Consider the following 55,091-nt stretch of genomic DNA (forward strand, 5'->3'; position numbering starts at 1 on the left):
ATCCAAATTTGTAGAACATATTCCCTTAGTTTGTGTGTGTTTTTTATTATTTATTATTGTTGATAGTGGCACACTCATTGACTAGAAATGTTAAAGTTGGCACTCCATGTGTCAAAGGTTGCCGACCCCTGTTCTAGACCTTTTCTTTGCTTTCTTGGTAAGAGGATCCATGAATCGTCTGTCTTCTACAGACATTTCCATTTTCTCTACATGCTGAACTTCAGGAAAGTCAAGCTTCATCTGATGGTGTATGAGAACATCAAGACATGCCACAGAAATTATGTTCTTTTTTGCTCAGTTATGAACAGTTTTGCTCAGTTATGAACAGTTTTCCTCAGTTATAAACAGTTTTCCTCAGTTATAAACAGTTTTGCTCAGTTATAAACAGTTATGAACAGATTTGCTCAGTTATACACATTTATGAACAGATTTGCTCAGTTATAAACAGTTTTGCTCAGTTATGAACAGTTTTGCTCAGTTATAAACAGTTATGAACAGATTTGCTCAGTTATGAACAGTTTTCCTCAGTTATAAACAGTTTTCCTCAGTCATAAACAGTTATGAACAGATTTGCTCAGTTATAAACAGTTATGAACAGATTTGCTCAGTTATAAACATTTATGAACAGATTTGCTCAGTTATAAACAGTTTTGCTCAGTTATAAACAGTTATGAACAGTTTGCTCAGTTATAAACAGTTTTCCTCAGTCATAAACAGTTTTGCTCAGTTATAAAAAGTTATGATCAGATGTATACAGGTGTGAAACAGTGCTGGATAAATCTCTTCTTTTCTATAGATTTTTTAGATTCTGCTGCTGCTTCTTCTTTTTTTTGATTCTGCCGCTTCTTCTTTTTCGCTGGAGGTTGAACAGCAGAATCTCCTCGGCTAGGAACAGCGCTGAGCTCAATCTCTGCAGGAGCTTTTCTTTTCCTGTTACCTTTCTTCTTTCTAGACCTTTTCTTTGCTTTCTTGGTAAGAGGATCCATGAATCGTCTGTCTTCTACAGACATTTCCATTTTCTCTACATGCTGAACTTCAGGAAAGTCAAGCTTCATCTGATGGTGTATGAGAACATCAAGACATGCCACAGAAATTATGTTCGTTTTTGCTCAGTTATGAACAGTTTTCCTCAGTTATGAACAGTTTTCCTCAGTTATAAACAGTTTTCTTCAGTTATAAACAGTTTTGCTCAGTTATAAACAGTTTTGCTCAGTTATAAACAGTTATGAACAGATTTGCTCAGTTATACACATTTATGAACAGATTTGCTCAGTTATAAACAGTTTTGCTCAGTTATAAACAGTTTTGCTCAGTTATAAACAGTTATGAACAGATTTGCTCAGTTATAAACAGTTATGAACAGATTTGCTCAGTTATGAACAGTTTTCCTCAGTTATAAACAGTTTTGCTCGGTTATAAACAGTTATGAACAGATTTGCTCAGTTATAAACAGTTATGAACAGATTTGCTCAGTTATAAACAGTTATGAACAGATTTGCTCAGTTATAAACAGTTTTGCTCAGTTATAAACAGTTATGAACAGATTTGCTCAGTTATGAACAGTTTTCCTCAGTTATAAACAGTTTTCCTCAGTCATAAACAGTTATGAACAGATTTGCTCAGTTATAAACAGTTATGAACAGATTTGCTCAGTTATAAACAGTTATGAACAGATTTGCTCAGTTATGAACAGTTTTCCTCAGTTATAAACAGTTTTGCTCGGTTATAAACAGTTATGAACTGATTTGCTCGGTTATAAACAGTTATGAACAGATTTGCTCAGTTATAAACAGTTATGAACAGATTTGCTCAGTTATAAACAGTTTTGCTCAGTTATAAAAAAGTTATGAACAGATGTATACAGGTGTGAAACAGTGCTGGATAAATCTCTTCTTTTCTATAGATTTTTTAGATTCTGCTGCTGCTGCTTCTTCTTTTTTTTGATTCTGCCGCTTCTTCTTTTTCACTGGAGGTTGAACAGCAGAATCTCCTCGGCTAGGAACAGCGCTGAGCTCAATCTCTGCAGGAGCTTTTCTTTTCCTGTTACCTTTCTTCTTTCTAGACCTTTTCTTTGCTTTCTTGGTAAGAGGATCCATGAATCGTCTGTCTTCTACAGACATTTCCATTTTCTCTACATGCTGAACTTCAGGAAAGTCAAGCTTCATCTGATGGTGTATGAGAACATCAAGACATGCCACAGAAATTATGTTCTTTTTTGCTCAGTTATGAACAGTTTTGCTCAGTTATGAACAGTTTTCCTCAGTTATAAACAGTTTTCTTCAGTTATAAACAGTTTCCCTCAGCTATAAACAGTTTTGCTCAGTTATAAACAGTTTTGCTCAGTTATAAACAGTTATGAACAGATTTGCTCAGTTATACACATTTATGAACAGATTTGCTCAGTTATAAACAGTTTTGCTCAGTTATAAACAGTTTTGCTCAGTTATAAACAGTTTTGCTCAGTTATAAACAGTTATGAACAGATTTGCTCAGTTATAAACAGTTATGAACAGATTTGCTCAGTTATGAACAGTTTTCCTCAGTTATAAACAGTTTTGCTCGGTTATAAACAGTTATGAACAGATTTGCTCAGTTATAAACAGTTATGAACAGATTTGCTCAGTTATAAACAGTTATGAACAGATTTGCTCAGTTATAAACAGTTTTGCTCAGTTATAAACAGTTATGAACAGATTTGCTCAGTTATGAACAGTTTTCCTCAGTTATAAACAGTTTTGCTCAGTTATAAACAGTTTTCCTCAGTCATAAACAGTTTTGCTCAGTTATAAAAAGTTATGAACAGATGTATACAGGTGTGAAACAGTGCTGGATAAATCTCTTCTTTTCTATAGATTTTTTAGATTCTGCTGCTGCTTCTTCTTTTTTTTTATTCTGCCGCTTCTTCTTTTTCGCTGGAGGTTGAACAGCAGAATCTCCTCGGCTAGGAACAGCGCTGAGCTCAATCTCTGCAGGAGCTTTTCTTTTCCTGTTACCTTTCTTCTTTCTAGACCTTTTCTTTGCTTTCTTGGTAAGAGGATCCATGAATCGTCTGTCTTCTACAGACATTTCCATTTTCTCTACATGCTGAACTTCAGGAAAGTCAAGCTTCATCTGATGGTGTATGAGAACATCAAGACATGCCACAGAAATTATGTTCGTTTTTGCTCAGTTATGAACAGTTTTCCTCAGTTATAAACAGTTTTCCTCAGTTATAAACAGTTTTGCTCAGTTATAAACAGTTTTGCTCAGTTATAAACAGTTATGAACAGATTTGCTCAGTTATACACATTTATGAACAGATTTGCTCAGTTATAAACAGTTCTGCTCAGTTATAAACAGTTATGAACAGATTTGCTCAGTTATAAACAGTTATGAACAGATTTGCTCAGTTATGAACAGTTTTCCTCAGTTATAAACAGTTTTGCTTGGTTATAAACAGTTATGAACAGATTTGCTCAGTTATAAACAGTTATGAACAGATTTGCTCAGTTATAAACAGTTATAAACAGATTTGCTCAGTTATAAACAGTTTTGCTCAGTTATAAACAGTTATGAACAGATTTGCTCAGTTATGAACAGTTTTCCTCAGTTATAAACAGTTTTCCTCAGTCATAAACAGTTTTGCTCAGTTATAAAAAGTTATGAACAGATGTATACAGGTGTGAAACAGTGCTGGATAAATCTCTTCTCTTCTATAGATTTTTTAGATTCTGCTGCTGCTGCTTCTTCTTTTTTTTGATTCTGCCGCTTCTTCTTTTTCGCTGGAGGTTGAACAGCAGAATCTCCTCGGCTAGGAACAGCGCTGAGCTCAATCTCTGCAGGAGCTTTTCTTTTCCTGTTACCTTTCTTCTTTCTAGACCTTTTCTTTGCTTTCTTGGTAAGAGGATCCATGAATCGTCTGTCTTCTACAGACATTTCCATTTTCTCTACATGCTGAACTTCAGGAAAGTCAAGCTTCATCTGATGGTGTATGAGAACATCAAGACATGCCACAGAAATTATGTTCTTTTTTGCTCAGTTATGAACAGTTTTGCTCAGTTATGAACAGTTTTCCTCAGTTATAAACAGTTTTCCTCAGTTATAAACAGTTTTGCTCAGTTATAAACAGTTTTGCTCAGTTATAAACAGTTATGAACAGATTTGCTCAGTTATACACATTTATGAACAGTTTTGCTCAGTTATAAACAGTTTTGCTCAGTTATGAACAGTTTTGCTCAGTTATAAACAGTTATGAACAGATTTGCTCAGTTATGAACAGTTTTCCTCAGTTATAAACAGTTTTGCTCGGTTATAAACAGTTATGAACAGATTTGCTCAGTTATAAACAGTTATGAACAGATTTGCTCAGTTATAAACATTTATGAACAGATTTGCTCAGTTATAAACAGTTTTGCTCAGTTATAAACAGTTATGAACAGTTTTGCTCAGTTATAAACAGTTTTCCTCAGTCATAAACAGTTTTGCTCAGTTATAAAAAGTTATGAACAGATGTATACAGGTGTGAAACAGTGCTGGATAAATCTCTTCTTTTCTATAGATTTTTTAGATTCTGCTGCTGCTGCTTCTTCTTTTTTTTTATTCTGCCGCTTCTTCTTTTTCGCTGGAGGTTGAACAGCAGAATCTCCTCGGCTAGGAACAGCGCTGAGCTCAATCTCTGCAGGAGCTTTTCTTTTCCTGTTACCTTTCTTCTTTCTAGACCTTTTCTTTGCTTTCTTGGTAAGAGGAGCAGCCAGTCCCGTCTCCACAGCTTCTCCTGCTTCCTCCTCCTCAAATTCCATCATCACCTTCACTTCCACACTTCCCTCACTCTCAGCTCCGGTGACGCATTCCTGAGGCCTAGGCCAGGTCTGGTTCTTCCTCTTTCTTTGCTCGCAACTGGGCCAATTCTCTGTCAATTTCTTGCTTTCGTTTCAATGCACTAGCCTGTGCAATCAAAGCTGCTCTCTCAGCCTCGTACTTACGCTTTGTAGATGAGGCAGTTGAAGACACAACTGAAGCTGCTCTGCTATGAGGAGATTTCCTCAACTTGTGTGATAAACTGACCATTGAAGCACTATCTGCAGGGCTCACTTCAGCTTCATAATGTCTTGCTTCTTTAGCTTGCTCATCAGCTCTTTTTAACCATCTCTCAACATCTTTCACAAACCCATTAAGATGTTTGGTCTTAGGTTCATACCAGGTTTCCTGGTCTTTAATCATATCCTCGTCAGACATATATTCTTTTGCTGTTTTATTTAGTTTGCAAAATTCCATGTACACTTCTGTAAACTCAGTTGCCAATTTTTGGGAAACTGTACAAGCATTATTTTCAACTTCCATTAGGACATCAATATCCTTCATTATTCGACTGTGCAAACTTGGATTTCCTATCTGCCAGTGTCATGCTAAGCTTTTGTTCAATGCCTTTAGCAGTCAGCTTTAATGTCCTTTTAGGACGAACAGCTTCATCACTTTGTTCACACATTTTAAATCCTCAAATATTCCTCTTTTCCACAAACACAATTCCAATCATCGTCATATGTGGTTATTTTCCATAAGGAAGGTTTCCATATTCCTCTGAACTAGCATTAGAGACAGCAGTAATATGCAATTTAGCTGAGTCATTGGCTAACTCCATTAGCAAAGCCAGACACATTTCTACTTTGTTCCTTCAACAAAAATCCAAACTTGAGGTCAGTACTTGCATATAGATGACTGAATCCACTCTTCAGCACATCCACAGGGTTTCTTCATCAACTTGGAGCTCTTTTCTGACTATTTATGTAGATCCATGCGGTTCTTGACTCACTTTCCAACTCGCGTTTTAGGTTTCCAAACCAAAGATTTATTTCTTAAAAAATAATACACAAGAAACCTGAACAAAACGATTAAAATGCTTATCAACAGAAAACTATGTACTTATATTCATGTTCCTTATTCCTAAATCCTAAAACTGTGGTCAGAAAAGGTGAGGCTCCTTTGGCTTTTTTTTTTGCTTGTTTTGTTTTTTTCTCCTGCATGAGCCTAATTGTTAATGACCTTCAAAAAACACTGTAATTATCCGAATCTAACTCACTACTGCCACCTACAGGTGCCTAGTGGTAACACACATTTCTAATGCCATTACTGTCATACTAATACTGGCCCTTAAAGCCATGAATACTTATTCATGGGTTAACATAGACACAATGTTTTTCTTGATCGACTAGTTTTTCTGAACATTTTCTTTTACTAGCTACTGCAAACAATGGAGGTTGAGGAACAATCAAATGCAGAAAATATTTCCAGACCCATATTTGCAACAACAATTTAGTGAAGCAATGTCAAGAAATGTTTTTAGGAGCATTTTCATCTGTCCGGTTTTCCTTAAGTTCACAATATTTTACATTATTAACACTGTCTTTGAACATTGCTTTTCTTAACATTTTTCTGCATAAAAAGTTATATGATTCATATGATGCTTTTTTAAGTCACATGAACGTTCCCAGAATGCCACCTCAAACTTAATTGCACCAGTAATCTAACATTCCCAGAAAGCTGCCTTGGAATATTCCCTAGTGTGAATCTGTCCAGTTTTCTTAATGCTCCTAGAATCAATTTCATAAATGACATGCATGTTACAAACCTGTTCCTTCAACCATAATTGCAACAACAATTTACCATTCAAAGACCATTATCTTGGAATGTTTTTTTTTTACATGAATCTGTCCAGCATACCTGTCAAGTTTTGGACTTAAAAATAAGGGTTTTTTTCCGCCGCCCCAACAGCCCAACCGAGGGCTAAAAATTAATATGTATATATATATATATATATATATATATATATATATACATATATATATATATATATATGTATATATATATATATATATATATATATTTTTTTTTATAGATTTAAAATAGATTTGAAATTGAAGGGTGCACAAATTTACAAAAAGGACATGGATCAGATATATTCCATAAGTAAATAATAGTCCTAAGGGCCTACACAATTAATGATCTTTCATTAATACTTCTTTCTATCGTTCAGTCCACTCCTGATCAGTTCAGTTAATTTCAGCCCTCTCCACATTTTCTCTCTCTCCAGCTCAACCATCTCTTCTACCCCTTCTAAATAATACATTACACCACAATACTTGAGATTTAAACAAATTCTAACAAACCCTAAAACTAGCCCTGAACTAAAAGAGTTTGGAAATTATAGGTTTTGGCTGATCAGGCACATCAGGGCAGGGCATTATATATATGTAGATTTTTCTCAAACCCTGAATATCTATCTAGCTAATTCTAAAGTTAAGCTAACTGAGTCACAAGCTGGATTTTATTAAACACACAATGGGTTTAATTTATGTTTTGATTCAGAGAAGAGTCTTTTTAACCAGCTATCAGAAACAATCTCATCACAGTTTACATGGTTAATTACCTTTCTTTTAGAAAAATCTCCGTATATCCAGATTATTTTTAACGACAGCTGCACCGACTAGCTGCCTGAACTCACAGCGAGGGGAGGGGCGGGGCTTCCCCCACACTAAACTGCGCTCCGCAAAACCAGCAAGCTGATTGGCTGTTTCTCCTGAAAGGCGGGACTTTCTCCTTGAACCGGCAACACGATTGGTTAAGAGACACACAGTGCATTGTCGCCTGTGGCCTATATTTTTTTTTATCTAGTATAATACGGGAAATTTACGGGAAAATACTAATACGGGAGGACGGCGGGAAAGAGGAGTAAAATACGGTAGTTTCCCGGCCAAAACGTGAGACTTGACAGGTATGCTGTCCAGTTCTTTTAACGCTCCCAAACATTTTTTGGTAATTTGATTGTTCCCAGCACATCACCCCAACCTATTCTTTATTCTTATCTAGACAGTATTTTAATGGTTTCAGAACGTTGCCTTAAAACATTTCCTCAATGTGAATCTGTCCAGTGTTTTTTAACATTTCCAGAACATTTTTATTAAGCTATATGAATGTTTCCAGGATGTCACTAGCAGGTTCGCATATACTTTAGTTTAGAAACAAATAATACCTGACAACATATTTATGAGTGTGTTATCTTATTAAATAACTGAAGGTTCAGATTAACAGTGATCCTGTAGAATCACGTGGACAAGGAAGTTAAACATAACTCACTGACTGGAACTGGAATTTGTATTGAGGATATTATTTCATATGAGACCATAAAACATAAAATCTGATCGTTTAAAATGTTTCTTTAGTTGTAAAGTTAGTGTGGATCTGAGAAAAAAGGCCAAGTGACAAATAAGTCAAATATCTAGTATTGTCAATCTTTGCAAAGTTAAATTATATTCTTTGTATAACTTTGTATACTATAACCTTTAACTGGTTAACTGATTTACCCTAGTGCTGCTTATAGTGCTGAAATAAGTGCTACTGCGAACAAGGATATATCATAAGTTTAAATCTGCTTATTCAAGCACTGTTTAACCAAATAAACAGATTTAGAACTGAAGAGAGCTGGCGAGATGAAAAAAGAGGGAGACTGAGTTTTTGCAAAAAATGGGAGAAATGTCCGTAGTTTATAGAATAGAGTTCATTTTACTCAAACATATACCTATAAATAGTCAAATAAAATCAGAGAAACTGAATCAGAAACTGAAATGGTCTCTTAATTGAATAATAAAATGTAATTTTAATTTTGGTGCAGTAGTGTATTCGTTTTTTATTCTTTTTTAATTCAGTGTTTTGTCATTTGCCAAGAGTATAGTTATCGTGAAAATACCATTAAATATCGTGATATTATTTTAGGGCCATATTGCCCACCCCTACTGTTTACCTATGTTAAGTTCCAACATGCTTTGGACCAGACAAATCCAATGTGATGTCTAATCTAAGAATGCATGTAGAAACCTATTTTAAGTATTTTTTGGTGGTGCTTGTTTGTGGTTAAATAAGTGGTTAAATATTAACAGCCTTATAAACCAGAGCTGCATTTCAGAGCGCTTGTCCCGGCAGAAACAGATTACATAAGTGTTCTCATACAATCAAACTGTTCGCTATCAAACCACACGTCCTACAGCACATGCTCTGATCCCACTGCTGCTACAAGAATCAAATAAAAGCTGAGCTTCTGCTGCACGTGAAGCACTGCTGGGTCTTCTGGCTTGACTGCAGTGAGGACTCAAAAGCTTAATTGGCCTTACAGTAATTGGCCTTAAGTGTAATCTGTACACCACCTTACACATTCCAAGCTAACAGCAAACAAATGCATCGGCTCTTGCTGAGCACTGTTTATCCTGCACCAGCTGTAGACAGGGTGTCTGATATTAAAATATCTGAGGGTCAGCCTCCTTTTCTAAAAATATTACTCATAAATTATTCAAAACTAAGAACATATTAATAGATATAATTAAACACTGAATATCATTTTAGTGCAATAACTGTAAATGTTATGTGTGAAATGTAGTAGGACTTTGGAACATTGCTATTTTAGGGGCGGAGCTACCTGTCTAAAAAACTAAGCTGCTTGATCACGCTTGTTTATTCTGTTTATTGTTGATGCTAAAGTTTGCATAGCTGCTAACAGGGATGTGCTATGGATTTCTGCACTGCTGTGTCCATGTGTGTGTGTGTAAGAAATGGGGGTGAACACAGGTTGAGGATGCACCTGTGTTGACAATTCAGTGCCAAGATATCAGTGAACATCAGACTGATTACTGTTGTCCAGGCTGTATTCAGACAGTGGTGCACCTGTGTTTTTTTTGTTGCCAAGATAGCAATACATCAGAACATGTTTTGAAACCACCTCACTGATGGGCATATATATATATATATATATATATATATATATATATATATATATATATATATATATATATATATATATATATATATATATATATTCACAAGCGGAACTGATGTTATTTAAACAATGCAGACTTGGTGTAAAAACAGACTGCTAGAGGAGTGAAATATAGCAATGAACATTGACCCACCTTGTGCAGGGTGTTAAGTAGGGTCCCATGTCGTTTTCATAGAAAAAATTAATTGGAATGAATGAGGTGAAAAAATAAATAGATGAGTGCAGGGCAGTATGGCTACTTATGTGGATCTGTGCTGAATATGTACTGTATTTTTCACACTATAAGGCACACTTTAAATCTTTAATTTTTTGCAAAAAAATCAGTCATCTTGTGAGGAGCAGTAAAGCCACACCACTGAAGTGCTGAGTAATACAGGAGTTTCAGTGTTTCTTTTTCTCCAGCACCGAGACTGGAGCAGTATTAGCATTAGCCGCTAATTGTGCTAAATGCTAGCTCTTTTGCGATTCAGAGATGAATGCCTGTAGCCTGCTGCTAACTGCGGCTAGCACTGCTTGAGCAGCATTAGCATTAGCTGCTAACCACTCTAAGCGCTATCTCTTTCACCGTTCAGAGGTGATTATTGTCGGCCTCTAGCCTGCTGCTAACCCCAACTGCTGGAGCAATATTAGCATTAGCTGCTAACTGCACTAAGCGCTAGCCCTGTTCAGAGGTGAGTATATCGGACTGTAGCCTGCATGTTTACCATGTTGAAAACAAGCTACGTGGGATGCTAGCTAATATCACCGCTAGCTAGTATCACCTTGGCTAACGGTTAGCTCTAATGTAAATCTGCACATCTAAGGTTACTGTAAATAAACAGAAGCGTTTTCGAACAGTTTTCAGAAGAGATTTGTGTAGCAGAACATCCAGCACTAGACTTAAAGAATTAGAGTTTATTTGAAGGAGAATTATAAGAAAAACATGGCGACACCCCTGTCATACTAGTGTCACTTAATGCTCCTTATAGTCCTTATAGTGCACCTTGTGTGTGAAAATAAACCAGAAAATAGACGTTTATTGATAGTGCGCCTTATAGTGTGCAAAAAAATACAGGACATGCAGTTTGGTGTGTGCCAGCAGACAAAAGGGAGATCAGAATAAGGTAAGGGGAGAAATGAGCAGGAGTCAATGAAAGGAATGAGGGATGGAAATAAAATGACAAATAAACAGTGTTGGGAGTAATGGTTACTAACGCCGAGTTACTAACGCCGTTACTTTTTTTCAGTAACGAGTAATCTAACTAATTACTATGACTGTAACTATAACGCCGTTACCATTCCCGACACCCCGTTACTGCACGTTACTTTAGCAGCTCTATGAACTTTTTTTTTTTATTTCGCTTTGCCCTGGTTAACCCCTCCTCTGTCCGGTGAACTTGAGCTTCTGGCCGCTGTGCCTGTGGTTTGGCGTGGTGAAATGAGGCACAATTGTGACGATTTGCGTGCTCTAATCAATTCAGTGATTGCCGTGGACAGGCCAAGTTCCGAATTAAGGACGTTAAGCTCTTTTTAGCTGCTCCGGTTTTTGTGGTGCTGCTGCTTTCTATTTTAGAGCTTAGATTCTCTGCCCGAATCCCACCTGACCTGAGGACCGACCCGAAATCAGGCTCCTATTTTTATTTTATATAAAGCTCTGGTGTGATAATCACAATGTTGCTAAGTAACCAATTATTATTGTTCACTAAAGCGAACGAAATAGCGAAAACTGAAAGTGAAAAAACATTTGTGTTAACTGAATCTAATAAAAACGGTAATTAAAAGGAAAAACATAACTATCTCGAACTGTATTTTGTGTTTATAAAACTAACTAAAACGAACTGAAATTACTGATAGAATACCCTCATTTTTGTGTTTAATTTATTTATAAGCGCTGTTGTACAGCGGAGTTGTACAGCGGGAGTTGTTGTGCCGAGCGCGCGGCACCTCGTGGTCCGTTAGTGTAAAGCGCTCGCGCTAGCAAGCCCACCCTAAAATGAACAGAAAAAATAAAAACAAAATAAAATTAAACTATAATAAAAATGAAAAATGTAATCACGTAGCTCTGGGCGCACGTGAACGCCTCCGCGTTTGACTTACAGCATTGTGTGTAGCTGTTCTTAAAAATCATTTAAATTAAATAATAGTTCTATGCTTCTATGTTACAGTGTTAATTAACATAATTCTGATTATATTTCGCTCATTCAATCAGCCAGAAAACAGACAGTTTATGGGGCGGATCGGGTCGGGCTCATAATGACAGTTTATGGTTCGGGCTTGGGCAGAATGTGCACGGGCTCCGGCTGGGTCGGATTTTTTGGGCATGATCTAAGCTCTATTCTCTTTTGGTGAAGCTGTTATATTAATACCATTTTAACGGGCATTAAATTGTTGTTTTTGTCCATTATTCTGTTTTATATATACATATTTCTTTTGAGTGTGGCTTGGTTTGTTAAATTTCATCCCCAGACGCGTTTTTCCGCTTTTTTCAGTATTACAAGTTTTAGTAATTTTCTTTGGTTGTGTGGAGAATTTCGTTTTATTTTTTTGAAATTCGTTAGATCATATTTTTGTCAACATTTTGGGTTTATTTTCGTTTGTTATTTTTTGTTATTTTTCTAATAATAATAGTAAATGCATAATTGATTTCCTTTTTTTGACGGGCGAATAATAAAAAGTAACGCGATAGTTACTTTTACTGGTAACTAATTACTTTTATAGTGGAGTAACTCCGTTAGTAACTCAGTTACTTTTTTAGAGAAGTAACGAGTAACTATAACTAATTACTTTTTCAAAGTAACGTGCCCAACACTGCAAATAAATGAGTGAAGAGAAAATAATATAAATCAGTTCGCACTATAGTTGCTCATATCTATAGTGTCTTTCTGCAATGGCCCACATTGCAGTATTAATTCACTGTATAGTGCAGCACTAGTGATTTGCCTCGTCATGGGGCAGACCCTCTTATGCTGTTTTTCTTGGCACTTGTTCAGGTCAAGTGTTATTTTGTATGTGACTCATTCTCTTATGAAGCATGTTTTCATTCTGTAATTCCTTATAACGGGCTCTCATCACCCTGTTTCATCCTCTGCTTGGACGAGCCCGTTTACTCATACATATGCAGTACCCTTATAAAATACTTGAAAAATAAAAAAAACATTTGGGTCTGCAGAAGCTAGCACGTTTTGTCTGAACCTACCTCTTATTCTTATGAGAAAAAGTATTGAAACATGTGACTGTCAAATGTGTTGTTGCCCATGTGTGTACATTGTTACATTGATTATTCATACAACAAATAGTGTTAAATGGCTACACTTAGTTTCAGATTTGTTTTTTTTGTGCAGACAGTGCATTTATATTTAAATGAGTAGCCAACATAAAAAACAATGAGTTGTCTATCGGCAAAAACATTGTGAAGCTGAGAGAAGATAGAAAATCAATCAGAGCCATTGCACAAATGTTGGCTATAGCCAGTAAAACTGTTTAGAATGTTCTGAAGAAGAAAGTCATCACTGGTGTACTAAGTAACAGTTATTGAACAGGTAGACGGAAAGAAGGTCAATAGGAGTGCTACACAGTAAAGATGTTGTATAGAAAGACCCTAAAACAACTGTTAGTGTTGAGCATCTGCTGCCAGTTGTGTGTAGCACAGTTTTTGTTGTGCAAAATTTGAATTAGGTTGAATTCTCCCATGGAACTGTTAGCTCTGTGATATAAATCTGGTGAGTTCCTTGGTCTTCATGATGCTGTGTATTCACTAGTGTTCTCAACAAACCAATTACTAAATTACACCTAGCCGGACTCTATTAATTAAGTGACTTCTGAAGGCAATTGATTGCCCTGGATTTTATTAAGGGGTTTCAGAGTAATAGGGGGTGAATACTTTTGCATGTCACACTTTTTTTATTTGATTACAATTTTCTTTTTTTTGGCTTAATGATAAAATTAGTTCTAAGTTGCCTAAATGCAGTATTTAAAGTCTTATGGTCTTCTGAGGCCTGTTCTCAGTCTACACAATAGATTCTCTTTTACACAACACCTCCAACACCCCCTTAAACACACTGTTCTCAGACCACCGCCACTGTAGCAGGTGCAGCACATGCCTCGGAGGATGCGCACGTGACGATGCCACCACTGACAAAGGCCTCCACACTGGGGTGGTCAGTCTCTGCCTGTTGCATGTGAATGAACTCAGGCAACAGAGACCGAGGACTCCTTATATAAAACCACGTGGGCGGGTGGGACACTGTCTGGGAGTGGGAAGACTGTAAGAAATACCCAGAGTTATGAATGAAGATCACAAATCCACACATGAGAAAAACAGAAAGGAGAACACATGCAATATGAGAAAGAAAGAGAGAAAGAGAGAGAGACTGTTGCCATGGGAACATGTTTCACACGTAAAAGACAGGGGGGAGTATGGGGGTGGTTAGATATAACCGGATAAAAGTACATTCTGAATCGCTTTCACTTACCTGTACTATAAATAAATACACTATACTCCCCTTCACTATAAGTACACTATACAGTGGTGTAAAAAAGTATTTGCCCTCTTACAGGTTTCTTTTGTTTTTGCGTTTTTGACATACCTACATTTTTCAGATGATCAAAAAAATGTAATATAAGACAAATATAACCTGAGTAAATATAAAAAGCTATTTTTTAATTAAGATTTTATTTATGAAGGGGAAAAAAATATTCAAGCCAATCTAGCCCTGTGTGAAAAAGTGTTTGCCCTCCATAAATGAACAATTTCTCTACTAACCACGACCAGGCCTGATTACTGCCAGACATGTGGAATTAAGAAATCACTTAAACAGAACCTGTCTGACAACATGAAGCAGATCAAATATGTCAAAAAGAGAGCAAATGGAGAAAACATGGAACACTGGTGAACCTTCCCAGTAGTGGCCGGCCGACCAAAATTACTCCAAAAGGGCATGGACAACTCATCCTGGAGGTCCCAAAAGAACCCAGAAAAACATTTAAAGAACTGCAGGTCTCACTTAACTCTCAGTTAAGGTCAGTGTTAATGATTTAATAATAAATAAGAAACTGGTTGAATATTCCAAGGCAAAGTTCCAAGGCAAAAAACACTGCTGACCAAAAATAACAAAACGGCCCATTTCACATTTGCCAAAAAACATCTCGATGATTCCCAGGGTAAATATTCTGTGGACTGACGGGACAAAAGTGGAACTTTTTGGAAGGTCTGTGTCCCGTTACATCTGGTGTAAAACTAACACATCACTTCAGAGAAAGAACATCATACTGAACTTAAAACATGGTGGTGGTTGTATGATGGTCTGGGGCTGCTTTGCTGCTTCAGGTTCTGGAATACGTGCTGTAATAGATGACAATCTATTACTATGAATAGACAATCCTGGAGGGGAAATTCCAACCATCTGTTTGTGACCTCAAGTTTTGCAGCAAGACAATGATCCAAAACACACAAACAAGTTCACTTTTGAATAGCTTAAAAAAAAAATGAAGGTTTTGGAGTGGCCTAGTCAAAGTCTGATTGAGATGCTGTGGCAGGATCTTAAACAGGATATTCATGCTCGAAAACCCTCAGATTCTGCAAAAAAACAGTGGGCCAAAATTCCTCCACAGAGATGCAAAAGAGTTAGGCCTATTGCCAGTTATCGGTAAAGCTTGATTGCAGTTTTCGCTTCATAGGGTGGCACAACCAAGTTATTAGGTTTATGGGGCAAACACTTTCACACAGGGCAAGATTAATTTAAAAAGTGTTTTTTATATTTACTGAGGTTATCTTTGTCTGATATTAAAGTTTGTTTGATAAACAGAAAAATATCAGTTTGACCAAAAAGCAAAAACAAAAGAAATCTGTAGAGGGGCAAATACTTATTCACTCCACTGTACTTGTCTAAGCCGGTCCTTAGATCCAACTTTCATGACCTTTCATATTTCACACTGTGCCAGTGAGAGTGTAACTCTAGCTGTTAGCAGCTAATTCAGTTAGCCTTGCCTTGGGATTGTTAAGGTTGTGAAGATCCCTGAGTAGATGTTGCCTTCTGAGAAATGTTATGATGGCAGAACTAGATGATTAGACTAGATTAATATTTATTCCTGAAACTGTCTATAAAAAATACTGCTCCAGAAATCTGGTGCTTTAAACTGTCGCTCTCTGGTATAAATTCACATTCAATTCAATTCAATCATAAGCTCTCGTCTCGAAAAGAAATTGCCAAGAAAATATGCCAGCATAATGGCTAGGATTATAACAGACAGGTCATTACAGATCATCAAGCACAGTACAAGACACTGGGTAAAACACAGTTTAACTGGTAGGTCAGCTTTATAGATGGAACTGTGGAACTGTGCCTCCCCCTAGTGGGCCATGTGTATTATATCTGAAATGGAGAGTTGAGTCCCAAATACTGTAACTGTGTATTTTCTGTCCATTTCTCCAGATTCTAAGGATAAGAATGTGTCTACAGCACAATCCTCTAGCTGAAACTTATTTCCAGTGTCAGATTTTTCCATTTAACCTCAGTTAACAAAGACCCCTGGTGTAATATTTGATTTTGGTGTTGCAAAACATGATAAATACTGTAAATTCGAGAACAAATTCAGTTATTTTAACCTGCACGTTTATATGTCATGTATTTTTGTCCCTCGTTCCTCCTGTTCACTACTATTCATTTTTAACCCTTACCAAGTTTAGTCTCCTCAACATGAACTGCCCTCTGTATTGCTTAACAACCATGCCAACCATGCTAAAGGACAGTTTGTTCATTGGCCCAACTGGATATCTTTATTAATTCCACAGGCACTCGTCTGGAGTGTTTGGAACATTTTAGGAATGCTCACTATCTCTACAAACAATAGGAAAACTGTATTTGTTTAGGCTGCTCATTTGCATATCAGTGAAATCAGAAAGGCACAGGCCAATATCGCACAAAATGATATAATTTACAGCTCTGCCATCCAATAAGGGAAGGCATATAAGGGTCATTCTTGTTCTACTGGCCTGGCTTTTAAGATAAATTATTCTACTACTCTAATTATTCTACTACTCCAGTGGACGACGCAAGCAGCAACCAGCCACAGTACACTGGTCCATATTGTGCTTTCCAGAGACAAAGACGTACACTGTGTTTGGACCACGTCATTCATGATCTGCTTCTTAACAATCAGTACTTTCACATCATTTCTTAGCAGAAGAGGAGACTGATTATACATTCAGCTGGATGAAAATTATAAAAGAGAAAGTGATCTTATTTTAATTATGCTTTAAATTCTTACATTTTTTTAGCAGTAAGTTCTAAACTAAAAAAAAATGTTCCATTTCAGTTTACTGGAGATTTTTTTAAATGTTATATAAACTGCCCAACAGAGGTGTCGATTGACCTTTTTAGGAGGCTAAAGCACCGCTAAAGGTGAAAGCAGAATGTTTAACAGAAAGCATATCATTAACAGAATTTTAAAAAGAATATCTGTATGTTTAACAGACAATTCAAATGTTTTCTACACCGAGGTTTGAGTCGCTTTCCACTTTTAGCTATTTTAATTATACTAGATAACAATGAAAGAGCGCAGCTGTGGGAGGTGTATATATATATATATATGTAAAAATGTGCGCCTGTTTTTTGGCCTTTTTATTTTCTGAAAAGACGTTTATAAAAACAAAAGGAACACACCTGTCTCCAATACATAATATTTGTGTGTCTTATTTTAAACCTAAATGATTTTATATCTTCTGATTTGAGACACTCACTGCTTCTGGGAACTGCAATATCATTCACAGTTCAATTCATGCTTATAAAATTCATGGTGCTTTTCAACGAAACAGCCTGTGTTTTTATCAGTTTGAGTTGAACCTTCAAAACATCACATCAACAGAGGGAGAAACGAAAGAATGAATGAAAACACAGACTCAAAGTTTCAGTAGTTTCGTTTGAACATTTATTAGAAATCAAAATTCATTTCATAGCTCAAATCCTCAATAATAATAATAATAATAATAATAATAATAATAATAATAACCTATTAGTAAATAAACTCTAGGTTCTTCAGTCAGTTTTTGAAATGGAGTTGGAGAGGCAGAATTCTGGAAGACAAGTCAATACAAGTAAGTATATTGATCACACAGAATAGGCAGAAAAGTTCCCAAAACCCACTTTGTACCTTCAAGAAATAAATCAATAACTCAAGCAAAAAATTCTGAAGAAATATTAGCTTGCAATACTTTTTTTGTTACTCATTTTATACTGTTTCTAGATGCCTCAGGAACCCCAAAATAGGTCAATTTTTTATTCATTTCTTAACTTATTTCTATATTTTGTTTGTTTACAACAATGTAAACAAAACGATTAAAACTGCTGTGGTTAGAACCAACCTCTATGGTTCTTGCACATGTAGTGTAAGTAACCTATACATTTTATGGTACCTTTATTCAGTTTTCTCGTAAGTTTCAGTTTTGTTGTAGGAAGACCATTTGTAGCTGTAGCTGTGAAATCAAGGAGTGCATGTCTAAAGTTGACCTCTCTTAAATATCATCATCATCATCATCATCATCATCAACATCATAAAGTGGCACTTTTCATATTCATGTTCATATGGCAAATACGGTAGAAACCAAGTATAATAAAGGCTCAAAACTGGGACCAAGCAATCACAAGGCAGCAATCTGGACCATCTACTTGCTCTACATACTAGAAAGACCTCTTAAGCTGCTGCAACGATCCATGCTATACATTACTGTTGACCTAAGAACAGCTTCCTCTGAGCAAATCGTATTAGAAAACTCAAAAGTAGGTCCAAGATCAGTGCAAAATGGCAAAATGTCAACACCATCAGTCTGAAGAAGAAAAAGACAAAACAAAACAAAACAAAACAAAAAAAAAAACACTAGTTTGCCGGCACCCTGGCACTTCCATCCAGTATTACAAAATATTGTTTAGTAGTGCGTTCCACAAAAATAGACTACACAACAGTATCTTCATTATTAGTCCATCAGGAAATCTGGCCTGTGGTAGCCGAACAGGCTAAAGTCACCCTGGTAGCGAGCGTACAGACGCCGAACGTCCCGCTTGCTGATCCCAGAGAAGTAGCGCACCACCTTGGTCTGGTTGTAACGTGTTATCCCGGGTGGGATAGTTGGGTAGGAGACCAAATCTGCAATTCCAGCAGCTTTCAGAATGTACGGCGCGTCCCGCTCAAGAGTCTCGTGGTGCCCGACCACATTGTACGCGATGTCACAAGGAGCGCAAAGTTCAGTGTAGGTTAACCAGTGAATTATGTGGTCACCAAACTGCCGGTCCAGGTGCTGCCGGCCAGGCTCGTCACCCAAGTAGCGGATAAAGTCTTCAAAGTGCAACCCAGCACTTTCACCAGTGTCCCGGTGACTTTTACGGTACTTGCGAATAATAGCAGGCGCTATGTTGTGCTTGTACCATGGCTCGAAGCGCGGGTTCTTCACAAACTTGTCCTTAAAGGCAGATATGAGACGCTCGAAAGGATCTCGGACAATGAAGAACTTGAAGTATGTGTGTAATCTGAAAAAAATTTAATAGAAAAGGTAAGCAAGCAAGAAGTTCTGTTTCTTTTTTTTTTTTTTTTCAACGTTCATGATGTTAGAGTATAGTATGATATTTTTTGAAAACTTTCTCTTCTCTGGAATGGCAGAAATACACTAAACACAGCATTTTACTACTTAAGTTCAGTAGTGAAGTAGTTCTACTTTGTTACTGTACGTCTCTGCAAACCATGCCTCATCGTGTATCCAGGATCAAGGCATCCGGACAGGGAACTTACGTGTATCGTAATTAACTTTATACACAAAGTTTCATGCCGTTGTGTGCATGCTGTTAGTAATAACTTGTTCTCTTTTGCAGATTACAGTTTATCTCAACAGATATACAGCTCTGGTACTTAAAATTCCTCATTTAGTTACTTACATGATTATTTAGTGCAAATGTTACACAATTAACTTGTGTTATACAGCTCTGGCAAACAATTTAAGACCACGTAAAAATGATGGTTTTCTTTAATTTTACCAAATTGAAAACCTCTGGAATATAATCAAGAGGAAGATGGATCACCATCCATCAAACCAAGCTGAACTGCTGGAGTGAAAAAGTTATCCAAAAGCAGTGTGTAAGACTGGTGGAGGAGAGCATGCCAAAAACTGGGAAAACTGTGATTAAAACCATGGTTATTCCAAATATTGTTTTCTGAACTTTTAAAACTTTTTTGCATTATTTGAGGTCTGAAAGCTCTGCATCGTTTGTGTTATTTTAGCCATTTCTCATTTTCTGCAAATAAATGCTCTAAATGACAATATTTTTTTTTGGAATTTGGAAGAAATTGGGAGAGTCTGCAGTTTATAGAATAAAACAACAATGTTTATTTCACTCAAACATCTACCTATAAATAGCAAAATCTGATACAGAAACTGAAATGGTCTCTTATTTTTTCCAGAGCTGTATGTTTGATGAAAATGTATTTGTGAAACATGTGAAAATGTGGAATTCCACCTACAGACATTCACAGAGCTCTGAACAAAAAAACAAAAAAAAACAAAACAGATCTGTGTCACATTAAGGCAACAAATCTGATTCAAACTGGAGTCATTTCAGCCTGGTTATGTGATCAATTATTACAAATTAGGCACAATTCAGATGACCCATACTCACAAAACATCCAAAAAAAGGACTACATTTATCAGGTTATTTTCATACAAATACCAAATAAGTGACAAAACCTGTACTGTGTCTTATTAATAAACTGTAAGCCAAGCCTAAAAATAAAACATTATCAGACCTTTCAGTGATCTCTGCGTCACTCATAGAGGACAGTCGAGGTAAACCATTTCTCTCGTGGTCATGGACCACATTCTCGGGTATCTCTTCAACCTTGGAGAACTTTCCTACATAAGCAGAATAAAGACAAAGGGCAATGAGAGAACACTTAATACAATCAGTCAACATATTATAAGCATTTACACTTATGCAATGCTGCATCCGTGCCACTTTTCAATTACACAATCAAAACACTATTTGGCTTCTGTATTCTGAGTTTCTGGCATACTAGAAACAATATCTGCAAAGCAGCAGGATATGACATTTTGATTTTACACACACACAGAAAAGAAAATCAAGTAAACACCACAGAAAGCAGCCTACAATAAACCCAATGCTCAACTACAGATTATAAGATCATGGCAAGGTTATCAATTATGTCCATGGTTTTTCAATGCAGCCCTGAAATTAGTTTTAGGCCCAACACTAAAGAAAGCTCACTTGTGTGCATAAAATGCGTACTAAATTAAATCTCTCACCATTAAGAACAATGAGGACCTTCTTCCATTGCGTGTTGCCCACCTTGGGCGTCTGGCAGAAAAGGATCTTGTGTTTGTCACAAACAAAAATGCGGTCGAGCACAAACTTGCGCAGTGGAGTTCGAGTGAGGTTCCAGAGAGAGGAGTTCCTGCAAACGGTGGACAAAAGCTGCAAGCGCTGCACAGTTACCGCTTCCCAGTCAGACAGATCAGCTTCGGTCGGACCACCTGAGGACTGTACGCAGACAGACAGAAAGACAGACAGACAGACAGACAGACAGACAGACAGACAGACAGACAGACAGACAGACAGACAGACAGACAGACAGACAGACAGACAGACAGACTATCATACCTCCTATTTCAGACAAATGTGCAAGAGACTAATACACAGACACAGACAAGCAAAGTGCTGAGAATTTAGACCTAAACTCTGAAAAGCTGACTCACTGCTGGAGACGGCTGCGATGCTGCCTTCTGCACAGGCTGCTCCGGCAGAGGTTTCACAGTCTTCATGGACAGATAGGTCCAGTTTAGCATTTCAGCCCTTCCCCCATAGTCTGCAAAAGAGAACAAGCAATTGCTAACAACATGTACACAAAAAATATTATTTATATACGAAACTTTATGTATAAATTCAATCATGATACATATGGCTAAAAATACCCTGTCTGGATGCATATTGCTTTATGCTTTTTAGTTTAAGAGTTCTTTTTTTTTAATTCAGCATTACATAAACAAAATTAAAGTAAATTATTACTATAATTATAATCCTGATTCTTTTTTTTAGCTCCCTGTATGTTCCCTGTATTTTTGACAGGGGGCAGTAATAATAGTTTGGTGTGGTTTAGGTCAGGCAGACTAGAACATTTTTATTTACTCTATAATAATAAAAGGCATCAAATTCTTTAAGCCCTTTCAGTACTAGGTAGTACCAAGACATTTCAGTTGGTGCCTTTTTGGTATTGAATTTCAATACCCGGCTCTAGTAAAGACAACATGGTTCCAGTCCATATCACTAGGCAAAATTGGCTGGCTGAAATACGACTTATTTTAATGGCAATTCATTGATAACCATCCTGTTTCTCTCTTCTCTGTGTCCAATTATGTGTTTCCTTATAAAGTCTGCAACATAAAGGCATGACGACTAGCAGTCGATGATCTTCCACAAAAGTTGCCTCTGATAGGGTAGCCTTTATCCTAAAATATATATAACTGCTAATTCATTGAGGTTGAACTCTTTAGTTATCGGCTTAACCCAAAAAATCATAACAGACCTACTAAAAAAAATCATACTACAGAAACAGAAAAGTACAACTAATATATAATACAAAATACAGCATGTAATTATACAGAGCATAACTATAAGTGATACACTGCATTTGAATGCATATGTAACACACTGCTGCAAATGCAGCCTCCTTAACCTTAAAAGCTTAGGTGAAGACTGAGCCACACACTGACACTGTTTTCAAAGCAGCTTTGACAGGTCCATGTGTCACGTACCATCTGCTATCCTGAAGCTGAAGTTGATGAACTTGCTGACAAACATAAGGATGAGCAGAACCCATCCACAAGCACCAACTAACAGCCAGTGCCGGCGCATCATTGGGCCATGGAGACGCTGACGGAGTCTGTAAAAAAGCAATGAATAGAAAAAGAGCTCAGTTGTTAGCAGAAAGAGCATAGCACTAAATAGTAGCAAAACAACTAGCTGTTGCACAGGAAGAACACCTCTTACACTTATTGTCAAAATATGGTACATATACAGATAAAGTCCCCGATACCTGTCCAGCCACAGTATAAGCAAAAAGAAGCAAGAGGGAAAGGGTTTTCTCAGAGGGAAAAAGTACACTCTTAAACTAACATAACTTGCTTCCAAGAACTAAGGTGGGGCAAAGCAAGACTAGGAAGTGACTAATGTCTAAAAACTGAAGCCAACTCAATGCTCACAGTCTTCACTGTTTGCCATAAGCTTTCCAAGACTGAAAGACACATCTTTTAGACACTGCATTATGGATGCAACTTGTGGTCGACATAAATTGTCGACTCCAATTTTTGCACAAAAAGCTAGGAAGAGAAATGCAATGGGGAAGGACAAACAGCTCCTCACTCAGCTTGGTCCCCAAAAGTGCCCAAACACAACATAATACATATTTCCCAAACTGAATATCAGAGCATTACATGTTTAAGCATCTTCTAGGTATTTAAAGAGCATGCATCATTTTAAGAGATAGCCTATTGAAAGCAAGGAACAGGTGTCGTACCCACAGGAAGCAGAGATGGAGGACAAGGCAGAAATAATAAATTAACTAATCCACTAATCGGAAGGGATTGTTAAGGGCAATCTTAAGTGGAACACTTAATCAAACCAAGCTTAACTGCTTGAATTTTTGCACCAGGAGTAGCATAAAGTTATCCAAACGCAGTGTGTAAGACTGGTGGAGGAGAACATGCAAAGATGCATGATACATGTAATTAAAAACCATATTCCACCAAATATTAATTTCTGGACTCTTAAAACTTTATGAATATGAACTTGTTTTCTTGGCATTATTTGAGGTCTGAAAGCTCTGCATCTTTTTTGTTATTTCAGCCATTTCTCATTTTTGCAAATAAATGCTCTAAATGACAATATTTTTATTTGTAATTTGAGAGCAATGTTGTCCATAGTTTATAAACACAATGTTCATTTTACTTAAATATATACCTACAGATAGCAAAATCAGAGAAACTGATTCTGAAACTGAAGCGGTCTCTTTTTTTTTTTTTTTTTCCCAGAGCTGTATATTTTGTGACTGGCCTAGCTGTACATTATCCACTTAAACCGGATTGTTTTACTCTCTCTAATGGAATATACAGCATATCGATATGCTTATTTGAGCATATTGTTGAGATGCCTGATATAGAAAAGTAATCACAATACGGTAAGATTGTCAAATCGTCAAATCGCCCAGATCTAACGTTAGCCCAAAGCAGTTTTTAACCACTGTAACCTAGCTTACTAACCATGGACAGCGCCTGTAGCTAGTTACGTTAGCTAGCTAACCTAGCTAGCAATAAAGTTATACTGGAATAACGCAGTTAGCAGGCTAGTTACAACAAACTAACGGTTTAAATTCTCATCCAACTCCAATACATCTTATTTGCACTAGCTGGTGTTACTCACAGGGAGATATTAACCAGTAAACACGGTCAGGAGATGCTCAAGTTACTAGTTAGCTCTGAGGTTAGCTTCTCTATTAGCAAATTAGTTACCCAGGTAACGCTAGCTAACCTAGCTAGTAAGTTAGCTTAGTTACCTAGTCATTTACGCCCGTTTATACGGGAATGTTAATCTTTAAAACACACGGAGAACGTAAACAGGGACGTGTACCATCAACTGTTTCTGTATAAACCTAGAATCAAAGGGAAATAGGGATCTTTAGCTAACTGTAGCTAAAAACACAGGGATACATGGAGTCTAGCGGTCAGTGCAGCTCCTCCTCACAGCCCGCTCCTCTTTCTGTCACACCACTTTTGAAGCCTCAATACTAATAAAACAGGAGGTGTTTACCTTCAGAGAAAATCACAGCAGTGCTGCTTTAGACCTCTACATCTTCCGCCGCCGCGCTGAAGCGGCTCATTCAGCCATTTCCACATTATTCCGGGCATTTTCCCCAACAGGCCGCCTCTGCTCGGTGATAACAGTGATGATGAGCCTCCGCCTGCTGAAATCATGAGCCCGGAGAAAGAGAACCGCGCCCCCTGCCGCCGGGAGACACGCTTACCCTACCACTATCCGAACCACAGCTACACACCACTCATTATATACACACACGCCTTCTTAAAATAACCGCTCAACCAGTTTTGGATCTAGGATTTTTCTGAGAAAAAGGCCAACAAGGGGCCACGATATGTATTTCACCAGTCACACCAAGTTCTAAAATTTAAATGTAATTTTAAAAAGCGTACATAGTAAAATATGTGAAGTTTATTTGGAACCAAAATTTTTACACAAAAAATAAAACCTGCGATCAAAATGTTAAGAATTAAAAGGATAAAGGGTTTTAAGTGTTGCATTAAAAGAACGTATTATAAAATATACTTTGCAATGAAGTTTGCATTTGGATTCTGCCCATCTTTGCTTTGTATTTTTTTTTAGGATTTTCTGTGTATTTTGCTATCAAAGTCTTTTGTTTCTGGAATCTTGTTTGCTTCTGCTTCATTTTTTTTTTTTAAGTTTATTGCAGATTTTATATTTTTGAGCAAAACCTTTGGCACAAAATTAACTCCATAAAAATGTCCTTATTCATTTGCTTTTTCACAAATGCTGTTACTTCAAAACATCAAATCATCTCTTCCATATGAGCTTAAATCACACTGGACATTCCTATGGAGTCAAATTGGTATTTAATGATGACGAGAAAACTGTCACGAGAAAAAAATCTTAACAAGTTGCAAAAATAATCTGATATTGCAAACAAAGACGAAAACATAAGTTACCTTTTTTCACTTGCAATATTTTTTTTAGGATGAATCTTTTGCAACACCACTTTTTATTTCGTTTTGCGTTTCATTTTTCTTTTTGCAATACTTTCCCCCCTTTGCGTTCCTCCGTTTTGTTTGCGAGTCTATTTTGACCCCTTTTTTGATGTGGGGGCGTGTGGAGATGAGAGGGGCGTGGCCAAGATGGAAAGGTGAGTTATGGAGGATTCGCGTCATCAGATGGAGCCACCACTGCTGCAGGCCGGCCAGTTTAACTGGCAGTTCTGACCGAGCTAACCAGGCTGAACAACAGCTATTTACAGTTTATGGTTGATGCTAATAATTTATTTTACATACACCTAATTATTAAATTATATAGTATTGTTTTCAGTTGTTAAATTGAGCACGAGCCTTGCTGAGGTACACACGGCCGCCTGTAGATGGCGAATTTTAACGGTGAAAAGCCCGGTTCAGGATGAACCAGTATACTGCACCTGCAGTATTTTGAAATATCCGTAACAACTGTGATATTTTTTGTGTTTTCTGGAAAACTTAAACAAAAATTAGTTAGGATATAATTTTATCTTGATATGATTATCTTGATAATCTCTGTCCTCTCTCTTGTGTTTAAAAAAATGCTGAAAAAGAGGTTTATTTTAATGTGTACTTCAGAAAATGGTGGTTATAGACCATTTTCCTCAAAGTTGTTTTAGACATATACAGACACCCTAAACCATTTTCTTTTTAATTCCTTCCACCTGCAGTACTATAAGAGAACTAGGGAAGTGTTTTTAAATCACATTGTTGATCCAATAAAAATAGTGTCATATTACTCAGCTCTAGTCTAAAACAATTCTTAACAACAGTAACCTAGTTAACCATGGACAATGCTTGCAGTTAGCTTAGCTTGCTACCTAGCTAGTTTTACTCAAATAAACACAAATAGATGGGTATAAAAAGATAATCCAGTTTAGTGCGCAATCCATAAAGTTAAAGCTGTAACACCATCTTCTCTGAGCCAAACTGATTTAAAACAAAATGAGACCAAATGAGACCTTTTGTGGACAGGTGAATCAAAACTAAATTTTAAATGAATTGTGCCAAGAGAAGATGACTGCACTTCTGGTTTCTGTGTATACAGTATATTTATTATTGTATTTCTGCTAGAATTCAGCAATTTAGGATAGTTGTAAATGTTTTGAAAGTTGAACCTTTCAAAAAATCAGTAATGTAATGTCAATGAGATTTATTGACCACTCATTATAGAGAACTCATTAGTATGTCATTGGTAAGTGATGGGTTTCTTATCATAATATAACATTTTCTTATTATTAATAAAGGCTATAAATATAAACTAGTTTTTAGTCTGCATTTTAGTCAGCAAAATTGTCCATAAAGCTAAAAATGCTCTCCAATTTGTGGCTGTTAAACTGTTTTCTGTTTTCAATAAGTATTTTTTTTTAATGTTGAATTAGGACTGTTTCTGGTTGGTCCTACTGTTTGAATGTATGATAAACTATCCTCTAAAACCAAGTGCTGTAAAGAAACTAGGAAAGGATTTTTTGAAACACATTGTTGAAAGATAACAATAGAAACATATTGCTCAGCTCTAGCCTAAACCGACCCTTTAACAACAGTAACCAACCAAGCTTGCAGTTAGCTTAGCTAGCTAGGTAGCTTGTTTTACTCAAATAAATACAGGTTGCTGAGTATAAAAGAGCATTTCAGAGATGGATAATCTCTCAGACGAAAATATGGCAAAAGGGTTTACACATCAGCAAAAAAGTACGGAACAAAGTTTAGAAAATGTTCCTGAATGTAAAACCGAAAAAACTTCCTGTGCACAAGAGACAAGGCCAATGACCAGTATTGGATGCTGGTGATTTTCGGACCCTCAGGTGGCACTGCATTAGAAACAGGCATGCTTCTTTACTGGAAATCACTGCATGGGCTCAGGAACACTTGCAAAAATCATTGTCAGTGAACAAAGTTCACCATGAATTCCATAAATGCAATTTAAAGCCATATCATATTAAGGAGAAGCCATCATTTATGTCAACACCATCCAGACACACTGGCATCCTCTCTGAGGCAAAATGTGGGAGTGTACTGGCTGTCCTTGAGAAGAGCTTTCAGATGGTTAGGCCAACACGCACATCAAATCTGTCATATTATACATGCAGACACCCAAAAAAAAAACTTGCACACACACCAAAGGATAACGAAACTTTAATTTTATATTAATTAATTTTCCTTTTTCTCATTAAATTTAGAGTATTCAGAGGTGAAATGAGTTTTATCTCTTTTCTTTTTGGAAAGCCCTGTCTCTGCTTTCCTTTTTTTTTTTTTTTTTGGAAAAAAAAGCCTTTATTTGACAAAAAATGACAGTTACAATATCACAAAAATTGCACAACATCAAAAACATTTCATATCATATTACAATAATTATTAATATTGCCTCCGCCATGATCTGCTTTCTCTCACTCACTGAACAAATCCTGTCCGGGAGGGGGGAACAACACTGACCGCCCACACTAAAAACTGATTGGCTGTCTCACAGACTCTTTGCAGAGAACAGGCCAATCAGAACACTCTCTGTTTTCTCTCTCTCCTTCCCACACGCGATTAGAGAAAAAAAAAGTCTGTTGCCTGTGTGCGCAGCTTCAGGGAGACTTGATTTGTCTGTATATGTATTTCTAGTTAGTGTTTGATGTTAGAATAAAAGGTTTAATTCATATTTTCTTAGATTAAGAGCACAATATCAGAAATATCAAAAAACAATGTAGAGGAGGATAAAGAAAAAAGACAGAGTCCACAAGCATGGTCAAAGCATTACTTTTAATTCGGTTGTCATTTTGAAACAGACAGGGCATCATCAGAGTTGTGAAGCTGGAAGCACTTGGTCACTGCATCCCACTAATAATGTGATGGCTGCTCTTTCTAAAGCCATTCTCACATCTAAGAAATTAGGAGCCTTCGTCAAAACTTTAAAAAACAACCCAGGCAAAGCCGCAATCTTCAGACATCCCTGAGCCAGAGCTTCATTCTGTCCTTCGCATTGCTCTTTCGTGCTGATCTAGGGTCAATTTTACTGTAATAGGTCTAATTTGCTCCTGGGAGGCCTTATTTATTTTAAATAAGATAAGAGGGAATAGTTTCTAGTACATTCTGTGAGCAGTGGAGATTAAAGGGATAGTCGCTTTCAATGGTTGGAGGTCACAGGTAAGCATTGATGGTGAAGCACTGGGTCCTGTAATTGGTTCTTTAAAAGCGACAGGCTGTGAGTTTCTGGGATTTGTAGACCTCGGACACCCAGCATACTTTTAAAGTATATAGTTTTGTTCATTTAGTAAATACCCTCAAAATGTAGAGATCAATTACACTCCAACTACCCTACCAGACCACTGTGTTTTTAGAATATATTTTATTAGATGTTGCAGAGATGGTTGTGCCAGAATGTTCATGCCATTATTTTGAATATTTTGTTCCCTTCCAACTCTGTTTTTTCCTTTTATTAAAAAAAAAAAAAAAATCTTGGGCATCTTTTAAGGCACTACGTTCAACCAGTAACATTTTTGGATTTACATTTCTCTCTGGTTCTCTTGACCTGGTCCAACCAAAATACTGACAAACATTGGGATTTTATCATAGTACTTTTTACGCAGTAGATTTACTCTCAAGTACGGATAGAGTTCAGTTTTATATTTACTAGTATAAAAATACTATCCCTAAAATTTATGCAATGTGACATGATAAATTTAAATTCTAAATTAAAGCTCCTTGAACGTTTTTCAGCACTTGGCTTGGTTGCACTAATTTTTCCTCGGCTAAGTAGTAATTAGGTCCACTGGTTCACTATAAAGCTCTACCTCTACCCCTGCCTCCATTCTAGTTATGTCTAAGCCTGCAGCATCACGCTCACCCTCTTTTGCTACACACAGGTAATGCAACTGAAGTTTTCGGTTATTCAAGGCATTTTTACAATGTTTCCCCAATGTGTTTATCGTGAAAACTCTTTGTGATAACAACAGAAATATGACTGACCATTAAAAAGATCAGGTTCACCCATCAGTTTCATGACAGTGCACACCTCTGCAGTAGAAACAGACATGAAAAATGACATAGGCTGGAACTGGCCCAGAATTCCACCATCAATGCATCCGATGTCAGTGCTTGTGACGGATATTGTGTAAAGTTTCCATAATGAATCTGCAATCAGTTCAACAGTTCAGCCACTTGAACTGTTTTTGACTCAACTTAAAGGCAAAGAGCTATGTATGAATCTTAGCCAAAGACAAAGCGCTGATCAACAGGTATATCCTTATAGACTGAGACAAAACATTAGTGTGCGGCCACAACACAAAATAGCTGAACATTCCAACACAGTAACTGTAATGTTTCGATTCTACATTGTCCTAAGTACTGTAACATTAGTGGTACAACTGTTTATGGAATGCCTATTTAAAGGCAAAAACTGTTTAAAGAATGTTTGTAAAGTGGCAATATGAATGCCATGAAATTATGAGAACAGAATCAAGAATCAATACAAAGTCCAACTTCAATAGGTCACAGCAGCATGTTCATATACTTTATCTGAAAACAGTCTTTTAGCCATTGTGATAGTCTTTTTTCCTTTGCATTTTTTATAAAGATCAACAAATAGGGGTTTTTAATTAAAAATACACATTTGATGAGCAATATCTTAAACTGAATGACTGGACTTGAAGCATATTTGTTTTAGTATGAATGTGCCGTTACTCATATTTTGTTGCTTATAAATAATAGGGATGCATCGAATGATTTGGCAGAAACTGGCAATCTGGGGGAAAAATGCCATCTGTTGTTCGGTCAAAAAAGTGAAAATATCCAATAATTTATTTTGAACAATGACATTTATTTATATTGTGCGTTTATAATAATAGTCATATTTTGCGTTGTTCATTTGTTTAAACTGTACTTTTGTAATAGCTTTTTTTTACTTTGAAAAGCAAGACAAAAGTAAATTGGAGCCTACATTAAATGTATGCATTGGTGAAAATAGTTTTATAATTTACGAAAATCTCCGTAAAAAAACGTCCAGTGTTGATATTTGTCTCAAACTTACATTTTTTTCAGCCGAAAATGTTCATATCGGTGCATCCCTACTAAATAGCTTAGCCAGGCCAGTGCAGAATTTCTTCTAGAGTTAGATAAGATAGATAACTTAAGCCCAGTGTCTAGCTCGTCCAATAAGAGAAGGGAACAGGAACCTACACCTGTATCTACTGGACAGTACACACTTTTTGACCTACATTATCTTAAATAAACAAGAAATTCTACTTTTTGAAATAAACGGCAGCTACAAAAATGTCCCAAATGTATACTTGGATAAAACATTGAGGTATGCATTAAGGAAGTGGTAAAAATAAAAGACAAATCAAGCAGCCAAGTTTGAATGAAGACCCATTACTCCTTGTTTCTTATACGTGGCCCATAACTTTTAATGACTGGCTGGCTCAATTAAGACTTAAGTTTAAGCTATTTTTTGTACTGGAGCTACAAATGTAATGTAGCTAACAAAGCAAAAAAATTAAATTCTTACACTTTTGACATGTTTAAACTCAAACTGAGTGTAAGAATTAACTGTTTGAATACATGAGAACATGAATACTGTCAAGTTGTTTAAGATATAATGAGAACTATGTTGTAACAATTACAGTATAGTCATCTCTGAGATAATTTCTTCTTCCATTTAGAAACCAAATCCAAAATCAGTTAACACTAAACGGCTGAAAACATCAGAACATTTGCTGAAAAGATCTATATCTTTAGTAGAACTGCACAACTGCTCTAAATAATCTAAATGAAATAAAGAGAATAATAAGTCAACTGAAGAAGAAAAAAGAGGTCAGTAGATTTTTTTTTCAGATCCTGCAGCTTACTTTTCATTTTATGTTCAATTGAAGTAAAAAAAAAAAAAAAACAACTAAGGTACAAAATGGATATGAAACAGGCAATTGGCATCAAGATCTTTGGTTAAGGCAAAAGCCAGATCCAGGCCAGTAATACAAAAAAAACATTGTAATGAATCAGGGATGAAATAAAACAATTAATCAAAAAAGCATCATAAATGATAAATAAAAATGCTGCAGTAGTTTGCTGTGAGGGAATGATGGAGGAAAAGTTTAGTAATGCTGGTGGGATTCAGTACGAGCCAGTCACTTGCTATTGGATGCTAAATGGAATTCACTCTTTAGGCTCCCACACAGGAATGATACTGGAATGGCTGATGGTGGAGAAAGTAGGTCCAACCCCTGATCTTCTCAAGCGGTCTTTACAGAGGGACGTGGCTGAAGAGGTACGAGACTGATTCACCATTGTGGGTTCTTCGAATGGCCTCTGCCAAAATCATTGAAATGTCGATGACCTGCAAAACACAGCAGAAAGGATTAGTTGGGTGTTAATATGAACCAGAAACATTATTATACTACACAAAACACAAAAAAGTGATGCTTTATCATTAATGCTTTTTACATGAATGCCCTTTGGCAAACGTTAGGTAAGTCAACCAAACATCTTTCTGTAACAATTCTCTAGAGTATTCAAGAGTCTCTCACACACATTTTATCCTTTAATTTGTTTTCATATACAATATTAAAAACAATAGTAAACGAAATATTCCAGAAATTGTTCAAAAAAAGGGACATACAGTTCATACAGGGTGTTACAACATTTCATATTTTCTCCATTTATGGATAAAACAGCACCTTTTCTAAATATGAATACTCCAAGTGATGGCTGAAATAGAGTAAAACTTTACCAGTTGTTTAGCTTTTGCTCTACTTGATCCCCCATATCCAAGACCCCCAAACACCAGGACTCCCAAACACCAGGACTATCAGCTGGCATTTAAATCCTATGGTTTTCAATAACATTAACCAGTGTTTTGTACTAGTTTTAGAACATCACCAATTGTTTTCCCTTTATTTTTGCCATTTGAGCCTTTAGATACAGTCAATAACTGGAAATGGTACAAAAACCAGTGTTTTTAAGGAAAACAAAAAACTGACAAATTAAACTCAGTAAAGGTCTCCTTTTGCTAAAATCCACTTTTTCTTGTTCTTTGTCAAATACAATATGTCTCTCTGAGTTGTATATGATGCTGCACATGAAACTATTTCTCAACCTCCATTGTCTGCAGTAGCTAGTGAAAGAAAATATAAAAAAAAAACGAGTCAATCAGGAAAAGCGCCTGTGTCTATATCAACTCATAAATTAGTATTCATGGCCTTGTCCACAACTGGACCACCCACTTTGAGTTTTAAAGCTGTAAAATTGTATATAGCAAAAATCTCCGTAAAAAAACATCCAGTGTTGATATTTGTCTCAAACTTACATTTTTTTCAGCCGAAAATTTTCATATTGGTGCATCCCTACTAAATAGCTTAGCCAGGCCAGTGCAGAATTTCTTCTAGAGTTAGATAAGATAGATAACTTAAGCCCAGTGTCCAGCTCGTCCAATAAGTGAAGGGAACAGGAACCTACACCTGTATCTACTGGACAGTACACACTTTTTGACCTACATTATCTTAAATAAACAAGAAATTCTACTTTTTGAAATAAACGGCAGCTACAAAAATGTCCCAAATGTATACTTGGATAAAACATTGAGGTATGCATTATCATATATCATATATATCAACTCATAAATTAGTATTCATGGCCTTGTCCACAACTGGACCACCCACTTTGAGTTTTAAAGCTGTAAAATTGTATATAGCAAAAATCATATTAAAGTCACTCTGGTCTGTGAACAAAGTGGTAACACGCATACAGTAACTTTAATGACAGCTGTGGAAGTAGCTTTTGATTACCTGAATTTTGGGACACTGCTTCATCTTCTCCTCTTGTGGAATGGTGTTTGTGACCACCACAGCTTCAAAGGGGGCGTTGTTGATGCGCGAGATGGCAGGTCCAGAGAAGATGCCGTGAGTGAGGATGGCATAGACCTTTATTGCACCAGCAGAGATGAGCCTGAAGATACAAATCCACACAATGAGAAAATGAAAGATGATGTGGCAGCGGAAACACAATAGCTGAGCTGATGGGACAAAGAGAAATATTGTGAACCACAAGATACAGATCATATTCATCTAGGAAAAGATAGTTTTTCATTTATAAATAACAGATCTGGAATATTACTTGCCATTTATTAGACTAAAATGGCACCAAGGGAGTAAATAAGGAGGAGGACCTGACTGCTAGCTTTAGGGTGCTTGATATTTGTGGGGTTTTTTTTAAGGTTATGGTAGTATTGTTAGAATTGTTGGGTGTACAGTGATAATAGTTTAGTGTAGTTTAGGTCTGGCAGACTAGATCTTTTTTTTTTTGCATGCTCTCTGCTTGTGTGCGACAGGGTGCTGGTTGATTTTTCCTCGCTGTGCAGGCTCTCTGTGTTTGGCACATTTATGCTTGTTTTTTTTTTTGTTTTTTTGTTTTTTTTAGACCTTTTGGTACTCTGTAGTTCCTGAACATTTTGGTTGGTACCTTTTTGGTATCAAATTTCAATTTGCAGCTCTTTTTAAAACTAATTGAAATAGCTAAATTGAGCTTAAAATCAATGGATTTTAAAGTAGCACGACCAGCTTTAACCACTTGTGGTGTGGTTAAATTATTTAATTATAATTCTGAGATAATCATGCATCCCTTAATATGACTACCACATTGCCTAGCACTAGTTTAAAGCTTTAAGTACAACAAAGCTTTTGTCTTATGAAGTACTAGCGACCCAGGCTTGAGCAAAAGTGAAAAAAGGGACTCTAGTAAAAGTTGAAGTGTTCTTTTTTTGCTCCCCACTTAAGTGGAAGTACTTAAGAATGTAACATTTATTATTACATTATTATAAGTATTGCAAGTAGTTTATTGTAAAATGTAGTAGTTAAGTACTGAAAGTAAAAGTACAGTACTGTGTTGTGTAGTTATTACAGAAAGCAGTGGAAAGTTCTCAGAGTGAAAGGCAGAACAAGAGCAGTGACATCTTCTTTTATAAGGCCAGCTTGATCTCTTGATTTACTGAATGATGAGCAGCTTCATCAAACCTGGTGACAGTGCAGAGCATCTCCAGTTCTGACTTTAGTGAAAATGTGGGTTTGGAATGATTCCTAACATTTTTATTATTGTAGAGTAAAAGTATTAAACTCAGTAAAAATATGTAGTAAAAATGGAATTAGGAGAAAAAAATAACTCCAGTAGAAACAGATACAGGTATTTTAGTACTGAAGAACAGTAGTTCTACTTCGTTACTGTACATCTCTGGTTATCATGCATGTATATTGCTTCTATTTATTTATATTACACGTGTTCACACTTACTTATCAGCAGCATGGCAAATGGTTCCACATGTATCTGCCATGTCATCCACGAGGATGGCCACACGGTCCTTCACGTCTCCCACCAGGACCATACGGTCGACCTCATTGGCCTTCTTACGCTCTTTATGGATGAGGGCAAACTCAACATTTAGGCGGTCAGCAATGGACGTCACCCTAAGGGCACATATATAACATATAGTTACTATTCAAAAACCACTGTAATAACCTGAAAAAAATCTCGTTACACAATCCCATTTATGATCCCGCAGTTTTAAACTACAGTTTTATCCTCAACCTACTGACAGCTCATAATGAGACCCATAAAATAACGGTATAATACACCAGATCTCTCAGTGTAAGAGAAGTGATGGTCCTGCACTTATTAATGTAATGCTTTTGGTCAGAGTTGGCCTTTTAGTGGACCAAAACTGGGCTAAGCCCAGACCTCAAAAAGGTCCTGCTGTTATAAAAATGAAAAAGGAGGGAAAAAAAAGAAAAATCTACCTTTTAGCACCGCCAGCGTCGGGTGACACAATAATGCAGTTTTTCCACTCTGGAATGTTCTCTCGGATCCACTGTAGAACAGCTGGTTCTGCGTAAAGATTGTCCACAGCGATGTCAAAAAAGCCCTGTTGTAGGAGGGACACAAAATGCATAATTAATATTTATACACAACTCAAAATTAGACTACAGCAATTATATAGCACATATGCTATACTATACATTTTGGGCATTTAAACAGAGATGGAAAGATTAGTTGGCTATGTATCAATATCTGCTGAATTTCAGCCACAACATCTGATCGGTGATCAGAAGCTCTTTTACTCTTATTTAGCTGATCAGATCAAATTCTTTGTATAAATTCTACCAAACTACTGCTGACGAGGCCAGTCTGTCATTTTTTTTTTGCCTTTTTTGACTCAAAATTACATGTTCGTAAAATGTGTAAGACTAACATTTCATGGAAGAAAGAGAGTAAAGCCCTCTAACACCACTAACCAGATACTCCTCTCAAGAGTGCATCTTTTAGCCCATATAGTGATTAACTATTAGTAAGCTAAACAGAAGAGCTAAAAAATAACAAAGAAAGAGTGCAACAGCACAGGCCACATTTCACCACATAATAAATTAGAGTAGCCATATATGAAAATATAAAGGAATCACATTAAACATACTGAAGTTTAATAATTGTAAAATGTCTCACTTTCAACTTCTGATGTCTTCTATGTTTAATTGTAAACTGCCTATGGGTCTATGAGATGATGATCTGCATGTCATTACATTCTGGTTGGATTTACATTTTACACAGTGTCCCAACTTTTGGTTTCCATGTCTAAAAGTCCAAATCCAGATTAAGAAGTTTGAGAAGATCAAGAAGATCAAAAAAGAAAAAAAAAAAGATCAAGAAGATCGAGATAGAAAATGAGAAGGAGAAGATCAAGAAGGAGAAGGAGAAGAAGACAGAAGGAGAAAAAGGAGAAGTGGAAGAAGATCGAGAAGAAGAAGATTCTTACCTGGATCTGTGAAGCATGGAGATCCATGGTGATGATGTGGTCGGCTCCAGCAACTGAAAGCATATTAGCAACCAGCTTTGCAGAAATGGGCGCACGACTCTGGAAAAAATAATAATTTTTAATGATTTTACTGAAGTGCAGGGTAGTGTTGCATGACCAGAACACAATATTAGTATACTGTAAAGAATACTGTAATTATGGACTAGTACATCACAATACTAGTAGAACATATTGTAGAACAACATTGTGTTTAATTATAATTCTAGAATCGTTTATGAATTGTATTTCGTATGTAATTTTTTTATTATTTGCTGTTTTATGAATTGTTTTCAATATCCTGTTCACTTTTTTTAAGACATTTTGGCAGGTATTGTATCAAAAGTAATTACATCCGTGCACTAGGTATCGGATGTTGGTATTGGGGCTTTGTTGGCAAGTATGAGAACATTAGAATGGTATCAGGCATGATACAGATACCAGTATAGATATTCATGCATTCCTTATTATTATTATTATTATTTTTATTTATTATTATTATTATTATTAGTAGTAGTAGTAGTAGTAGCCCATTCCACCGAATGGATGCCATTTCGGTTACATATATAAATGTGCACACAAAATAACTTAAAAATACATTTTATTATTAAGCATAGTGTCTTGTACAATGACCTAATTGCAAAAGCAAGATAAGTAATTAAAACATTATTAAAATCTACTTACAACACTGAAAAAACAGCATGTTACCAGTACTTACTCTCCAACTATAAACTTGACCACAAAATATAATACAAAATAGCTATTTTTCATGTTTTTGCTAATTTTATGCTAAAAGCTCAAATCCTGTTACTCATAACATAAAAAAGTAACAGGAATGAGTGCCATTAACAGGAGTGCCAGTAACAGGTGTGAGTGTGCACTCCTGTTAATCAATGTTAATCGTACATTTAGTTTGAGCATAGTGCATATCTTACAAAAGTGTTCAATGAAATACATCATTTTAAATGGGTTAATAGTTTCAGCTTCCCTCACAAGTGCCAGTAACAGGCATGATTTTTTGTGATAATTATCAATTATGTGAACATGCAGCTAGCCATATCTTTAAAATTAGGACTTTCTTGAGAGAAAATCTAAATAATTAGTGGCCTTGCTTTTAATGTTTTTTACATGTCATGAGTTTTGTAACCATCTTCAAACATTTTAAAAAGTTGGAAGAAAAAGTTTAATTTGGAAGAGTTACAACAAGCAAATGACAGCTATTCAGTGAAATGGTCCCATTATTTTACATTTTTATTCTTATTCTTATTATTTATTATTAGTAATACTGGTAAAATTAACAATGTGACATTTAAAAACTGATCTGCATTATTAAAACTACTTTTAATTTGTGCTTTCATTAATAGTTAATCAACTTAGTTAATCTCTACAGTACAGCACAGTATGAGCAGAGGACTCATTTGCATCATATGAGCAGTACTGCAACGGCCAAAATCACAACAATGATTAACAGTACAACATCATCTGTACACTTAAAAAGATTCATGTTACATTCAAAAAAAGAGTTTTGGTGTTTAGATCACATTAAGTAACAACTTTCTGACCTTTTGACCATGTTAGCTTAAATCCCTGGTAAGGACTGAGCATCAGGTAAATGACAAAAAGCTAAAAATAATAAATAAATAAATAAACAACAACAGCATCAGCTACCTAAATAATATTACCTAAAGTGTTATCTTTATTAATTAGAATAATTAATTATATGTTTCTTGAGCATGGAATAATTGGTACAGCAGCCCGATGCAAAGATAAGCTTGGAGGTTTGTTAAAGAGGAGCAGCATCTTGGGTTAAGTCTTCTCACAGAACTTCTAGATAGTTAAAAGCACGTGTTTAATCTCTAGCGTTTTATCTGTGAAGGAGGGGGGTTGAGCAGGAAGAATAACAGAAAGCAGCAGACAACTGTTAACCTCTGGAACTTTGACCAGCGTTGGTCAGCTCAATACTGCAATACTGAAGCTCTTCATTTCACTCCGTTTAAAAAAAAACAAATAGTTATCAGTCCTAAAGTATTTAGAACAGAAAAGGAAAGCTATTTGAAATAAAAAAAAAAATCAGTTTTATGTCACTTTTTTCATCAAATTTAGATATTTTTTTAGGTTTTTAATTGTGCTGTTGGGCAATTAAAAATGTATCTAATTAATTACATGCTCTGTTATCATCTAAATCCCTTGCATTGCATCACATTTATCATCTAAGTATTTTAGTCCGTAAAATTCAATTGAATTTTAGCTGAGAATCAAATTAATGAATGAATAAAGGAAAAGCTGGTATAGCTGTTAAATTCTGTATATCTTTTACAACACTAGGCCACATTTTTATAGCTGCAGCTTTATTTCACCTAAAAAATACCAAATAATTGCCAAATGTTTTTTTAGGAGATTCTAGGCTACAGCATGGTAAAAATATACTGCAACACTATGTTGATGCAGCTTGCCTACAGGATATTAAAGGCAAAAATCCATTTTTTCTTGTTCTTTGTATAATACTATAGGTCTTGTTGAGTTGTATATGCATGCTGCATATGAAACTGTTTCTCAGCCTCTCTTGTCTGCAGTAGCTAGTGAAAGAACATATTCAGAAAAACGAGTCGATCAGGAAAAGCACCTGTGTCTACATCAACTCATAAATTGGTATTCATGGCCTTGTCCACCATTGAACCGCCCACTTTGAGTTTTAGAGCTGTAAAATTGACTGTGAGGGAAGACAGGTAGGTCTTCTCTGCTGCCGTGCTGTTATCACCTCTGATTGGCTATGTTTGCATGTATGAATTTTCACGAGCAAGAGCCAAAATCCTCTCTTTCTGTAGAGACCACTAATTCAGTGATCTAAAGCACGGCTAAATATAAACACCTAAGCACTTTTTTTTTTTTTTTTTACAAAAAATGGCTCATGTCATTCATTCATATTACAGACTACAACTAGACATTTTAAAATATATGAAAAAATCTGAAAGACATTGTCGACGTCAAGCAGATGAAAGAGTATTCCTGGCCTCGCCCACTTTGGCTCGGGACCACCCACAGGCCAAGCTAAAGCCATGCAGCACCGCCGACTCAGAGCTATAGAAGCATGGCTAGATAAGTTTCGTTTCTGTGTTATTTCTTTACATTGGTTGACTTCTCCAACTACGGTGCCTACAGTGGTGGTTCTGCTTAAAGGTTGATATTAAAACCTGGATCTGTACGATCACGACGATCAACCACCATCTCACAAAACCTGTCTTTTTCCAGAGACAGGTAATTTAGTGATCTAAAGGAGGCTAAATAAAAACAAATGAATATTTTTTTCCCATACAAAACAGCTCACATGGCATTCATTCACATAAGAAACCACAACTAGACTGATTAAATTAAATTAAAAATGATGGAATGAGACCTTTAATCTATGATGTACATTTTACTGTCATTCATTCACACTTCATTTTCACATTCAGAAAAAATATTAAGACACAGCAAATCATTTAGTTACTGATTTAATTCTACCAACATCTAAAGAGCTGAACTGAGCAATTCAAGTCTTCTGATAAACAGTAATCAGTACTGGAGATTCCAGTAACCCTGCCTGAACCCAGCAACAAAATAGAGAGTTCAATTCAATCCATGCTTATCTGTGACTGACAGCAGATAAAGAAAATTCCACAACATCTGCTGAGATACTCCAACACATCTGTGCAACCATACAACACTGTACCTGTACCTAAACATGCTTTCAAATTAACTCCTCCCCCCTACCAAAACGATTCCAAAAGATTACAGAGAGGAGTACATGTATAAACTACTGTCCTGTTACCCAGTATCTACTCTAGACTGTTTAATTTAAACAAATACAAACTTGAGATGGGAAGATCTATTAGCTATGTATTGTTATTGGACAATTTGCAGCCAAAATATGTGATCAGCTGATATTTCTCTTATTTAGCCAATCAGATTCTGAGGCTAAAATTACACTGAAGCACGCTTTCATTTTGAGCTCCGCATATTAAAATATGCAGTTATAAGAGAGACCAAACCTGGACCCACACACTGGTCTTTGCTGGTTTAGGGGTTTTAACAGGTTTCTGACCTTGTCCTTCTTGTCCTGTCGGGCGTAGGGAAAGCAGGGAATGACGGCAGTGACGCGTGATGAGGAGGCGATCTTGCAGGCGTTGATCATAATCAGCAGCTCCATCAGGTTGTCATTAATCTCTCCACAGCCGCTCTGCACGATGTACACATCCTCCCCTCGTACACTCTCACCTATCTCCACACTGCAGGACAGACAACAGGAAGATCATTTTCATGGTTATGATCACAATCTTCACCACCACAATCTTCATCATCATCCTTGTTATTTCTATTATATACATCGTATGCACACAATAAGATTTATTTTCTCCATTTGGGAGGCTCTCAGATCTCTAAGCATTATCTTATTATATTATAATGCTGATGAATTTTGTTTGGTGAAATTTTATAGACTTTAAGTACTAAAAGTAAAATCGATAGTGAGCCTTATGTATGAATTTGACCAATCAGATTGTAAGGAGCAGTAAAGCCACTCCGCTGAAGTACAGCGTTATACAGGAGTTCAGTGAAGTTTCTTCAGCAACGAGGCTGGAGCAGTATTAGCGTTAGCATTATCCACTAACTGCAGCGCTAGCTTTTTCACCGTTCAGAGGAGAGCATTAACAAACTGTAGTCTGCGTGTTTACCGTGTTAAAACAAGCTACGTGGGATAACCCGCTTGCTGATTGCGGCACTCAGGGTTCCTCAGTGTAGCGCTGTCGGGCGGCATTTACTAATGCTAAGCACTGCTAAACTTGGCTAGCGCTGCTGCTAACCTGGATTAACCTCACCGCTTGTTTGACTTTAAAAGAAAATGTTTTTATTTAAGAATTACAGTCATGTTTACTTAAATACTCTGCTGCTATTCCTTACTACTGTCGCTTAAAATGCGCCTTATAATGCGGTGCACCTTATATTCTGTAAAATACGTTATTAAATGATTACCAACAAAGAAGAATAAGTGATGATCCAACATTTAAATTTTGCTATATATGTTTTTTTATATATATACACTTTTATGACTGTTTGAATAATCACACCTAATCTGAATCTTAACCAAATAACTGAATGTATAGTGTAGGCAACTTCACCAGGTGAAAATTGCGTGACAGATTTCTTTAGAACCTTTCTTTTCTCTACTCATGTCATGTGACTGGAAACCTCAGCCATCCAAGCACAAGAGAGTCCGAAGCCAATCAATTATGAGGAAAAGGGGACGCCATGCTCCACATGTGAGTGAAAAGCACGAGACTCAGCATGAGACAGACTGCTCCCAACAGCAGCTAATGTAAAACCCTTCACAGGCCGAGCAGCGCTGGCCTTCAGGAGCTGCAATAAGTCAGTCACTGTAATAGAAGTCAGATCCACAAAGTGGTTACATTATAGTTTTTTTTTATATAACAGTGTTTAAGATTGTTATGTTTTCATACTTCACTATAATGGTTTCAGATTGCAGACTCTAAATCTGTATATTTACCTTCTGAGAACTCTCCTCAGTGTTTTGAGGTTGGGCACCATTATCCATTAAAGGGTAACTGAATCCCCTGATTTTATTTTTCATCCTCGCAAATAGCACATTCCAAAAATGCTAGGTTTTTGGGGCTGATATGTTTTTTTCACTTCAAAAGGAACACATTTCAGCTATTAACAAAAAATATGTTTAGGGTTTAGTGAGTGACAGAGCCCTGCTTGCATTCATTTGCTGTAATTAATAACTCACGAATGTGACTTGATTGGCTTTCAGGCAGGGCTCCAGACTAACATGGTCCCACCATCCCAGAGACAGTAAAAAATCAGAACATTCGATGACATTATGCCGTAGAAAAATACACAAATCAATATGACAGTAAAAAAAAAAATCTTGAAACAAACAATTTTCCCTTTGGGAAGTCTCTGGGACAGAAGTTAATCTGGAGCCCTATATACTGAAATATATACCGAAACAAAGCTAACTGTTTTTTCGTAGCACAAAATTATTCAAGATTAAAATACATTATAGCTATAAACAGCTCTGGAATAAATTAAGAGACCACTTCAGTTTCTGAATCAGTTTCTCTGATTTTGCTATTTATAGGTATATGTTTGAGTAAAATGAACATTGTTGTTTTATTTACAATCTTTCATCCGAATTCTAAATAATATTTTCATTTAGAGCATTTATTTGCAGAAAAAAAAAAATAACAAAAGATGCAGAGCTTTCAGACCTCAAATAATGCAAAGAAAATCGGTGGCGAGTGGTCGGAGGGAGTTCAGAAATCAATATTTGGAGGAATAACCCTGGTTTTTAATCCCAGTTTTTATGCATCTTGGCATGTTCTCCTCCACACACTGCTTTTGGATAACTTCATGCCGCTCCTGGTGCAAAACTTCAAGCAGTTCAGTGTGGTTTGATGGCTTATGATCATCCATCTTCCTCTTGATTATATTCCAGGTTTTCAATTCGGTAAAATCAAAGAAACTCATCATTTTAAAGTGGTCTCATTTTTTCCCCCAGAGCTGTATAAGTGAGATAGTATGAATATGTTGGATTTAATTTGCCTTATGTGACACTGCAGATCCTGCTATCTGTACATACACAAACTGCAAACACACACTGCACTACCCTGTAGCAAGGCAACACTACACTGTAGTTCACAGGACAACAACTGGGTCATCCTGAGGAAAATGGGATAAAGTAGGTCAAGCTCAGAGGACAGGCCTTGTAAACTAAATAATGTAGCAGTTTTCCACTAAATGAGAAGCACATACAGTGATATGTGATTATAGACCAGCATCAAATATAAATTTCCACTAATTTTAACAGTGTAACAGTGCACCTTAACTGTTTTTGGGAGTTAGTTCAATTAGTTACACCAAAAGCAAACCTTCAAAACACTTTCCTATATTTTCAGCCACGGCTTACTGTAGTACTTACTCAGTAATCCGAATGCCTGCATGGAATGTTTTCCCTTGTTACTCAAATAGGCTGTTTGGCAACCTTGTGCTGATAACTGCTTAGAAAAGGGTAAACAAACCCTTTAAAATCTGCCTGGGTATCTGTATTGATTATTAATCATGTGGTATTATCATTATCACATTATCATATGTCACATTCATAGATTTTTTGACAATATACACAAACAGCTGTATTTTCCATATGGCTTATTGAGCATGCTGACCATTGAGTAAAAACCCACAGCTAAGGCAACATATGTAAGTGAACTTCTTTGTTAATGATTTCTCCAAGTGCTGATTGATAAAATTATTGTTTAGTGTGAACAATGCCTGGATGCGCAACAGGAAATACTAAAACACTAAGAGCAACCACAGAAAATGTATGTATGCTAACATAACCTGATAAATGATGATGATTAAGCTGATGAGGCTGAAAATCATACTTAAATAATTAAAAACCCTAAATAATACTGTGAATATATCTACAGTATAGTATAGTATAATCACAGCCTGTAAGAGAGCTTAAAGAGGATGGACAGATTATACAGCAACATTGTATCAAATGACTTATATGTTATCGTAATATACTGATATAATGTATGTACAGGTGAGAAAACAGACTTTATCTAAGACCCATTACACTACATGTTGAGGAAAAGAACAACGAACACAAACATAAAAAAATTATTCCAACTGTAAAACATGGTGGGGGAGCATTAAGGCATGTGGCTGCTTTACTGCCTCAGGACTGCCTGAATGCTTTGCAATCATTGAAAGAACAATTAATTCAAAAAGGCATCAAAATGTTTTAGAGGAGTAAATAAGACCAGCAATATATGACATCCATGATGTGGAAGCTTAAGAAAACAAGTTCTGACTACCATCAACGCCCATTTAGATACAGATGCATGACCTGAAGGAGAATGTTTTACCCACAATACATCCCAGAAATAAGGATCACTAATAAGGAACTGGTTGGGCTAAAAAATAACAAAGAACAGTAATTAAGCAGTTAACGCAACTATATATATATATATAGCTTGGCTCTTCAGTTTTTGGTGAGAATGTGTAATTGCACAGATTATGCTTAAAACATACTTTTTAAACATGCATTGTGGTGCAGTCACCATTCAGAATGAATAAATCTGGTAATTTTAGTGACAATTAGCAGCACAATGTTTGCTCATGAAAAGCAGCAAAAGCTGCCACAGCCAGAAAAAGGAACCTACCAGGCACCCTGTTTTTTAAATGAATAAATGTGTCTTTGCAGGAACAATGGCAGAAGCACACTGATGCCTTTTACTATATATTTTGCCCTCTCCCTACTCAGGAACACTACTGCTGCTATCAGTTTCATTACTAGAAGTATAGATACTAGGATTTAAAAATACTTGTGCAGAAGTTAATGTATCAACTCAAGTAAAAATGTAAATGTACTGGTCTCAAAACTACTTAAAACTACTTAAAACTTTTTAAGTATAAAAGCTACTACAGTAGCCTATAGTGCACCACCCTCCTCCCCCAAACACATTTTTCTAAAAGCTAGAACGACTGTTATGTTAAATTAAAATGTTAATCATGAAAGATTTGGCATGCACTAGGCTCCTAGTTAAACCACAGGTGTGATGGACGTAACAGGAGTTTTTAGCCTAAATGTATTTGTAATGAAATGTACAGTTGGGTCAGTGTCATTTAAGCACTGACAATATCCTTAATACACCTATATTGATGTATCGCCTAGCTTTAGCTATACAGTGGCTAAAAAAACAGTAACTAAGTAACATACACATACTAATAACTATATACTAATACAACCATTATTCATACTTTTACTGATATTAATAAAAAAAGAGAAAAGTTAATTTCCTGAAAACACAATTTGTTATGTTTTTATAATAGATATTTTTGTATTGTAAATTTATACTACCTCAACTATCAGTGCTACTTCTACATTTAAAACTAGAGAATTTTCTTTTCCTTTTTGTGTATTTTATACTGTATGTACTGTACTAAAATAGTATTATTTATTATTACTTTTACTTTCCAAAATATTATATTTTCATGTTGTAGTTTGTATTTTATATATTTAGGTATCATACTAAAATATATACTACTGCAACTATTACTACTACTTTTACTAATACAAAAAAAAATAGAAATTATATCTTAACTTTTTATCTTAGAATTTAAACTTTTAGGTATTGTACCGAAAACTATACCAATATAACAATTATTGATTCTTTCATTGAAATTAATATAAAATTTTCTGAAGAAATCACAATTTGCTATGTTTGTATTTTAGATTTGTATGTATTGCACCGAACATATACTACTGAAACTACTATTGCTATTTCTACTGATAAAACTAGAAAAGGTGCATTTTCTAAGGAAATCATATATTTTTTTTAATACTAAACTGTACTAAATAAAAATATATACTAGTACTACTTTTACTTGCCAAAATATTATATTTTCATGTCGCAGTTTGTATTTTATCTATATCCTTCTTTACAGTAGGATCTTTATTATCATTTTGTGTGGATTTATATTTTATATGTATGTTTTATATCTTATACATTCTACTACACATATGTATTATTCTGAAGAAAACATTTTAGTATTTAAAAGTTTTATGAATTGTTCCAAACTCTATACTAATACAATAATTAGTCCTATTTTTACTGACACTAATACAAATTAGAAAAGTTAATTTTCTGAAGTAGTCTGCTGTCGTTATGCTAAGCTAATGTTATTAGTTTTTAGCCCACTTAGCTAGTTAGCTTTGCAAATGTTACTGCTAGGCTGAAATGATAAACATGAAGCCTGGGCGACCCTTAAGCAGAGCTCACCGAGCAGATTTATAGTTAGTTAGCTAGCTAATTAGATATATTCACAGATAAACTAACTGAAATTGACTGGTTTGCTTTTAAAGAGCTTAAATTTGCAAACTACTAAAATTGTTACTGAAACTTCTGGCTATATCTAGTTAACCAGCTAAATGCTAAGGCTAGCTAACATCCTTTAGCTATAGCTACCAGGGGCTAGATAGCTAAAGCTGACTGTCTGTCTGGACTGTAAACACATGTGGGCGGGCAGAGGGGAAAAGTTAGCGTTAGCTACCAGAGCTAACTACTGAACTACCTGCCTACTGAACTTCATACAGACAGATGTTTAAAACCAGAGCGAGCGATCAATCTCCCCAGCTAATCAGTTAATAACAGTAAATGAAGCACTTATTATAAACATATCCGCCACCTACCAGGTCTCCTGATTACTGAACTTCTTAGTGATGACTTTCCCCAGATCCAGTCCGAGGCGGTCCGCCACCTTCTGGGACAGGTCGTGGTGAGAGCTCCCGCTGAAGAGCACGATGTTGGGCATGGCTGCAGCGCGGCGGCGGCGGTGCTGGAGGAGCTCAGGCGGAGAAAGAGAGCGCGCTGTGCGGACAGAGAGACGGACTTCGGCCGGGGAGGAGGAGGAGGAGGAGAGGAGAGGAGGAGGTGGAGGAGGACAGGTTAGAGATTAAAGTGATCTAAAACTGCAGCTCTGCATCCTAGATCTGCACGGAGTGAGAGACCGGGGCGAAAAGGAAATGACGAGCGAGCCCGTCACTCCAAAAGAGAACGAACAGGAGCAGGGGCGGGAGGGCCGGTGTTCTGTCGAGTTGTGCTACCCATCAAAATGTGCTTCTCAACACCTGTGCGCATGCGCGGAACCACTTTAGCAAGTTTACTTTTCTTTTTATACGGTAATTCTTTTCTATTTGGGTGAATTAAACAACCGAAACTCCTGTAATTATTTATGCGAGTTATTGCAAATGTGTAAATGATAGGTAATAATAATAATAATAATAATAATAATAATAATAATAATAATAATAATAATAATAATAATAATAAATGAGCAATGAAAAAACAAATAACAACAAAATACATAATATTATACACTATTCATATAAAACTGTATGTAAGTATTTAAAGTTTTGTTCTCAGGGACAGCTGATTCAGCACATCTGCAGAAGCAGAGAAATTTGCAAAGCTGTACTGAGCCATTAATTCAGAAACAGGCCAGCAGGTTTAGGTCTTTTTATTAGTTTAATTATAAATGTCTTCCTGGAAGTGATTTATGGATTAATTTTAAAGCAAGAAATAAGCACTGTTTTAGGTTTGTGACCTGTATGTGTCTCTTCTTTATACTTACAAGTACTAAACTGAATTGTTTCACCAGGAGAGTTTTGGATGAGAGACTGTGTTGGGTCTAGCTGTCGGTCGATAGCTGGACTGCATCCTTACCTAACCTGCTGTGATTCAGTGTTACAGAACTGGTCCCGTAGCCTCCAGCCCACCCTGTTGTGATTGTCCTGTTGGAGTCGCTGCTGTCAGAGTGTAAGCTGCATTGAGCACCGAGACGCCCAGCAGCCCATCAGCGCTGCAGAGTCGCCCTTTAGCCTGAGCTGCAACAGAGACATGAGACCAGGTTTTCTCATTTGCCTTTTGATACTTTATTTGTTTGTTTGTTTTTTTTCAGTACTTTTTTTCTGCTAAATTTATCTGGTGGTGGCTCAAAGGTTTGTCTTTCCATTTGGGAATAAAAAAGTGAGGTTTCTTCTATTTTAAAGTGTTTTCCAGCAAAAATTTAAAAGTTTATTTTATAATTAAATTCAGTTCATAATTTAAGTTGGAAAAATTAATAAATAGAGTAAGATATAAATTATTTACTTGCACTAAAATTAATGTATCCAGGAATCTTTGTCACTTACATGACTGTGCAAGTGTATAAGTCAACAAGCTTAGTCGAATTATAACATTTTATTTTTGCAGGTAATTTACAGATGCAAAGAATATATATTTAGAATATTTTTTTTACTTTTTCAAACTGAAAAAGTGAAAAGAATGGCCTTTAACAAATAACATTTAGCAATACCACTTCAGCCCATAGATTTAAAAAAAAAAACATTGCCATAGCAACCACATAGCCCTGTATTTGTCCATTATTAGTCAAGCATTGTTGAACAAACGGAAAACAAGTAATTTCCCTCTAAACGGTTTACAGAGGATGAGCACTGACTAGAGCAGGGGTGTCCAAACTTTTTTTTTTTGGGGGCCAGAAGGAGAAATATATTTGAAGTCACGGGCCACACTCTGTAATAAAACAAATAATGAATAATACCACTTTAAATAATACTTTTTTCCTGATTACTTTCATTTACACACCATTTTGCTTGACTTACTATCTTTGTCTTTGACAGTGTTGTGTAAACTAAGATTTTTCAAACTGATGTTTAATTTCATGATGTCTCTTAATATTAAACTATTTAATTACGGCAACTATGCGCACCCTCTCCGCTTTTAGACTCTTTGGCCCGTTTCTCTGCGCTAGAAATGCGCACTCTCTTCGCTTTTAGACTCTTTGGTCCCGTTTCTCTGCGCTATAAATGCGCACTCTCTCCGCTTTTAGACTCTTTGACCCGTTTCTCTGCGCTAGAAATGCGCACTCTCTTCGCTTTTAGACTCTTTGGTCCCGTTTCTCTGCGCTATAAATGCGCACTCTCTCCGCTTTTAGACTCTTTGACCCGTTTCTCTGCGCTTCATCTTCTAGTTTAAGAGAAGGTCTAACTCGTGTAATATTTTTTTAGATTAAAAAATGCTATTTAAATAACATTGTCAAAATAAAGTTTAAAAGGTAAACTAGCATCTAGCACTTTGTTCCTCTTGTTCTAGTAGGAACTGTGATGATGGCTAAAGCAGATTATGTGGAAATTCGGGGGACATTGATTTAGGACAAGAGGTAAAAAGTTTTTTTTTTTTTTAGATTTATGTATTTTCATAGAGTCTGCAGCAAAATTTATGAAAAAAGTTGGGAACTATGATTAACAATTCCCATTGGATGATGTAATTCTGAAAACAAAATGTTAAAATTAAACATTTTGTTTATGAATCTGCTTAGATACATGGTGGGCATAATGAGGCAGGGAGAGTCCGGTGTGTGGACACTAGTCATTAATCTCATAGCTTCTTAGGCATTATGTAGACCATTGTGAAATCTTGAATTAGGGTTGTGCCGATGGACTTTGACTGAACATAAATTTATTTTATTTCACTTTGCTATTATGTAACTGAAATTCACTTTTAATTTTTTTTTTTTTCATATCTAAAAAATAAAGCATCACCCTGGTATCTGATGCTGCACGTCAAGTATATAAAACATTTGAAATACAGATGATGGAGAATCATTGAAAAAAAATAAAACAAAACAGAATAGGCTTTTAAAGATTTTAATCGCAATTCTTTACATGTAACAAAATTAAGGAATAATGTAATCATAAAAGTGGTCTGTTATCTAAGGGCAACATCATGCCACAGAGGGCTGCTTATTGTTATCCTAAAGGCTAGAAGAACCTCTTTTATCATTTAACATTTAATAATTGAACATGTCTAATATTTTTGTAATTTGTTTGATTAGGTTCTCCTTATCTGGTTTTAGCACTTACATTTTAGGTCATATTTATGCAGAAATAAAAAGAAATCCAAAAGGCTGCAAATTGCACCACTTTTTGTCTATTATTTTGGATATTTTTATTGTTAAAGGTTATTTCACTTTAAATTGAAGAAAATTATGATGATAATCTCAAAAGTGTGTTGGTGGCAGTGACCGTTACAAAGGCAGGCCAACAGATCAGGAAGTTTTCAGAGCCACCAGCTGAAAAACAGCTTCATAATCGGACACCTCGTTGTTCTCTGGCTTGGGTCCAGAAAAGATTTCAAACTCATGAACAGTAAAGCCAACATCCTTGAGGTATTCTTTAATATTCTGCTCGGTTAGCGGCAGACAGGAGAAGCGGGTTTGGTTAACGACATAAAAACTCTCCCCTAAAACTCCCACCATCACTAGAGCTCCATTAGGACGAAGCAGTGAGGCCAGTCCAGCTAGCGCCTTTTTATACGCTTGCATGTCTTTGCAGGCCGCCTCAAGACACAGGGATGTTATCACGCAGTCTGCTGGCTTCAGGTTTTCAGGGTGGAATGGATTTTCCAGCCGGACGTCGCACTTCAGGATGTGTTTCACCCTTTGCCTTATTTTAGCTTCCACTTCTGATGGGCTGTAGGAAGAGTTTAACAGAACAGTTAGTTAGCTAGATAGATAAGTTAAGCTGGGAGTAAGCTGTTGACATTGGGCTTTTTTTAATCCCAATTTTTAGGTCTTAGGCTCTGTCCATAATTTTATGTATGTGGATAATTTTATAAATGGAAATTTTCCATTCACACTTGCATTGGCACGCTGGCCAGTGTGGAGCAATGATACTTTAGGAGCACCTCATAAATAAAGACATCAACACACCACAAAAAATATGTTTATCCCAAATTACACATTACTTTATTATTATTCAGGGCAATTTTGAGTATACAGTTAACCTGCTCTCCATGTTTTTGGACTTTAGGGGGAAAACCCACACAGGCAGAACATGGAAAGTGTCAGGAGATTTTGAGTTTATCCAGAAATATGTATTATGTATTGTGTCATCAGCACCATAACCAATACAGATCTGAAAAAAAAATAAGAGATCACTTATATGATGAGTTTTTTTAATTTTACCTTATTGAAAACCTCTGGAATATAATCAAGAGGAAGATGGATAATCACAAACCATCATACCAAGCTGGACTGCTTGAATTTTTGCACCAGGAGTAGCATAAAGTTATCCAAAAGCAGTGTGTAAGACTGGTGGAGGAGAACAGGCTAAGATGCATTAAAGCTGTGATTAAAACCAGGGTTATTCCACCATATATTGATTTGTAAACTTTTAAAACTTTATGAATATGAACTTGTTTTCTTTGCATTATTTGAGGTCTGAAAGCTCTGCATCTTTTTTGTTATTTCAGCTACTTCTCATTTTCTGCAAATAAATGCTCTAGATGACAATATTTTTCTTTGGAATTTGGAAGGAAATCTTTCCATAGTTTATAGAATAAAACAACAATGTTCATTTTACTCTAACAAATACCTAAAAATAGCAAAATCAGAGAAACTGATTCAGAAACTGAAGTGCTTGCTTAATTTTTTCCAGATTTGTATATGGATGGGATGCCATAAAACAGACAAAACTTTCAAATGTTGTGTGGATGGGATGTTGATTGCACATTTGGAAATGCACAAAAATGTATCAGTGGGAAACACAAAATATATATTTTGAGCATTTTATTAACTAAAAACGTATCAACTGTATACATGTATAAAAAAAAATCTAACAAAGATAAATACAAAACTTAAAAGTGTTAAACATTTAACACAAAAAACTAAATAAACAGTACAAAACACATAATACATGCAGCCAGATACAAAAGTATTTAGTCAGTGGCTGATCAGAATTTCTGTTACTGTTAATAGAATATTATAAATATTCTCTTTTTATCTTTTTTAATTCCAACTCTTAACCTACCCCACCTGACCCAACTCAGAACTGCCTTCACAAACCATATTTGCTGAAAGGGGTGTGTTATATTGTTTGCTCACTTAGGGTGAAGTTTAAACCTGTTCTCCGCAGGTAAAACTCAGATCAATTAAGTGTACCAGAGATTAATTCTGAAGGTTGTGCTTTAGAAATGTTAAAATATGTCAGTAACAGCACAAACCAATAAAACACAGAATACAGAATAGGAATCTGAATTATTCAGAATCTGTGAATAAATACTTAACTTCACAATTGAAACTGAACTGCTAAACCATCAAACTCAAACACACCTTATACAGGTCAACATCGGCAAGAAGTGTATTTATCTGAATAAACCATAGGAAACCATAAATACCTCACCTTTTCTTCTCCAGTTTGCAGATATACTCGATCACGGGATTCCAGTTGAAACAGCCTTCCTCATTTCTCAGCCATTTCTGGATTTCCTCCAGATTCCTTTCAGCGTAATCTGACAAGGTGATCTCCTGAAAATGCTCAGAGGCGCTGATAATGCTGTGAATGGTGGGTCCAGAGCCCACCTCTACCAGTTTCTGACCGCTGTATTTACCTGAAAAATAAACCACCTGGATTTAAACTCATTTACAATGTAGCCAAGCCAATAAATAGATTTGTCAAAAAAGCCCCAGCTTTTTAATAAGATATTACAATATAAAATAAGATATAAAACAAATAAGATAAAAATAAGATCATAAAATCACAGGTAAGAAAATCAAAGGTAATAAAAATGATTCATTATTATGCAACAGCAGATAAATAAATAAAGCTAACTAAACTAATAAGCAATAACTGAAAACAATAAAAGGAAAGGTAAAAAGACAGCTACAATATACGAACATAAAATAAAAGCTAACTAAAAATTAAACAAGACCAAAAACAACTAAAAAACATACCAAAATAATATAAAATCAGCTAAACAACTAAAAAAAAAAAAACATAACAAAATCATAAAATAAGCCAAGTGGCAGTGGCAGCCAGTCTGAAGGTGGTTAGAAACTTATAAATGATTATAAATTATTTTAAATGATTAGAACAAACTTGTTTGTGATGAATGATGGCATATCGTCAAAAAGTGCTTTAAAGAAAAATAAAAAAATAAACCAGTGTGTTTCTTGACGCACAGCATTTTATATTGTATGTATATATGTATATTTTAGATTTTAGATTATTTTAAGTAGCACATTTATCTTTAAGGACACTCTTGTTATGTCCTCAGTGGCTTTTTAGGTAGAGTCACCTGGAATAGTTTTGTCAGCATCTTGAAGGAGTTCCTGAAGGTGCTGAACAATAGTTGCTATTAGTATAGCCTTCTATATGTGTGTATTTATTGTTTTGATGTCTTTAATATTAATCTACAATGTAGGAAACAAATGAAATAAAGAAAAACCTTTGACTGGTACTTTATATATTCCCTGATCAGTTTATAGAGCATTACTCCTCATTGCTTGCCACAGTGTGAGAGGTGGGCGAGGCAGAAACTCTCTCCAGTGTTTGGAATTTGGTCTGTAGCCATTTCTCTGAGTCTGCAGAAAGTCTTACCTCCTGAGAAAGTTCTGCTGAGAGCGTCTAACACGAACACGAGGAGACTCTTCTCGTCTGAGTGTCCTTCAGGACTGGAGAAGAAGATGTTAATATAAGCTCTGGAGTCGAAGTGGTCCTGGTAAAATTCCCCCTCAGTGAAACCGGCCTCCATGTTTACTGTAGCTCTGTCCTCTCAGGCAGCTGAACAGTAAAGCAGCTCTTACTTTCGATATGAGCTAATGATTACTGGGGGAGGATTATAGCTGACACAGCTGGGGTTTTTGTAAGTTATGAAATATTTGGATTTAGTAGGATATTAGCTTAAAGGGAAACGACACTATAAACCTTTACAATGTGTCAAAAGTTCAGTCAAGATAGAAAGAAAAACATGCTGTGTGGATTTGGTGTGATTTTCAGAGGTGTCAAGTAGCTAAGTACAAATAATTCTTTATCTTAATTAAGTTGAAATGTTGGTTATCTATACTTTACTGGAATCATATTTTTTACTTGTATTCCTCACATTTTTACAGTTATCTGAGCTTTCTACTCCTTACATAAAAAAAGCCTTGTTACTCCTTTTTCATTCTCATCTTTCAAAAGAAAAAAAAACACTATCCAGATAAATCTCTCCATGCAAATAGAGTGAATCTGATTGTGGTTGGATATAGATGTATAAACATGTATCATTCCAGCACCCTATTGGTTTATACATGATCCATCACACCTGCACCCAAGAACTGTATTATTATATTATGTAAGGTTAAAAGTTTATTATATTTAATATTCAGCTCTGAAAAAAAAATTGAGACCACTTCACCACCGTTTCTCTGATTGTGCTATTTATAGGTTTATGTTTGAGTAAAATGAACATTGTTGTTTTATTCTATTAACTACAGACATTATTTATCCCCAATTCCAAAAACAAATATTGCCATTTAGAGCATTTATTTACAGAAAATGAAAAATGAAAATGAAAAAATGCAGAACTTTCTGACTTTTTTATAATTTTAAACTTTGAGGAGTTCAGAAATCAATATTTGATGGAATAACAATGGTAGGGTCGTGCACTATAATGCAGAATGCATATAAGTTTTTGTCCTAAATGGCATTTATTTCTCCTTACATAACTTTTACTTATATACTTTATGTCGTTTTAAACCAGAACTTTTACACTTTTATCTTGATTTCATGCTTTAACTTCTACTGGAGTATTTAAAACTCTAGTATCTATACTTCTATATAAGTTATAAATGTGGACATATTTAACACCTTAGAAAATGAGTCATTATCACAGCATCACAGCATATGTGGATTTGTAATTGCATTCTGAACTCATCGTTTAATAGAACTAAGTGTATTTAAATTATGAAAATAAAAGAAAATAAAGAATGAATTACATTTTTTTAACGTCCTGTAGTAGACAGCAACATATTTATATGTTCGCACTGACATTTTTAATGAACATCAGACAAATAAAAATGCAAAACATATTTCTTAAAAAGTAATTTATCTTTGAATATTATTATGAAACAATGTAGTTTTAGGAGCAGGATCATGCCTAAAGCACCTTCCCTTTCCTAACATCCCAAAAATCCCCTAGACATCTCGTGTCATGATGAGTTTTTGCAACCCTCCATCAGCTCATCTCCTCCCTTTAACC

The 55,091-nt window shown here is 35.9% G+C and overlaps 3 protein-coding genes across 3 annotated transcripts; all 3 read right to left on the reverse strand.

Annotated features, from left to right (window-relative positions):
- Positions 1-17,681: 17,681 nt before the first annotated feature.
- chst10 (carbohydrate sulfotransferase 10) lies at positions 17,682-24,832 on the reverse strand. The gene is made up of 6 exons (XM_007259035.4): positions 24,637-24,832; positions 22,587-22,714; positions 21,531-21,640; positions 21,081-21,315; positions 20,564-20,669; positions 17,682-19,296 (listed from the first exon to the last, which is right to left on the reverse strand). The coding sequence occupies exons 2-6, from the start codon at positions 22,687-22,689 to the stop codon at positions 18,747-18,749; spliced, it is 1,104 nt and encodes a 367-aa protein (XP_007259097.2). The 5' UTR covers positions 22,690-22,714; positions 24,637-24,832; the 3' UTR covers positions 17,682-18,746.
- A 3,534-nt stretch (positions 24,833-28,366) lies between these two features.
- Positions 28,367-47,046, reverse strand: LOC103031769 (ribose-phosphate pyrophosphokinase 2). The gene is made up of 7 exons (XM_049469979.1): positions 46,703-47,046; positions 40,529-40,712; positions 36,412-36,510; positions 35,402-35,526; positions 34,898-35,071; positions 33,401-33,560; positions 28,367-31,953 (listed from the first exon to the last, which is right to left on the reverse strand). The coding sequence occupies exons 1-7, from the start codon at positions 46,822-46,824 to the stop codon at positions 31,861-31,863; spliced, it is 957 nt and encodes a 318-aa protein (XP_049325936.1). The 5' UTR covers positions 46,825-47,046; the 3' UTR covers positions 28,367-31,860.
- Positions 47,047-49,701: 2,655 nt separating this feature from the next.
- zgc:64002 (uncharacterized protein LOC393330 homolog) lies at positions 49,702-53,662 on the reverse strand. Its single transcript, XM_007259037.4, has 3 exons — positions 53,450-53,662; positions 52,253-52,460; positions 49,702-50,542 (listed from the first exon to the last, which is right to left on the reverse strand). Exons 1-3 carry the CDS (start codon positions 53,601-53,603, stop codon positions 50,119-50,121), a joined length of 786 nt encoding a protein of 261 aa, XP_007259099.2. The 5' UTR covers positions 53,604-53,662; the 3' UTR covers positions 49,702-50,118.
- Between the last annotated feature and the right edge of the window lie 1,429 nt (positions 53,663-55,091).

Source organism: Astyanax mexicanus, chromosome 21, assembly GCF_023375975.1.
Source record: "Astyanax mexicanus isolate ESR-SI-001 chromosome 21, AstMex3_surface, whole genome shotgun sequence".
In the NCBI taxonomy this organism is placed as follows: domain Eukaryota; kingdom Metazoa; phylum Chordata; class Actinopteri; order Characiformes; family Acestrorhamphidae; genus Astyanax; species Astyanax mexicanus.

Bases quoted from the DNA above. Each gene is read 5' to 3' on its own strand.
- LOC103031769 (XM_049469979.1), bottom strand. From the start codon at position 46,824: ATGCCCAACATCGTGCTCTTCAGCGGGAGCTCTCACCACGACCTGTCC. The intron at 33,561-34,897 runs GTAAGTGTGAAC...TTGTATCTTCAG, and splicing joins ATTTGCCATGCTGCTGATAA to GCTCATCTCTGCTGGTGCAA. The intron at 31,954-33,400 runs GTAATCAAAAGC...TGTGTTTTGCAG, and splicing joins AGCAGTGTCCCAAAATTCAG to GTCATCGACATTTCAATGAT.
- chst10 (XM_007259035.4), bottom strand. From the start codon at position 22,689: ATGATGCGCCGGCACTGGCTGTTAGTTGGTGCTTGTGGATGGGTTCTG. The intron at 20,670-21,080 runs GTGAGAGATTTA...CTGCTTATGTAG, and splicing joins GGTCCTCATTGTTCTTAATG to GAAAGTTCTCCAAGGTTGAA. The intron at 19,297-20,563 runs GTCTGATAATGT...AATTTTTTTCAG, and splicing joins GACGCAGAGATCACTGAAAG to ATTACACACATACTTCAAGT.
- zgc:64002 (XM_007259037.4), bottom strand. From the start codon at position 53,603: ATGGAGGCCGGTTTCACTGAGGGGGAATTTTACCAGGACCACTTCGAC. The intron at 52,461-53,449 runs GTAAGACTTTCT...TTTATTTTTCAG, and splicing joins CAGCAGAACTTTCTCAGGAG to GTAAATACAGCGGTCAGAAA. The intron at 50,543-52,252 runs GTGAGGTATTTA...CTCTTCCTACAG, and splicing joins TGCAAACTGGAGAAGAAAAG to CCCATCAGAAGTGGAAGCTA.